The sequence below is a fragment of the Zingiber officinale genome, chromosome 5B, assembly GCF_018446385.1.
Source record: "Zingiber officinale cultivar Zhangliang chromosome 5B, Zo_v1.1, whole genome shotgun sequence".
NCBI lineage: Eukaryota > Viridiplantae > Streptophyta > Magnoliopsida > Zingiberales > Zingiberaceae > Zingiber > Zingiber officinale.
Window position 1 is genome coordinate 97768706 of NC_055995.1, and position 72089 is coordinate 97840794.

Below are 72089 nucleotides of genomic sequence, written 5' to 3' on the forward strand. Positions count from 1 at the left end.
CTCTGTCTACATTCATATCCAAGTCATCCGACCGGAGCTTACCATTCTTTAAAGTGTTGTGTCGAGCGATAAAATTCCAGTGGGATATGAAGTGCGACTAGGCGTTCGAAGAACTCAAAGATTATCTCAACTCTTTGCCTATATTAGCTAAGCCGAGCATAGGAGAGCTGCTCTGGATTTATCTGTCGTCCACCGAAAATGTGGTCGGCTCGACATTAGTTAAGAAGAATGGGCAAGAGCAACAACCCGTATACTTTTTAAGTTGTATATTGAAAGATGTTGAATCCCGCTACACTGGTCTAGAAAAATTAGCTTACGCCTTGATACTAGCCGCTCGGAGACTCCGCCCGTACTTCCTCTCCCATCCAATCATCATGATGACCAACAGTACCCTGAGAAGAGTCCTCCTCAACCCAGAAGCATCAGGTCATCTAATCAAGTGGGCCACTGAATTAAGTGAATTTGACATCTAATACCAACCCTGAACGTCGATAAAAGCTTAAGGCTTGGCTAATTTTATCACAGAGATCCAAAACGACGAGCCAGAAGTAACTTGGAGAATATATGTTGATGACTCTTCCACCCGACAAGGCAGCGGGATCGACATCCTTCTCATTTCCCCAAGGGAAGACCAAATGCAACTTTTCGTTCAGCCGGATTACCGCGCCGCCAACAATGAGGCTGAGTATGAAGTCTTGATAGTCGGCTTGCAAGCAGCACGGCATATCGGAGCCACAAAGGTCCTCATTCACTCAGACTCCCAGTTGGCCGCCCAGCAGCTGACAGGGGCGTTCGAGATAAGAAACTCCTGACTCAAGTTATATGCAGAAGCCTTCGAGAAGTTAAAGATAAATTTTTAAGAAGTCACTATACAGAAGATTCCCCAAACAGACAATTAAACAGCAGATGAACTAGCTAAGTTAGCTAGTTCATTATCACCGGTCATGATCTGCCAACCGATTGAACAAGTTTCGTTGGTGGCGCATATTAATCAGATGGAGGGAATTGTCTTTCCAAGCTACTGGAGAATACCACTAATCGAATTTATCCGATTGGGAAGTACGTCGACTGATCAGGAAGCGGCGCATTTATTAAAGAAGAAGGTCGGACGATTTATCTTGGTCAGAGATCAGCTGTACAAAAGAGTCTTCTCTAAACCTTTGTTCAAGTGTGTTGAGCCAAAGGACACAGTGTACATCTTGCAAGAAGTACACCAAGGCTCCTGTGGAAGCCATTCGGGCCCCCATTCGCTACCTCGAAAGATTCTCCTGGCTGGATACTTCTGGCCAACTCTCCAAGAGGATGTTGCTCGGACGACAGCCACATGCCTGTCCTGCCAAAAGTATCATAATATTTAGCACCGACTAACCGAAGAGATAAAGTCGTCCACGGTATCCTGCCTATTCGACCAATGGGGCATGGACATCGTAGGATCATTTTGAGCTACAAGTGTCATGATTACCCTAAGAGAGTCTTTCATCGACACAGGTGAGAAAGTCTCCTTGTAATCAATGTCTTCTTTCCGAGTGAATCCCTTGGCAACAAGACGAGTCTTATACTTTTCGACATTACCCCTTGAATCCTGCTTGGTTTTAAATATGCATTTACAACCAATGGGCTTCTTTCCTTCAGGTAATTCGACAAGTTCCCAAATGTCATTGTCCACCATAGACTTCAACTCTTCTTGCATGGCGTTAATCCACCTTTCAGGATCAGAGCATTGTTTGACTTCTTGGAAAGATGTAGGATCACTCTCCAAAGCCTATGTCAAAATCATGCTCTTGGAGATAAACATAATCACGAGAATTCGTGCTTCTCCGTTCCCTTATGGATCGCCTTAAAGACACTTGTGTTTGAGGTGGTTGAGGTGCTTGCTCATCAATATGTAGTAATACTTCAATTTCAGTGGCAGGTTCCTCCAATTGCATTGGAGATGTCATAGGAATATCTTGATTCACTACGCTCACTGGATGTGTGATACCCATAATGTGCGATATGATAATCATACCACTACTGATCGCACTAGTAGTGACCACAGGAGGATCGCCAATGCTTTCCTCAAAAAATACTTCCTTGATTTTATTACTCCCACTGTCCTCAATGAACTTGACATTTCCTGTTTCGAAGAAGGATCTATTAGAGGGATCATAAAATTTATACCCTCTTGACTTCTCAGAGTATCGTACAAAATTACAGTTAACTGTTCTTAAGTCCAGCTTCCTTTCATTAGGCTTGTAAGGCCTAACTTCAGCTAGACAACCTCAGACATGTAAATGCATAATGCTAGGCTTCTTACCTGTCCACATCTCAAATGGGGTTTTAGTTACTGTCTTACTAGGTACTCTATTGAGTAGATAAACTGCAATCTTGAGTGCTTCACCCCATAAGGATTCTGGTAGAGAAGTGAAAGTCATCATACTTCTTATCATGTCTTTTAGGGTTCGATTGCGACGCTCGGCTACACCATTCTGACTGTGTGTACCAGGCATGGTATACTGACGCATAATTCCACACTCAGCAAGGTAATTCGCAAAATGTTCTGGACGTTGTTCACCTGATCCATCATATCGACCGTAATATTCACTTCCGCGGTCGGATCGGACAACTTTAATTTTCTTACCTAGTTGAAGTTCAACTTTGGTTTTGAAAATTTTGAACATATCCAAAGATTGTGATTTCTCATGAATAAGGTATAGATAGTCAAATCTGGAATAGTCATCTATGAAGCTAATAAAATATGTGTGTCCATTCCAAGATGCCTTAGGGAATGGTCCACATATATCCGTATGTATTAGCTCCAAAACATCACTACAACGGCTAGCCCCCTTATTCCTTTTGTTAGTAGTCTTCCCCTTGATACACTCTATGCAAATATCAAAGTTTGACATGTCAAGGGAATCGAGAATTCCATGTGACATTAGCCTTTCTAGGCGTTGTTTGGATATATGTCCTAAACGCCTATGCCACAATATGGAAGAATTCTCATCGGTTAATTTACGTTTCGTACCTATACTATGCATTATTACATTGTCAACCGTAGGAGTAAAGGTGTTCAATTTATATAGCTTATCAACCAAGGAACCATTGTCAACCAATACTGAATTAAAGAAAATACTGAAAATTCAATTTCTAAATGAACAAGAATAACCTGATTTGTCCAAATAAGAAATTGAAATTAAATTCCGTCGAAAAGATGGTACAATAAATGTATTTTCCAAATCCAGAAAAACATTGGTTCCTAAACAAAGCCTAAAAACACCAACCGACTCGACTCTAACCTTCTTTTCATTTCCTATATAGATGTATCTTTTACCATCAAGCGGAAGTCGACTCCCGAGACAACCTTGCATAGTGATACTTATGTGAGTAGTAGCACCAGTATCTATCCACCAAGTGTTAGTGGACACTATAGCTAAATTAACTTCCGAACTAACAAAATTTTGAAAACTCCCAGAATCTGCAGTCTGCTTTCCTTTTCCTTTATTGATCCTCTTTCTCTTCTTACTTGAACCTTGAGATCTAGATGCTAGGTGAACACTTTCAGGTGTCTCAAGCCTCAGTCTCTCCCTTATGTTTTCTTTTCTAGTATACCGCATGGTTATCAACTTCATAAGAAGTGTGGTAGTCTCGACCTTTTCATTTGACGTGAATCGGTCTGTAGGGATTTAATCGAGCCGAGCCGAGCCGAACTCTTGGATGTTTGAGTTTGGCTCGTTTATAATTGAGCCGGGCTCGAGCTTTATTTAACGAATATATTCATGGCTCACGAGCTTATTCGAGCTTTTATCGAGCCTAAACGAGTTTAATAAATATAAATTATAAATTTAAATATTCATTAAAAACTAAATTATATATTTTTTAAAAAAATAATATTCTTGTTAAAATTTATAATTTTATTCTAATAAATAAATTTAATATATTTGTTTATGTTTTTCATAAGTAGAGTGTAAAATCTATAAATTCAATATCAAAACTATTATTTTTTTATTTAAAAGTTGATTTATGAGCTTAACGAACATGTTCACGAGCTAACGAGCCGAATATTATGAAGCTTGAGTTTGGTTTGTTTATCTTAACGAGCATCATTAAACGAGCTCAAACGAGCTTTTATCGAATCGAGCTTCGAATAGCTCACGAGCGGCTTGGCTCATTTACACCCCTATCGGTCTGCCAATTAGTCCAAGAAACTCCTAGCATCTCCTTCTTCAGTTATTAAGCCCTTTATTGGTGCCGGTATAGAAATATTCATGATACTCAGACACATGCGATTTGATTTCTCCCACAGTCGAAATTTAGTCCTCTGCTCTATAGTACTAGCACTGGTCAAAGGTGCGGGATGATCATTCCTTAATACATAGTCTAAGTTCATGCAGCCTAAGACTACGGTCACGTATTCTTTCCATTCAGCAAATTTGAACCAGTTAGTGTTAGGATATTATTAATGTTGGCAGTTACAGATTGCACTAAAATTAAATAGAGAAATTTATTTAAGCTCACGATTTAACTAAAGCCAAGAACTTATAAGTAATATAAAATTATGCAAATAAAAAAAAATGTTAAATGCATATAAATGGACTCTTTATGAGATACCAAGTACAACATATATAATGTGTCTTCCTTCAGGCCGACACATTATTTGTTAGTGATACTCTCTAATATAACTCAAACTTTAATTGACCACACAATGTGTCTTCCTTTGGACCGACCCATTATGAGCATAATATGATACGTTATATGAGTTATATTTTGGTCCATAGCTCACAACAACCTTAATCCGCCACATAATATGTCTTCCTTTGGACTGACATATTTTGTGCATGATTTGAACAAAATAATATTTTGTTCCATAGTTGTAAGCTATCTTATATATATATCTGACATAAAAGTAACCTTGCTTTAGGTCGATTACTTTTATAGATATACGTCTATCAGCACAAAATGCACTAAACCTACCTAACATGCCCTCCTTTGGGCCGACACATTAGTTTAACTTAATAGCACGTTGTGTAGATAAACTCAAGAAAATTCTAGGAACTTAATTCGAACAGAAATTACTTAATCAACCTTAATAATATAAAATTAAACTTATTAATCGATTGATACCTTATGATAATCGATTGGTATGATCTAATCGATTATCCCAATTAATTTAAAAGTCTATTATAGGTGACTATATGATTATATAACGACACTGTTTCGTTAAATAGTTTTTTTATTATTTCTGTTTCAACGAAACAGTTTATTACTTTTATTATTATTATTATTTTAAAAACCTGGGTTTTAATAAGAAACCGGGTTTATGTTTCAATTTCCGAAACACATGGGTTTTAATAAGAAACCGGGTTTTATGTTTCAATTTCCGAAACAATTTTTTTTTCGATACTATTTCGTTGAAACAGCCACTTTCATCGGGAAAAAAACTTAATTGAAAATAATAATAATAATAATAATAATCTCAATCGATTAAATATAATTCTAATTGATTAATGATTGATGTATTCATTACTTTAAGACGGTTAATCGATTGAATTTCAATCATAATCGATTGCTTAAAAAGATCAATCGATTAGTAGATCAATTCCAACCGAATCTAATTTCTATTCAAAATTTTAGACTCAACAATTGATTATTTGACCAAAGCAATTGATTGAACCATCATAATTTTACCTAAAATTAGGTTAAATAACGACGATTTTTATTGTTCTTCGTGTTCTTCGTATTGTTCGCAAAAACACGAAAAACTTGAAAAAACAAGTCTATCATAGTTTTCTTTTTATATGATTTTCGACGATTAAAAATTTATATTAACTAGAAAAAACTTAATCTATCATACAAACAATAAATCGACGAAAAAATTAAACTTTATTGTCAATAAAAATAATAAAACAAAACTTGGCTATATATCAATTGTAGGATCGTAATGAATTTAGATATCTCCATATTTACATGATATTATTCACTTTGAGTCTAAGTCTTCATGATTTTACTCTTGAGTTTTACCCAAAAAAATTTACCAATGGAGATCTTTCTCTTATAAACTCATGATATTTTTCATATATTTTTTAATATAAAATTATTTGTAACCTTACACACTCAACTCCCCTCTTCAATCACATTCTCAGATCTGAACCCCGCGGTGGCTGCCTCTAGCTCGGCCAGCGTGTACCATCGTCTCCTTTTCCACTGACACCGAGGAGGAGGAGGAGGTTTAGGAGGATGAAGAAGACAAACCATCAGACGGATTCACTATGGACGACACCTTATTGACCTCCTCACTACCCATAGCAACCTCAACTGGAGGGATCTCCACGATCTCCTCGGTGGTGGTGGGAATGAGCGAAGCGGGGCGACATTTGTCGCGTGAACAGCAAGCGGCAGCATGGGACGAGGAAGAATAGGAGAACGGCTGATATGGCGAGGAGAGCGTATAGGGGAAGGCCGAGAAACGGCACAGTGGAGGCGAGCGGTCCGCCGGAGTGAATAGCGTCTCCGCCCAACTCCTGCGGAGCGCGGCCGTCTTGTTGGATCGTTAGAACTAACCGTTAAGGAGAGAGAGAAAGGGGGAGGGAGGGGGTGCGATTAGTTGGTATTCTTTGGAGCGTAGCGTAGAGGAGACGAAGAGCGTTGGAGTATTTATAGCGGAGTAATCGTATCCGGTAATGTTCGCGAGGAGACCGACACGTGGCGTAGAAATGGGTAATAGTCGATGCCTTGGCGAGGAAGCTGGCGCCATGGCCAGTGAGCTAGCGAGTGTTCCTTTCTATTTATCATAACGTTTACCCGAGTGTGCACCAACAGCCTCGCGGTTGGCCCTAGCGACGCCTCCAACATCGATGCAGGTAGACTTCGCGCAGTGCAATAAAAAAACACGAAATAAAAACAAGCATTTACGGTATGCAAATATTGTTTAATCATGAAAAAGAAATAATAATAGCAAAAATGCAGTGAACGACGTCCTTAATTTGTTCATGATGCAGCCACCTAATTAGAATGCAGGCAGATGATCGACCATCATTAGAAATCATAGTTACCTAAACGCGAGACTGACTACTCACTATTCGACAGTCCCTACTTTGCCTTGCTTCCTCAGCTTGGCATACTCCCTGACGCCCTGGACGGTCCGTTTGAGGCAGATCCTGTGCTCATCCATGGAGGCTCTCCAAAATTGGTGGAAATGGCCCGCGACATTAGCTAGGAAGCCCGAGCCAGCCTCGCTCTTCTTCTCCTTCTTCTTCCAACAGGGCGCCTCTGGTTTCGGAGGTTCCATCTCTCCCTGACTTGAGCACACAACCACCAACTGTTTGATATAAAGCGGAGAGGAAAGGGGAAGGGGAATCGAGTGCTGTTGCTAAAATTTCTGACTTTGCGTGGGGAGTCCGCAGGATCGCAGGTTGCGCAGGGGATTGAGCAATTGTCGACAACGCGATGGGGTAGGATTAGGAAAGAGAGGCGTGAAGAATCTGTGTGCGAAGGGATTTCACTCCTTTTGGATGACTAAGGAAAAAGTGCGTGCGATGTGGGTTGCACATGTCTATGACTAGTGCGATCTTCGTTGTACTCACGCTTCCAGTGTGTGCATGGATCCTTATGTTTGCCTATTTGCCCCTGTGCAGCCCGTGCATTTGTGCACTCTCGCACGCCCACGGGCTTGCATTCATTTGGCTAGGTGTAATGGGCTTTGTTTCATGCTTAAGCCAACAATGACCATGTGTTTGCTTTTCTGCTGACTTTTAATTCTTTGTTTTATAAGCCGCGTGACTAATTTTCATGATCCAATTAATCTTAAAGATGACATAAAAGTTTTTCAATGATTCCCAAAGATAAATCATGGAAGCGTAATATTAAATCATCCAAAGCTGACCGTAATTTCACCATCCGTATAAGACCGTCCAATGTTGAATTAGTACTCTGCTTGTAAAGGTAAACTTATGGACCCTTCGGCTCACAACTGCCCATATCTTTTACTAAATTCAACGTTAAACATGTCTCAACAGGTACACTTCCAAGCACCTTAATTTGTAAGGGTCACAGATGATACCACTTATATAGAGGGTGTACCATATCAACTCCTATATATAGAGAGAGCGCTAATATGCTCCCCGACTTATGTTGTGCGATTTTTATGTAGAAGTCGTCAGACTTTTTTAGTGTAGCAATGTCCTGTTAGAATTAAAAAGTCCTAAACTATTTTTTTACCGTAGTAGCGCTACGTTATAGCAACTACGATTTCATAGCTGCTATAACATTCTCGTCTAATTATGTTGTAATAGCTACGATTTTATAGTTGTTAAAATATGGTTAAATCACAAATCAAAACCTTGTAGCAACTAAGAAATCATAACTGCTACAATATGATTAGACTAGAATATTGTAACGGTTATGTAATCATAGTTGCTATATCGTGGTAGGACCACAAACAAGAACGTTGTAATAGTTACAGTTTCGTAACTTCCATTATGTTGTATCTGCTAATTCTTACGGGGTATTGCTATAGTAGAAAAAATTTGACGAAGTACTGTTACAGTAATCGTGCATAATCATGCAGTATAAGTCGGGAAGTATATCAACTCTCTCTTTCTGTATAGGTAAATGATATGGTGCTAACTCATTTTCGAGCTTGATTTCTGCGACTAAGACCAATGGCGAAGCCACCTATAGCTCGAGGGCCTGCAAGGTGTGAGAAGGGAAAAAACTCAAATTTACTATAGAAGAATGGGAAAAAAAAAAAAGAGTAGGCTAGCTTGGGTGTCTGCATCAATGTTGACGCTCATGATCCACAGTCCAAATAGATCACTCGGACTAACTCCGTCATTGACTGAGACAACTTGAGGCGTCCTGAATGAATCAGGGCGACCCTAATATTCTAGGCACCCCGAGCCATCTCAATTGGGGAAACGAGTTGGACATATATATATATACACAGCTTCATACTGGTGCACACCTAAATTTTTTTTTTCAATTTGAAATTTTTTGTGTGCTTAATTCCATGACTCATCCTCTAAATCCTTTCTAAATCCTAAATGATATAACCGTAGGCTAAAAAATATCAAAAAGAAAAACTACCATTGAACACTCATGGACAGTTCCGCAGGATTCAACGAATCCATTGGATAAAAACAGCATCTATCTAGGTCTGAAATGGTGCCCGACTCCTGTCCATGACGGGAAGTAATCCGAATGGCCAGATGTTTGTAAGAGTCACGGATGGTAGTGTTCGTTGCCCGACTCCTGTCCATGACGGGAAGTAATCCGAATGGGCAGATGTTTGTAAGAGTCCATGACGAGAAGTAATCCGAATGGGCAGAAGAGTCACGGAAGGCTTTATTTTGCAGTTTAGTTATCACTACTTCATTCTTAATCTATAGATTTATTCTTCTTGCTAGACAATATACTAGATCTCTGTAGGTAGTTCAAACTGAAAATGATTACAATAACTTCAATTTGATGGAAATGGTAACAAGTTTAGGCTCTTCATGACCGTGGAAATAATAAAATCCCTTTATCGATTCATTTCCATTAATTCATGATTATCTTAATCATGTTAAACCAAAAAAGGAAGTGCACACAATCCTGTTCTAACCATGCACACAGCACACACAGCTCTTGCTCCACAAATCCTCAGTAGCCTCTAACACTCTTGATACTGGAAGTCAATAGCTTATCTCCAACAGTGCTTCTCAGGTACCTGATGAACGCTTCCTTGCTCAAATTTCCTCCCTGAAACGTTTGACCTAAAACTCATCAAAGCTGACGAGCCATAACAGAATTGATAGCTTGAGTCAGACTTTACCTTGTACCGGTTATAAGTGATCTCCAGAGCTTTTTTCATGGAGGGTGGAAGAGACTTCACTATTTCTGCAAACAACTTAGAGAATGACATTGTTGAGATTTCAACACTCTTTGGTGAAGAACTCCTCATCATCCTCCTCGAACCTGCTGTATCTTGAGATTGCTTGGAGAATCTGAAGCTGACGATGTATTCAGGAATTATGTGAGTGTTCATGTGCGTGCTCCACACGACGTACCAGTTTGGGCTCTCGAGATCGTCGGCGGCGCTATCGAACTCTTCGCTGCTGCTGGGATGGTACCGGAGGGATCCTGCTGCAACCTCCTCCATGTTCCCCATGACTGCGCGACACAGCACGACGTGGCCTTCCCCGTTGCCGTCGACTTCCGACAGCGCGCAGCTGAATATATATAGATGCGATTTAGTGGCCTAGTAAACGGGAGTTGAGTGAGGGAGAAGGATGAGGGGCTGACCTTCGCAGGGGAGAATGAGGCGGGGAGAGATGGAGGCCGAAGCCACAAGCGTCGCCGCCCAAGAGCTCGTGATTCGTCCGCCCAAAGCCATGGGAGACGATCACGGCCAAGTCGCTCAAAGTCGTCGGCAGCCACCCGAGCTTTACGTTCGCGCGGCCTCGAGCGGCCCTCGTCGCCTCCACCTGCATCTGAAACGCCTTCAGTCGGGAATTCCTCACCGGAGACGAATAGAAGCACTTGTGGATGGCGGTGATGCTAATTGCGTTCCCGGCCGCGAACAGGTTCGCCACGACTTTGTAATCTCTGTCTGTAGTTTCTAGTCTCTCTGTTCCCGGCCACCTCGGCTGGCCCAAACCGACGGTGGTCGACGACGAGTCCTCCTCCGACGACGACAGACTTTTGTCGAGCTTAACTTCCATGCCGGAGTCGGAGTAAGAGGAAACGGGGAAGAAGCAGCGACCGTCGACGCCGATCCACGCGATCGGATTGGCGGCGCTGGATTCTTCATCGACCTGGACCATCCGAAGGAAGTCAATGAAGTAAGAGGCTCCGCCGACACGCACTTGGCACGACGTTTCTCCGGCGAGGAAAGCGTGCCGCAATTGGTCGAACACCTGGTGGGGGAAGTCAGTCCAGCAGCCGTTACGCTGGAAAAGGAACCTCGACGGGGCAGCAGCGCGCTTCTTGAAGTCTTTGACGGAGGCTGCGTCGGACGTCGGCCCCAGCGGCGGCAACGGCAGCTCTGCCGGGAAGTTATTGCCTTCGCCGGAGGTGGACATACGAAGGGCTCCTCCGCCTTCTTCGATCGGTCTTCGGATCGAAAAATCTCGGGCTTTAAATTTGCCGCGGTGCCTTGGCACATTTATACTCACCTTAACCAGTTGGAAGATTTTGATCTCAATTTGATTAAATATTCAAATTCCTAAATCTAGCAAAGCTAGCCATATTCAAATACTTATTTGATAAGATAACTGAACTAATTTAAGTCGAGCCTAAAATGGACTAAGTAAAAAAAAAAAAATTATTCAAGTTTAACTAATTTCTTTATTACAAACTTAAATTTGATTCGTTTAAATGTTATAGTACTCAATACAAACTTGATTGTTTAAAATTGATTATTAAATTTAATAATATAACTTATTTAATCATTTTTATTTTATTTTATTTACTTATTTATCATGTTGATGAGTATTTTATTAATGAATATGATTCACAAACTTTATTCATGAATAATGTTGGAACAGTTCATGAATATTAAAGAACTGAACATGTTCAAGTTTGTTTATTTAATTTAATAAAATATTTAAGTTTATTCATTTAAAATCACATTTTATATGTATTGAACGAATATAAATAAATTTTTATCAAATCAAATATCAAATTTATTCATGAACGTTTAATTTATTTACAGTTCCCATGAGACAATACGAACCCATATATTATAGTAAATGTTGATTCAAAAGGTTGTCTAATTATAACTAGTGAACTAATTAACCAAAAAGAAAACAGAGATGAATTATATTTAAAGAATGTGATGTGAGACTTAGAGGCTAAGCTAACATATATGTGCGTTGATGGAGGAAGCAAAGCATATATATAAATGAATGGCTTTAGCTTGTTTTGTAAGCAGTGGAATTATTTGTGTTGTCCATGCATGGCTTTGGCTTTGCTTTGTGGCAAAGGAAAGAACACGGAATAAAAGAATATAATCAAAGAGAAAGAGAAAGAGAGAGAGAAGATATGAGTTTGGTTCGTGTGGGAGATGAGCAGGGACTTGACTTTGTTCCTTCGGACTTAGATCAGACTTCCACTATTGTTCATCCTTTTGGATCCACCTCCTCCTCCTCCTTATCAGCTTCTTTTGAAACTTTTCAAGTTGGAAAATATGAATTAATAAATAATATTGACGGGAAGATTTGAGCCTCTTTCCTCTTCTTTTCTAGAAAAGGGATCGATCCTTTTCAACTTTCACTAGCAAGGGATTAATTTGTGGAATATAGTTCTGGTCCAGGTCTCAGAAATGGTGAGAAAAGAGATTCGGAAAAAAAAAAATAATATTAAATCGGACACGCAGTAATTCAGTAATCATGTCGGGGTAATATATATGTAAATTACTGATAAAATTGCATTATCATATTAGCTGACCATTTAATTGTCTAGTGTTATTTGATACTCAAGACAAAGTATTATGTCTCATTAGGGGTGAGCAAAATCTTAATTAAATCAAAATAATCTCGATTTAAAATTTTTATATTTGATTAAACCGATTAAATTGAATCAGTATCGATCAACTGTCAACATAACACTCCTTTTCATTAAAATCCTAAATTTGGTATGCGTATAATATAATAGATAGGTTAATATTATACATAAGAGCCACATGTATCCATACCACTCCCATTCATTTGCATTAATGCATGCATGCATAAATAGCGTAGCCATGCACTGATCAGAAATTGAAATTAGAGTACAACAACATTAGCTAGCTAGAGCTATGCTTCAGTTCATACTTCATTGTATAGAGAGTAGAAGTTCAATCCAACAAAAACTGAACACCCATAAGAACACCACTAGTGGAACACCTAGCTAGCTCCATGTAGATGTGGATTGGAACCTAGTCCTTCTTTTCTATGTGATTGTGAACTTTGGAGCTCTCCGTTCTGGTATAGTCACTGTTGTTTCTTTTCTGAACCATGCCATATAATTAAAACCATAGAAGAATGACTAGTGTGCTTTTGCATCTGAAATTAGGGTTTGGATTTACCAGTTCTGAAATGGGAGCTAGCTTCTTGCTCTCAGAGGTAGAAGATATTGTTGAGCAGCGAGGATCGCACTTGGCCCACTTTGTTCATGTTCCAATTTTGATGCATGCATATTATTGTTCTCAGGAGATGAACAAAAGAAATTAAAGGGATGTGTTTGTCTGTAGAAAACTCACATTCTTTGCTGCCATGCTGAATGCTTCTCGGTGCGGAATATCGGGTCGAGCAGCTTTGATTCTCTGAATTTCCTCCCTTTCATGGCACATAAACAGTTTCGATTCTAGTTATGAACATTATTAACATGTATAGCACTGCTAATTTACTTAGTTCCAATTTACAAATACACAAAAAGATGTACGGAATCCTAAACTGAAACTATAGTATTGTATAAGTTCAAGATGTATAGATTGCACAGGACAATAGAGAACAAAAACATTCAAGCATTAATCATACACTTTTCCTATTTAATTCAAGCTAATTAGAATTTTTCAGGTACATACATTTAATATAATCGATCTATATGCCTGCACTGCACATCATTAACAGTGGAGATTGTGAAGTAAATTGTGATAGAAGATGCAACGCAGTAAAGAAATAAGTCAGAAGGTAATGTAGCATTTTGATTCTTACTTCATGAAGCGATTGTAAGCAGAAGGCATCCTGTGTTTCTTCTCAGGAGCTGTAACCATAAATCCAAGCCAAATTAATTATGTGTATGCTGCTCAATTAGAATTAATAAACAAAGAAAAAGAAGAAGAAGAGAAACCATGGAAGGAATTAGGATACAACCCTTACGTTTCACAAGAAAGGGTGGCTTTTGGATCATTGGTTCACCGGAGAACCACGCCAGCGCCGGTGAAACCCTCAGGCAATCAGAGCAAGGCCCCTTTCATAAATTTTACACAAAATTAGAATCAGTATTGCTTAGCTCAACTCTCTAAATCTTTTCTCTTCTTTGCAATGCAACTCATAGGCTTACAAGCTACAAAAGTCCTAGAAACAAATTAATTTCATGAATTGAGTTACTATCTTGGGTGCATAATTGTAAGACAAGAAGAAGTCATGAACCTGAAGCTGGCTCATTGAATGTTCAGTGAGACTTAAGTGTCGCGTGATGGGTCTGGGGCTAAGAAAGGAGAGATGGTTGCAGTGGCCACACTTCACAGTCATTGTGTCCATCATCCTCTTGCATGGAACCCCAACCTGCAACCATGCAGCAAGGTATAGTGGCGATCGTGCACTTGTTAATTTTATCTTCTACTATAGGGTGTTAATTACCGCAAGAACAGTGTTGCAGTAGGTGCAACGCACGTAGCACAAGTGCTCAGCGGGAGAGAGTACTATGTCCATGAGGCGGCAAGAAGACGAGAGCTAGCTAATTAGAAGGAGAGGGAATAGAAGAGATCCAAGGAATTGATGATGCCTGCTTAGGGTTTCTATTCTCGCAATAATGCCTGGTTACATTCTAGCTGCTCTCTTTGCGAGTGTATATATATATAAAAGCTCTTTAATAAAATCATACTTACTCCATGATCATCTCCTACGTTTTCTAAATACAAAATTTTGCCAAAGTAGTGTGAAAGAGAAAATATATATTCTATATCAGTTGTTACTACCGAGGGAAGCCAGAGAGTGCGGGAAGTGATGTGACTATTCCATCAGGGTAAAAGAAGAGGGAGCCCACACTTGCCCATTCACTTGGTATAAACCCCAACTCTAGTGCCCGGTCTCCATTCTCCGTTAGCCTTTTTCTTCCTCCCTTCTCGGCTCTTCACATCAAGCGTAGCCACAGGCAGCTAGCTAGCTCTAAGGCCAGTAGCTGCCATGGCACCTTTGATGAATTTGGCAATGCGAGCCAGGCCCGGCTTCCTCCCTTGTTGGGAAAGACAAGGCAAGGTAAGGCCTGGCTAATAGGTAGGGTGGGTGGATTGGACGTGATCCATTCATTGTCTCAGATATATGCAACGTAGCTAGGCGATGGACGGACTTCCAAGATCCCAACCTGCACGCTGTTGTGAGCCGTGAATGCATTCATGGTAATTTAATTTGTTGCTGCTGTTTAACGCGGCAGGGAAAGTATTCCCGTCCATCTTCTCTGCGGATCTATCCTCCTTCTGCTTGGCCTCGGTGTCAGTGCAGCAGCCACACTCTCATGAGTTGCAGCCGCAGTACTGCAGAACCAGCTTGTGCCAGACGCAAGACTTTTGGCATTTTCAGTGAAAAAAAAACCTACTTTCTATGCTAATATAATAATAATAATAATAATAATAATAATGTTAACTGGCTTATTATTATTAGTTTGTAGGTTGTCATGGAGTGGGAGCGGTTGAGCACATGCGCGGGGCAGAAGCTGAGCATTGCCGTGCGTACGCTGTGTGCGAGGAATGCTTCGTGTGCCTTAATTAACTGAGCAGGTGATGATGATTTGTACGGAGATTTCTCTGTCAAGAGTTCAATTTACGTGAAGGAAAATTGACTCTAACAGCTAAGAAATTAATTATCAAACTATACAGAAATAATTAAAGAGTCGTATGCAATTGTACTTTTAGTAGATATAGAAAAAGGAAACATTTATGTTCTCAAGGATATCGACAAGTCAACCTATATGTTAAAACATATAGATAATGACGTAACTAGAATTTTTATTCAGGAGGGGTAAAGCGACAGAGTTGACGAACGAAGATAGTGATACTGGCAGCAAACAATGTTGTCGGCTAAGCGAAAGAAATCAATTAAGTAAATTTCACCTCAATTAAAAAGTATTTTTTTTTATAGAGCATTAACGAAGTGACAACGTTGGCCAAATGAAGACAACAACCATGCAACAAATGACAATGACGGTGGTAGCAATCGGTGTCCGACGATAGCGACTTGGGCTATAACGGCAGCGACATGTCGCGAAAGATTTTGCGGGTAAAATTAGAGTTAGAAAAAAGAATATGAAAGAAATTATAAGAAGAAAAAAAATTAAATGAGGAAAATAAAAGTTCAGGACTAGAGGAGGAAGAAGAAAAATAAATAAAAGAAAAATTGACTTGGGAAAAGAGGAAAATGGGTTAGGTTGAAAGGGTTTTAATTGGAATTTTTTGCTAAAAAGACGAGAAAATTTCAAAATTTATAACTATACATTTTTTTATTTCTTTTCCCACCGTATTAATATTTTCCTTGAATTTCAAGGGATGCACCCCCTAAGCCTTATATAACTACACCCCTGCCTATAGGTTAAAACACAAAGCTTCTCTATGATCGTAAAAGTACGACATATCATGGAGCTAACTTATCTTAACTCTTAACTCTGATTCATAGCTTTGCTTATCCAAATAACTAACTCTTCTACCTGTTACGAGCATTATTTTATATGTCAATTGTCCCACGACTCTTTAATTTGGTCGAGCTTTTTTTTATATGCCAATCGTCTTTTATGTACGAAAATTTGATTATTACTTGTGACTCCGGGTAGGATAGTAATTATTCTGTACGTTGACGAGAAGAGAAAAGATTGAGAAGAAGACAAGAAGAGAAGCATCCAAGAAAAAACTTTTTATTAAAATTTGAGGGTTAATCCCTCACCATCTAAACATGTCTCTTATATAGACCACAACCTAAGATTTAAATAAGGAAAGTAATTACAATTTTGTAAAGAAAGGAAATAGATTTTTACCCAAAAAGAAAAGTAATTAACTTAATGATCTTAACTCAAATCAAGATATGGATTAAGACAAATCCACTCTAAAAAATACCAGAAATATGAAAATTACCCTAAAAACAAAAAAAAGGAACAAAAATAGCAATTTTTTTTTAAAAAAAATGGCAGAATTTGGGGCTGAAAATTTGACCGTTATAGTTTTACTGGTAACAAACGTAAGTTTTCGAATTCTACACGGGTGACGATAGACAGAGCCTGATTTCAAGTTCCGAGTCAAAAGTTATATCTATTTGAAGTTTAAAGGCTCATATTGAGCTTCAACACGGGTTGGGCCTATAATCAACCTCCCCGACTTGAAAAGAACTTGCCCTCAAGTTCAAATTAACTTCATTAACAACCATTGAATAAGGAGTTAGGTGCTTCACATGAGGACATCAGAAGTCTTCAGATGACTAGGAAGGTACAATCTGTAAGCATTGTCATTAATCTTCTGCAGTATCTCGGATGGTCCAATTTTTTGATCCTTTAGCTTATTATATTCTCCAATAGAGAAACAATCACGAGTCAATACAACCCAGACAAAATCTCTAATCTCAAAAAGTATCTATTGACGATGACAATCGACTCGAGCCTTATACTTAGTATTGCTTTCCATAATTGCTAGTTTTACCTGCTCATGAATACCTCGAAGATGCTCTGTCATCTCATTTGTTTTAGGACTAATTCGCCCTACACATGGAACAGGGGCTAAGTCTAGAACTCCTAATAGATTCTGGCCGTAGATAATTTCAAAAGGACTCAATCTCATGGTCCTATTTTTTGATCTATTGTAGGCAAACTCTGCTTGAGGAAATGCCAAGTCCCACTGCTAGTTCCTGTAAGGCATCTCAGAAGATTGCCCAAACTCCGATTCGCCATCTCGATTTGTCCATTTGTCTTAGGGTGGTAAGCACTGCTAAAGTGTAGCTGTGTTCTCAATTTCCCCCATAAGCTCTTCCCTAGAAATAACTAATGAATTTAGTATCTCGATCTGAAGTCATGAATAGAGGAATGTCATGTAAACGCATGATCTCTTTGAAGTAAAGATAGGTAATCTGCGCAGCATCCATAGTTTTCTGTAAGCTAACGAAATGTGACATCTTTGAGAATCTGTCAATGACAATAAGAACTGAGTCTAAGACTCGTTGGGTGCAGGGTAATCCCAATACGAAATCTATGCTGACATCAAGCCAAGGGGCTTTAAGAACGGATAGGGGAGTGTACAAGTCTACATTAGTTAGAACTCCTTTAGACTGCTGGCATACAAACATCGATCAACAAAGTGAGCCACATCATTGGTCAACTTGGGCCAATAAAAATTGACAGAGATGAGGGCCAACGTCTTACCACGTCTAAAGTGTCCCTCATTATAAAGCTCGCTCATAATCTACTGCCTTAGAGAGCAGTCTGGAATGCACAATTGCAACTCACAAAGTAGATAACCATTATGCAAAATAAAATCATGTCGGTAACCATCATGTACTCTTGGAATATCCTTCCGAATGATGGGTCAGTTGCATACATATCTGGAAAGACCTCAAAACCAGCAACGCTAATACTCATGGTGGTGAGTAATAAGAATGCCGACTCCGGGCATTTGCGGCACAGTTCAAACTTCTAGCTTGGTGCCTTAGTGTAAAGGTGAATTCTGCAAGTAAGCCACTCACTTGGCATACTGCCTGCTCAGCTTGTGTTGACCATTGATATACTTTAATGCTTCATGATCAGTGAACAGGATGAATTTCTTCTGTACTAGGTAGTATCGTCAATGCTTTAAGAACTGTACAATGACATAGAACTTTGAGTCGTAGGTAGAATAATTTTTTTTGGACCCAGAGAGCTTCTCATTGAAGAAAACAACTGGTTGCCCATATGGACTCAAAACACCTCCGATACTATCCCGGATGCATCACAGTTGACCTCGAATAATCTGTCAAAATCAGGAAGGACTAGAACTGGTGCTTCAGTCATCCTTTGTGTGAACAGTTGAAAGCTAGCCTCTACTTTTTTAGACCACTTAAACTTCCTTCCCTTGAGACACTCGATGATAAGAGCAATCAAAGTGCTAAAATTTCCGATAAATCGGCGGTAGAAAGAAGCTAAGCCATGGAAGCTTTTGACATCATGCAAGGTCCTCAGTTAAGGCCACTCTAGGATTGCATCTATCTTTTTTTGATCTGTATGTACACCATCAATAGACACAATAAAGTCGAGGAAAGTTACCAGTGTAGTAAAGAAAGAGCACATCTTCTTGTTTACAAATAAGCACTCCGTTTTCAACTTTTCAAAGATAGCACGGAGATGATCGAAGTGTAATACCCATGTCGGACTGTAAACGAGGACGTTGTCAAAGTATACCACCACAAAGTTTCCTATAAAGGGCCACAAGATTTGATGCATAAACTTCATAAAGGTTCTGGGCATATTAGACAGTCCAAAAGGCATGACCGTCCATTCATATAGCCTATGCTACATCTTGAATGTTGTCTTCCATTCATCACCAGACTTTATTCTGATCTGGTAGTATCCGCTTTTAAGGTCAATTTTTTAGAAGGCCTTAGAACCGGATAACGGATCCAACATGTCATCTAAAAGGGGAATTGGAAACATGTACTTCAGTATAATCTTGTTGATAGTTATGCTATCGGCACACATACATCACGAGCCATCCTTCTTCGATACTAGTAGGACAAGAATTGCATAGGGGCTCATGCTCTGTCGGATGTGTCCCTTTTCAAGCAACTCCACCACTCGATGTTGTAATTATTTTGCTTCCTTAGGGCTAAGGTGATAAGCTGGCTGATTAGGAAAAATCAACCCCGAAACAAGGTCATTCTAATGTTGGATATCTCACATATGCAGTATCCCCGAAGGAAGATCCTCCGGCATCATCTCATCAAAATCCACTAGCCGCTGCTGTACTTTGGCCGGTAACTTAGCGTCCATGGTTGGAGTAATGCTTTGGCATGGTAGCAAAGCATATACAACTCCATGCTCCATTTCATCTAAAAACCTAGATATAGAAAGCATATTAGTATTTTTAGATACTAAAATTGGAGTAGCTCCTTCCTGCTACGGCGCTAACACAATTTGTTTCCCTAACGTTAAGGGTATAGATATTCTTCCGCCCATCATGAACAACACTGCGATCATACTGTCAATGTCACCCCAACAATACATGACATGCATTCATGACCACCACATCACACCAAACATTATCAAAATATTTGTCAATTCAAAAGGAAACACGACATCACCGGTCTATTGTTACCTCACTTTCTTTATTCAGACAAGATAACTTGTAGGGTTTAGGATGATGGCCTGTCTTCAGTTATAATCTTTAGACAACCTCTGCGGATATTACATTCTCATAATTGCCACCGTTGGTAACCATCTTGCAAACTTTATCCGTAATGTTGCAGGTAGAATAAAAAATATTGGTTCTCAACCAATCATCCCCCGAATCACCCTTGGAAGTCAGCAGACTCTTACAAATGACCAAAGTCTCATGCCCATCACTATAAATTACTTCGTTAGATGCTTTATACATCAGATCGACAATTGTTGTTGTATCTTCTATCACTTCGGATCAACAAGTTTTTGCCCTTCGTATCAGTAGAAGAGGGCTTCCTGCAGTGGTGCGCCATATGCCCTTGTTCACCACATTGATAACATTTGACAGAGGCCTTAGAGTAGTGACCTCTATAGTGGTCATTGCGATGGCTGTTGTGGTGGCTGTTGTTGTGAAGGACGAGAATTTTGAGGGTGAGCTAGTCGATTATTCTAGTCACCTCTCCCAGCTGGTTTCCTATTTTGTTGCTTTCAACCGTCAGTGCACGTTGAAAAGCCTTTGACACCGTCAAAAGTGAATGAAGACTGAGGGCATCTTGTAAGGCCAAGCGTAGACCCCCTAAGTAATGTGCCACCTGCTGTTCTTCCGTCTCAGATATGTCATTTCAGGCCACTAGCTGGAAAAATTATTCTGTATATTCATCGACCGTTCTTGCACCCTGTCTTAATGAGTGAAATCGTCAGAATAGAGTTTGAGTGTATGTGAAAGGAAGGAAGTGTTCCTTCATGTTTTCCTTCATATCTTTCCAGATAGTTATTTGGGATTTACCTTATTTGTCTTGAGAGAGCCACATCTGTTCCTACCATGCTAATGCTCGCCCTTTGAGTTAGATGGCAATTAACTTCACATTCATCCGATTTGGAACTCTCTTAAAGTCGAAGATCCGCTCTACTTCGTTGATCCAGTCGATGAAGTCCTCTGCTCTCAATGAAATAGAAAATTTAGGCAGATCTCAAAATCCGAAGTCTCCAGTAGGCTCCTCTTGTCCACGACATTCCTGAGGTGAGTCCCACCGGTGATGTGGGTTCTCGAAGGAAGACTCAAATCCATGATCTGAAATCTCATGATCTTCGAGATCTTGCGCTGCCATACGCTGGGTTAAATCTGTAGCCCGCCTTTATAAATCCTCAATCGTCATTATGTCTTGGACGCTACGACCATGGTGCTCAGCTTCCTCCGTCGAAGCCTGCCTATTGTTGCGATCGCAACTACGACCACGACGACCTACCATTGGATCTATTGATGACCTTCTCGTGCTCTGATACCAACTGGTGTCGGATAGAATAGTGATTATCCTGCGCGTTGTCGAGAAAAGGAAAGATTGAGGAGAAGACAATAAGAGGAACTTCCAAGAAGGAAATTTTTATTAAAATTTAAGGGTTAATATCTCAACACCTAAATATGTCTCTTATATAGACCATAACTTAAGACTCACGTAAGAAAAGAAATTACAATTAACAAATCTTAATTTTAATATTATAAATAAAGGAAATAGATTTTTACCCAAAGTAGAAAATAATTAACTTAACGATCTTAACTCAAATCATAACATGGATCAAGACAAATCTTCTCTAAAAAATACCCTAAATATCCAAAAAAAAAATTACCAAAAATAGCAAAAAGGCCTTAAAAAGGATTTAAATGGCACAATTTGGGGTTGAAAATTTAATGGTTATTGCTTCACTGATAACAAACGTAGATTTTTTAATTTTGCATGCATGATGACAGACATAGGCTGATTTTGAGTCCCGAGTAAAAAGTTATGTCTGTTTAAAGTTTGAAGGATCATATTGGGCTTCAACACAAGTTGGACCTACATCACCTTTGATGTGGGGCAAGGAAACTCTTAAATTGGAGGAGATCACAGATGTGTTGCTAGGTTTTCATCAAAGGAAGAAAATAAGCGATAAAGTTTCTCAGGGAGAAGGACTTGTGGTAAATATCAACCAAGAGCATGGTAGGAGTAAATCTCAACATGGATCGGGTAACGACAACAAGACTCATTCTAAGTCAAGAAGGAAGAAGGTGATCACGTGCTATAAGTATAGAGGCAAAGGTCATATGAAGAGAGATTGTCCAGAGATAAAAAGAACATGTTGTAGAGAACAAAGGTAGTTCGGCAAAGTCTATAAACATAGTTGAAGAGAAAAATTCAGAGAGTGGTGATGGATATATGCTATCAGTTATATCAAGTTCAGAGAAACTGACAGATTCATGGATTTTAGACTGTATGTTTATATCATATAACTCCATACAAGGATTAGTTTGGCACCTATAGGACAGTAGATTCTGGTTCAGTTTTGATGGGAAACGATGTGTCATGTAGAGTTATTAACATAGGAAACATCAGAATCAAAATGTTTGATGGTGTGATCAGAATCCTATGTGATGTCAGATATATACCAAAGATAAGGAAGAACTTGATCTCTCTAAGCACACTAGATGGTATTGATTGTAGTTACAAATCAATGAGCGGAGTGATAAAAGTCAACAAGGGAGCTCTGACGATAATGAAAGGATAAAAGTTAGCAGAGAACATCTATAAGTTGATAGGGACAACAGTTGTAGGTGGAGTCGCATCGGTGGAGTCTAAATCAGACAATACTATCTTGTGACATATGCGGCTAGGGCATATAGGTGAATGTGGGATGCTAAAACTTCACAAGAGAGATTTATTGAAGGGTGTCAAGGCGTGCAAGTTTGAATTCTGTGAATTCTGTGTTCTTGGGAAATAGACCAAAGTGCAATTCAAAATAATAATAAACAAGACGAAGAGAATTCTAGACTATGTATATACGGATCTATAGGGACCAATCAGTGTAGCATCACGTGGAGGACACTTGTATTTTATGAGTTTTATGGATGATTACTCATGCAAAGTCTGGGTATACTTTATGCGTCATAAGTCAGAAAGTTTTACAAAGTTTAAACTATAGAAAAATGAAGTGGAGAACCAGACTAGAAGGAAGATCAAATGATTTAGGTCAAATAATGGGACTGAGTACATAGATTCAAAGTTTAGGAATTTTGTGAGCAATATGGAATAATGAGGTATTTCTCGATTCGCATGATATGTCAGCAGAATGGGGTGGCAGAAAGGTTGAACGGGACAATCATTGAGAAGGCTAGATATCTTAAACTAAATGTAGGGCTAGCAAAGAATTTCTAGGCGGAAGCGGTTAACATAATATGTTATCTCATTAATAGATCACTAAGGGCAGCATTAGAAGGTAAAGTATTAGAGGAAGTATGGATAGGGAATCAAGTAGATTATTCTCATCTTCGAGTTTTTAGATGTCCAACCTCTATGCACATATCTAATGAGGAAAGATCAAAGCTGGATGCGAAGTCAAAACTGTACATTTTTCAGGGGTATTAGAAAGGAGTTAAAGGATTCAAGCTTTGAAATCCTAAGGCAAATAAGGTGATGTGGTGTTTGACGAGAAGGCTATGCTACAACATACTCAGGAAGATGGAAAGGAAACACCATAGAGCAATATAGAGAAAGATGTTGTGCAGGTGGAGCTAGAGACTCATGACTCTGATGATTCTAGATCAAAGCACACGGAGCATCGCACTATAGCTGGTGGAAGAATGAGACGAGTCATAAAACCACCCACCAGATATGAATTCGAAGACTTGGTATCTTATGTACTTATCACTAGTAGCGGAGACCTTACGTCTTTTCAGGAGGCGATACACGGCTCTGAGAAGGACAAGTGGAAGGGTGCTATGGTAGAGGAGATGGAGTTGTTGCATAAGAACCAAATGTGGGATCTAGTGGAACGTCCTGAAGGAAAAAAAGTTATAGGGTGAAAGTGGATATTCAAAGAAAAAAACAATGTCAGAGGGAGAAGAATTGAAGTTCAAGGTTTGGTTAGTAGCAAAGGGGTATTCACAGAGAAAGGGGATTGACTATGAAGAAATTTTTTCTCCAATAGTAAGACATACGTCAATTAGAGCGGTGTTGGCTTTGGTGGCACATCACGATTTATAGCTGGAGCAAATGAATGTAAAGACGGTAATTCTTTATGGAAATTTGGAAGAGCAGATTTTTATGTTATAACCTGAGGGATTTAGTCAGCGTAGACAAGAGTGGTTGGTTTGCAAGTTGAAGAAATCACTCTATAAATTGAAACAATCTCCTAGACAATGATACAAATATTTTGATTCATACATGATTTAAAACGGATTAGGAGATGTGAATATGATTATTTCATATATGTGAAGAGCTTTAAAGATGAATAACTAGTTTTCTTACTATTATACGTTGATGATGTTAGGATCCTTCGTACGGCTAGAGAGGGGGGTGTGAATAGCCGACCCCAAATTACTCGTTTCTTCCTACGATTAGGTTAGTGCAGCGGAAATACAAATAGAAACGAAAACAGGAGAAGAAATCAAACCTCAACGCAAGGATGTAACGAGGTTCGGAGATTAGGGCTCCTACTCCTCGGCGTGTCCGTAAGGTGGACGAGTCCAGTCAATCCGTCGGTGGATGAGTCCCCGGAGAACCGGCTAATACAATATACTCCTTGTGGGTGGAGAAACCTCGCCACAAACGTTTGCAACAGCAAACAAAGAGTACAAGTACAAAGAATAAGCAAGAAATACAATAAGAATACTCAAGCACTCTACCAATCTTGCTTTCTCGTCGACTGGAGTCCGGATGAAGCAGCAGCTTCAAAAACTCTAACAGCAGCAGCTGTTCCAGTCGGGGAAGCTCACGCGAAGCTTTGGACGAGCTCAACAAAACTCAAGCACAGCAGCACTTAGCAACAGGAAGGAGGAAGAAGAGTTTTTGCACAGAAGATGCCCTCGATCCTTTTATACCTGCGAAGAAGACAGCGAGAAAACTAGCCGTTGCAATGCAACGGCTAGAACCCTGATCGGTCTGCAGACCGATCAGGTGTCGCGATCGGAGCTCTGATCGGTCTGTGGACCGATCAGGCCCTGCGCTGATCGGTCCCCAGACCGATCAGCCAGTGCACAGAACCTTCTGGCGCTACGATCGATGCGTGGACCGATCAGCTCTCTGATCGATGCGTGGACCGATCAGCTCTGATCGGTCCCGGACCGATCCGAGTCCCAGCTCTCTCTCACAGAGAATCGCTTTCGTCTCTTGATCGGTCGTGGAGACCGATCAGCATACCTGATCGGTCCAGGACCGATCAGAGCTCTTTCTCCGCTCGATCGTTGCCGTCTCGATCCGATTACGATCGATCACTGGACCGATCGGGGCAAACGCAGATATCCGGATCGGTCACGGACCGATCCAAACTTCGACCCTAAACCTAAGGCTTCCACACCAACATCCGGTCAACCTTGACCTGTTGGTATATCATACCTAGCATCCGGTCACTCCCTTGACCTGCTAGCACTCCCCGCTAAGTGTCCGGTCAATCCCTTTGACCCACTTAGACTTTTCCACACCAGACGTCCGATCATCCCTGATCCATCTGGATTTTCCTCTTCGTGCCAAGTATCCGATCACTCTCTTGACCTACTTGGACTTTCCAACACCAGAAGTCCGATCATCCCTGATCTATCTGGATTTTCCCTTGCCTGGTTTCACTCACCAGGACTTTCCAACTGCCTAACATCCCAGTTAGGACTTTCCCACTGCCTGGCTTCACTCACCAGGACTTTCCATACTGCCTAACATCCCAGTTAGGACTTTCCCACTGCCTGGCTTCACTCACCAGGACTTTCCACACTGCCTAACATCCCAGTTAGGACTTTCCCACTGCCTGGCTCCACTCACCAGGACTTTCCACACTGCCTAACATCCCAGTTAGGACTTTCCCACGTGCCAAGCTCCCTGCTTGGACTTTTCCAGTGCCAAGTCTCCATACTTGGACTTTTCCATTGCCAAGTCTCCATACTTGGACTTTTTCCGAATCAGGTCAACCAGATCAACCTTGACCTACGGTTGCACCTACAATCCCCCAAACATCTATTCTTGTCTCACATCAAGAATAGAACTCTCTCACGAGTGTCAAACATCAACATGCAACTCAACTAGGTCAACCTTGACCTAAAGTTGCATCAACAATCTTCCCAAGTCAAACATCAAAATACAACTCGAGTCAAGTCAACTCGAGTCGGGTCAACCAGGTCAACCTTGACCTAAGGTTGCACCAACAATCTCCCCCTTTTTGATGTTTGACAAAACCATAATCAAGTTTGGTTAACCCGATAACCTAACTTAGGTTTTCCAACCATCTTCCAATGTCCAATGTTCTTTCCTTGAACATTCTCTGGACATTCTCCCCTTAGGTTAACCTGATAACCTAACTTGGGTTCTCCAATAATTCTCCCCCTTTTTGACACACATCAAAAAGTATTCCAATGTTCTTCCTCGAACATTCCTTGACATTCTTCCCCTAGCTTAGGTTAACCCGATAACCTAGCTTGGGTTCTTCAATAATTCTCCAATGAACACTCTCCCCTTTTTGACACACATCAAAAAGAAAAGGAGGATATCAAGGTCAAGAGTTTCTTCCTAATGAAAGTCCCATACCTTTCATTGAAACTCTTAATTTCCCCCTTGATACTAAACTCAACAACCAACTTAGTGATAATTCCATATCACTCAAGTCTTTAAGAGTAAAAACTCCCCCTAAAAGTCAACTCCCCTTGACAATTAGGTAAAAACTCCCCCTAAAGGTCAACTCCCCCTTGACCATTGCACCAACAATGTCTTGGAGAGTTTCAAACCTTTAGAAATCCACAAAACACAACTTCCAGTTGAAATTTCAGACCAACAGCTGAAAATGCACGCACTGATCGGTCCCCAGACCGATCAGGAACCCCATGGATCGGTCCCCAGACCGATCCACGCTTTCTGGATCGTCACTGATCGGTCACCAGACTGATCAGGCCTTCGCCAGATCGCACCAAGCTCCTGGATCTCACTGGATCGGTCCGCAGACCGATCAGATCTTCCCTGGATCGGTCCCCGGACCGATCCAGCCACTGAAATCAGAATTTCTGATTTCCCCTTCCGGAAATTCAGAAACTCCTAATAAATTCCAGAAAATTCCAAAAATCGTGAAATTTTGAGGATACATTCCTCATAACATACACTATCATGGAAAAATAGTTTTCTATGAAAATAGTTTCTATTTTCAAATCTTGATACAAAATTCGAAAACTTTGAAATAGTTCAAAGTTAAGTCAATTTTGTATCACAAAGTCCAATGATGAATGCTATCACTAGGAAAGCTTCATCAAGGTTTTTCAAATCAATTTTAAAATGCTTTTAAAACCATTTGAATTTAGGACCATAATCTTAGGGCTAGATGTACATGACTTGTACACAAGCGTTCCCTATGATCCCCATTTCTTGAATTAGGCTCATCTAGGTACAAGGACTATGCACCTTGATCCTAACTCATGATCCTAATATCTCACACACATCTAAGGTGTATCAAACCACATTCAAGTCAATTTGATGTGAGATATGGGTTAAGGTCAACTTAGGCTAAGTTCTCATGCATTTTCTAAACATCAATTTGATCTCAATATCAAATTATATGTTTGTCCTTAAATCAATTTTATTGATTATAATGCAAGAGATGATGACATGACATATAATGATATCATAAGTAAAAACATGTGCCAATGTCATGATGTCATGGCATAAAGTTTGAATTTTAACTAAAGCATGACATATAAATAACCTAAGCATTATCATGACATTTCAAATGATCATAAATTAAATATGATGTCATGACATGGCATATGGCAAACAATCATGGTAAGTTAGCACAAATGAAATACCTAGATTACCTATCTAAGTATCCTTAATCACTTAGCTAATTTAACATCTAATCCTAGATTGCCCTTATATCCCTAAGGGAAACCAAAATCCCAATTATGGTATTTCCCTAGGTTTTCCTCAAATTGTGCCACTTAAGATTAAAAATGATATTTCCACCATTAGGCACATTTAGCTCTTCAAGGAGTAACTAGTAATTCTATTTCATTTTCAAAGGTTAACAAAACCTTGAAAATGCTCCTTGAGTGTCAATTTCCTCAAAGTTGGGTTAACTACCCTTCTTATTGAAGTTGACACTCTCTAACCCATCTATGGGGTAGAGAAAATGCTCCTAGGAACCCAATACCTACTTGAGCTCATTGGGTTCACTAAATATTCACTAGGGATAACTTCCCTAGCAACCCTCCTAATGACCCTCTTAGGCTTTGAAGCCTTGGTCATTTGGGTCTCATCAAGGTCAACTATAGGGGTGACTCCCCTTGTAACCTTGGTAATGGTCTTCCTAGCCCTAGGTTTTGTTCCATAATCGAATGGAACATTGTGATAAGTGGGCTTGACCATTTGGGACTTAGGTTTGTGACCCAAACCCTTTTTGTCCTTGGACATTGGTTTTTGACCCTTAAACCCTAGAGATGACTTCTCCATGTTTTTAAGAGCCTTTTCTAAATTATCAAGTCTTGACCTCAAGACTTGATTTTCCCTCTCTAATACCTCAAGTTTTAATTTGTCATTTTCTCTTGAGATATTCCTAGGCATGTGTCTAGTCTTCTTGGGATTTCTACCTAGGTTTTCCTTAATTTTAGAAGCGTTAAACCTAGGGTTGGTATTTCTAGTGTTATCCTTACCTAGGCTAACATGTTTAGCACCTAAGCACATGTGTTGATTTCTAGTGTTAACATGCTCATCATTATTTGCAATAGCAATAAAACTACTAGCATGTTTCTTATTTGAATTGCAATAGTGTGCCTTAAAAGGTACCTTAGGGTTTGCCTTAGCTCCCCCTATCGATGTGCCCGGTCTCTTGCCCTTGTGAGGTTGCCTCCTCCTTGGACATTGACTCCGATAATGTCCCCTTCGCTTGCATTGAAAGCACACCACGTGCTTCTTGCCTTTGCGTGTTGGGACTCCGGCTCCCTTGACTTTTGGTGCCGGTGGAGTCTTCCTAACCCTCCTTGGACACTTACTCTTGTAGTGCCCATGTTTCCTACACTCAAAACACATTATGTGTAATTTGCTTGAAATCACAGTGTTTGAGTTACCTAGGGTTGTGGATGGAGATGAGCTTTCTTCTTCAACCCTTCCGGAGGTGGAAACTTCCTCTTCTTGCTCCGAACTTGAGCAAGAGGAACTCTCCTCCTCTTCTTCCTTGGATGTTGAGTAGCCCTCAACTCCCAATTCGCTCCCTCCATGATGTGAGCTACTTGGCTCACTAGGCTCCTCTTCATGGCTTGAAGTGGAGCTCTCCTCATGGTACTTGGCCAAGTTATCCCACAATTCCTTGGCATTGTTGTATTTACCTATCTTACACAAAATATTAGTAGGTAATGAAAATTCAATTGTTTTAGTTACCTCATTGTTGATCGTGGATTGGTGGACTTGTTCCTTCGTCCACTTGTTCTTCTCTAGAGGCTTTCCTTCTTTATCCATTGGAGGAGAAAACCCTTCTTGTACACAAAACCAGTTCAACATATTAGTCCTAAGAAAATACATCATCCTTACCTTCCAATATGTGAAGTTGTCGTTGTAGAAGGGTGGAATCGTGATGTCTTCTCCGAATTGATCCATCTCTAGCTTTGCTCCCACGGGTGTTGATTCGACGAAGAGCGTCCTCGCTCTGATACCACTTGTTAGGATCCTTCGTACGGCTAGAGAGGGGGTGTGAATAGCCGACCCCAAATTACTCGTTTCTTCCTACGATTAGGTTAGTGCAGCGGAAATACAAATAGAAACGAAAACAGGAGAAGAAATCAAACCTCAACGCAAGGATGTAACGAGGTTCGGAGATTAGGGCTCCTACTCCTCGGCGTGTCCGTAAGGTGGACGAGTCCAGTCAATCCGTCGGTGGATGAGTCCCCGGAGAACCGGCTAATACAATATACTCCTTGTGGGTGGAGAAACCTCGCCACAAACGTTTGCAACAGCAAACAAAGAGTACAAGTATAAAGAATAAGCAAGAAATACAATAAGAATACTCAAGCACTCTACCAATCTTGCTTTCTCGTCGACTGGAGTCCGGATGAAGCAGCAGCTTCAAAAACTCTAACAGCAGCAGCTGTTCCAGTCGGGGAAGCTCACGCGAAGCTTTGGACGAGCTCAACAAAACTCAAGCACAGCAGCACTTAGCAACAGGAAGGAGGAAGAAGAGTTTTCGCACAGAAGATGCCCTCGATCCTTTTATACCTGCGAAGAAGACAGCGAGAAAACTAGCCGTTGCAATGCAACGGCTAGAACCCTGATCGGTCTGCAGACCGATCGAGTCGCGATGATGCTGATCGGTCTGGACCGATCAGGCCCGATCGGTCCCGCATCGATCGCCGGTACGTAACCTTCATGCAGATCGTGGACCGATCAGTCTGATCGGTCCCGATCCGATCCCAGCTCTCTCACGCATGAGAATCGCACTCGTCTCTTGATCGGTCGTGAGACCGATCAGCATACACCTGATCGGTCCAGGGACCGATCAGAGCTTTTCTCCGCTCGATCGCGCGTCTGCGATCGATTCCGATCGGTCACCACCGATCGGGCAACGCAGATCACCGGATCGGTCACGGACCGATCCAAACTTCGACCCTAAACCTAAGGCTTCCACACCAACATCCGGTCAACCTTGACTGTTGGTATATCATACCTAGCATCCGGTCACTCCCTTGACCTGCTAGCACTCCCCGCTAAGTGTCCGGTCAATCCTTTGACCCACTTAGACTTTTCCACACCAGACGTCCGATCATCCCTGATCCATCTGGATTTTCCTCTTCGTGCCAAGTATCCGATCACTCTCTTGACCTACTTGGACTTTCCAACACCAGAAGTCCGATCATCCCCGATCCATCTGGATTTTCCCTTGCTCGGTTTCACTCACCAGGACTTTCCAACCGCCTAACATCCAGTTAGGACTTTCCCACCGCCTCGCTTCACTCACGGGACTTTCCATACTGCCTAACATCCCGATTAGGACTTTCCCACCGACTTCACTCACGGGACTTTCCACACCGCCTAACATCCAGTTAGGACTTTCCCTTGCTGGCTCCACTCACCAGGACTTTCCACACTGCCTAACATCCCAGTTAGGACTTTCCCACGTGCCAAGCTCCCTGCTTGGACTTTTCCAGTGCCAAGTCTCCATACTTGGACTTTTCCATTGCCAAGTCTCCATACTTGGACTTTTTCCGAATCAGGTCAACCAGATCAACCTTGACCTACGGTTGCACCTACAATCCCCCAAACATCTATTCTTGTCTCACATCAAGAATAGAACTCTCTCACGAGTGTCAAACATCAACATGCAACTCAACTAGGTCAACCTTGACCTAAAGTTGCATCAACAATCTTCCCAAGTCAAACATCAAAATACAACTCGAGTCAAGTCAACTCGAGTCGGGTCAACCAGGTCAACCTTGACCTAAGGTTGCACCAACAGATGACATACTCATTATTGTAAAGAAGATGAAAGATGTTGACAAATTGAGGAGGTTACTAAGCAAGAAATTTGACATGAAAGATTTGGGATAGACCAAGAAGATTCTTGGAATGAAGATCCATAGGGATAGAGCTATAGGAAGATTATGGTTGTCTCAACATAGCTATGTGAAAAAAGTGCTGGATAGATTCAACATGAAGAATGCAAAGTCGGTGAACACACTTGGAGCATCACTTCAAGTTATCCAGTACACAGTGTCTAAAGACGGATGACGAGATCTAAAAGATGTCAAAGGCTCCTTATGCCAGTGCAGTTGGTTATCTAATGCATGTCATGGTTTACATAAAACCAGATTTGGCACAAGTAGTGATGTTGGTGAGCAAGTTTCTTTCAAATCATAGTCGACCACATTGGGATGCAATGAAGTGGATTTTCATATACTTAAGAAGTACTACTGATTATGACATAATGTTCAGTGGACAACCGGAAGATCCTTCAGTTGCTGGGTACGTAGATGCAAACTATATAAGAGATTTAAATGATAGAAGGTCTACTATAGGATACAAGTTCACTATGGCAGGAGGACCTATCTGTTGGAGGTCTATAATATAATCTATTATTGCATTATCTACTACGGAGTTGGAGTATATGACAGCAACTGAAGTAACGAAGGAAGCTTTATGGCTTACAAGGTTGGTCAGAGAACTGGACGTTCAACAAGGTGGGTCAAGTTATTATGCAATACTTAGAGTGTTATCTATTTGTCAAAGAATCAGGTGTATCAAACGATAATTAAGCAAATTAGTGTAAGATTTCATAAGATTAGAGAGTTGATTGCTTCCGGAGAAATTCAACTTGAGAAGGTTCACACTACAGACAATGTTGTAAACATATTGACAAAGCCAGTGACCACAGATAAGTTCAAGCATTTCTTGAACTTGATCTATATCTCTAGATACTATAGGAAGGTGTTGGGACACTCTGGAGCTAGAGGGGGGGTCTGAATTTCTCGTCTCGCTTCATCGATGATGATTTGTAGCGAAAAACACAAAGTGAACTCCTCCAATGTTAACATAAAGGATTTACTTGGTATCCACCTCAAGATGAGGTGATTAATCTAAGGATCCGACCCTCTTTCACACATCCACTATGAATACACTCCTTCTCGGAAACACTCCAGAGGCAGAAAAGATTTGTACAAACTCTCAATACAACAAGAATATAAGAGAAGCAAATACAAATGAAATCTTACAAGATTTACAACAATAAACTCTAGCTGGCTTTCTTCTTATTTGGAAATACCTCTTGATATTTGGAAATGTAGTAGCACTTTGCTCCAAGAAACTTCAAGAACTGGTAGTGGGAATCGGAGAAGAAGTGGAGAGAAGTAAGTCGAAGAGCTGTCTCGTTTGAACTCGCCGTCGCCTTTATATTTACGCTTTTAGGGCTCACAATCGATTGGGCATGCTCCCAATCGATTAGAATGTCATATTCTAGCGATCACAACTGTCCAAAACTCGCAACCTACGCAATGGTCATATTATAATCGATTGATCAATCGATTAGGGAGGCTTCAATCGATCAACTGATCGATTCAGAGAGCCTCTGTGCTCTCGCAGAAGACCTGGAATCGATTGACAAATCGATAATGGCTACCTCATGATCACACAAGAAAACTCAATCCAATCGATCAACTGATCGATTGGGGAGTAGCCCAATTAATCGGTTGATCGATGGGGAGTAGCCCAATTAATCGGCTGATCGATTAGGAACCATTCTGTGCTCACAAGAATGACTGCCAATTAATCAGCTAGCCCTAATCTATTAACTGATCAATTCAGCTGCCTTTGTTTGTAGCACTCTCCCAATCGATCAGCTGATCAATTGGGCTCTGGCTCAATTGATCATCTGATCGATTGACCAACCCTAACTTACTTTACTCAAGTCTAGGGTCCCCATGCCCAACATCTGGTTAATCATTTCCTATTGGAACTCATCATTGCCTAGGATCTAGTCAACTTTGAACCGTTGGGACTTTGTCACCAAATGTCTTATCAACGCTTTGACCCACTTAGACTTTTATCCTAGTGTCAAGTGTCCAGTCAACCTTTACCTACTTGGACTTCCACTCACCAGATGTCCGGTCAACATTGACTCATCTAGATTTCTACTACCTGGCTTCACTCACCAGGACTTCCTCACTGCCTAGCTTCACTCACTAGGACTTTCCCACCTGGTTTCGCTCACTAAGATTTTCATCTGCCTAACTACACTCACTAGAGCTTCCCAACCACTTGGTTTCACTCACAAGAACTTTCTCACTGCCTAGCGTCACTCACTAGGGCTTTTCACTTAGTTTCACTCACCAATATTTCAATCCACCTGGCTTCACTCACTAGGACTTCCCATCTGTCTAGCTTCACTCACTAGGGCTTTCCAATTTGCCTGCCTTTACTTAATAGGACTTTCCGCGTCAGTGTCCGGTCAACACTGACCTAATTAGATTTTCCTCTTTTGCCAACATTCCCGTTGGACTTGGCCTTGTCTAACCTTCAGTTAGGATTTTCCAATCGAGTATCTGATTAACGTTGACCTACTTGACTCTTCTGGTCAACCTTTAACCATCAATCTCTCATTTGGACAATTGCACCTGTAATCTCCATATATTGTCAAACATCAAAACTCAAATATCAAGACTCAAGTTTGAATCAACTCAAGCTTAGTCAACGTGGTCAACCTTAACCCAATAGAAATTGCACTAACAATCTCCCCTTTTTTTATATTTAACAATACGTTTAAGTTACGCTAATCTCATAACCTCAACTTTTCTTCATAAGAAAGTATGAATGAGGGTTTCCTTCATTCTCCCCCTTTTCAAGAGGGTAATATTTCCCTTTGGGTAATGAAGGTTTCTTAACTTAAATCTTACATTCTCCCCTTTTGGCACACATAAAAAACTCTTCTCTTTAAGAGTTATCCATATATTGTTCACAACCTTACTTGTTGTCATAACATCACAATGAAGGCCTCATACCATTCTTTGTGCCCAAATGCTCACCCTTGATCATTAACCCATCATATAATGCTCATCCTAGAGCATTCACAAACCACAATGAAGATTTTCAATCTTCTATTGTTTTCCAATGCTCAACCTTGAGCATTCTTAACAATGAAGGTTTTCAACCTTCCATTGTATCGTATTTTGAAATAAAATCTAAACCATGTCTTTAAGGAGTGACTCCCCCTCAAAACATGCTCTAAACTTCTATCATTGTACCAACAATGACTTGGAGTCCCTAAACCTTTAGGAAACCTAAAATTTAAAGTTTTAAGGTTCAAGAATCAATATTGAATGCAAATCTCTACCTAAACTTCAACTTAGTCTTTCTTAATTATTCCATTCTTACTTTCATCAAGAAACTATTCTTAAATGCTCATAAATGATTTTTTTAGGATTAGGGATGGTTAACATAACTAAACACAGCTTAGTGGACTGAAATCAGACTAATACAACCAAAATCAGTATTTCAATCGATCGACTGATCGATTCCACAAGCCTCTGTTCACGAAAATACACTCAAATCGATCAATAGATTGATCAAGACAGGGTCCAATCAATCAAATGATTGATTTCGTGAGCTTCTGCTAACGGTAAAACCTAGTTCCATCGATCAACTAATCGATTGAATACCCTCAATCGATTGATTGATTAGGTTTTAGATTTCTCTGAATTCAAATTCAGCCAAAATTAAGAAATCCTTAAATACTTCTACGTTTTTCAAAAAATCACAAAATTTTGCGTAAACATTATTTAAGTCATATACTATTAGGGAAAAATAATTTTCTAAGAAAATAACCGATATTTTCAAAGATTGACACAAAACTCGAAATCATTGAAAACTTCAATATTTCTTCTTAGTTTGTGTCTAACTATACAATGATGATCACTATCGAAATATAGTATTCACTAAGGTTTCTACTAAGTGAAACTAAGTGCATGACCATGCCCAAATGAGTCAATATGAGATGTTGAGCTCATTTGATTGAGTGAGTCTACTTGGGATTCAAGATTTAGATTGATTAGAGGATGACACGGTCTATGCCTCACATTGATCAATCTAGATGTCAAGGATAGAAGGACACTTGTCATATATTGTGAAGAGTCACAATTAGTAGTCACAAGGTGATGTTGGATCTCAACATTCTTATAACTTGGGTAATAATGATGTGTTGCTAGATACCACTCATTACTTATGCTTCTAAAGGGGTTTAGGAGCATTGTCAATGTTATAAGAACCTATAGGGTCACACACAAAGGGCAATTAGATGGAAATTAGGTTCATTTGATGAACCTAAAAGATTAGGTCCATATGATGAACCAAATTGAATTAAGAGTAATCCAAATTAGGCTAATTGAGTTGGACTCAATTTTGTTCATGTGTTAGATGAGTCTAATTTGGACTTAGACTCATTGAGTTAATTTAATTCAATGAATATAGATTCATTAAATTAAAATTGACTTGAACCAATGGTTAGATTTGATCAACTATGGGAGAGAAGTGGTCAAGTTTGACTTGACTTGAGAGGAAGATGAAGAGTCAAATTTGACTTGACCATTTGCCACCTCATAGGTGAGTTGGCAAAGAGTGGACCAATGATGATGCTCCACATCATCATGGTTGCTTAAGTGGGATGCCACCTCATGGGAGTTACCAAGAGTTGTGACTCTTGGTATTCCATGGAGGTTATTAACCTTATTCATATGGCCGACCACTCATTGATTGGGTGAGTTTCATTTTTTTGTGTAACTCTCTTCTTCTTCCTCAAGCTCTCTCTTCTCTCCCTCTCCTCCACCTTGGCTGAACCTTTCAAAGGTGCTAGCACACCTTTTGTTTGGTTTCTCCATCTCTTGCTTGTGTGGATACAAATAGAGGAGTATCTACTTTGATACTCTCGAGATCCGGCAAACCTTGGACGAGCGAGATTAGCGAAGGGCATCGCATCAAGGGTAAAGCTCTTCTCCTTTGTAGATCTAGTTTAGATCTAGGCTAAAAACTCGTACTCGAAGTTTTATATAAATTTTATTTCTTCGCACGGATCCGGTGGCGGGGTTTCGGGGTTTTCGCAACGCAAAAGTGGTTTTTGTGGCCCAAAAACCCCAACAGTGGTATCAGAGCCACGTGCGAAGCGCATACAAGTTTTGTTTGTATTTTTATGAAAAATATCAGTTCTGTAATATTCTGTAAATTTACTGTTTTTATAGATTTTATGGGTATTTTTCTCGTAGAAGCAAAGCACAAGAGTTTAGACACTTGTAGACTTCGACTACCGAGAAAATTTTTTCGAAACGGCAAGGTTTCGCCCCAAATCATTTTGGGACAACGGGCTAAGGCACTGTAGGATCGCTTAGGAACACTCGCGATGGTTATATCGCGGGTAGGGGTGCTGCCCCTAACCCCGCAAGGGGCTTCATTCTGCGATTGCGCCCGAAAGTCGCTAAACGGGACCGCCGGGAATTTTTACTCATAAAATCGTAAAAATATTAAAAAAAATTACAGAAATTTATGGAAATTACATAATTTAGAATCATGTATCATTTTGTGATGGTCATGACCCAAAAGACCCCAATTTGATTAGAAATTGTGTTGTAATTCATAATACGGCTTGCGTGCCGCCATGTGATTGTGCGTGTTGTATATTTGATACGTGACCTGCACGTCGTGCCTTTCTATTTATTTATTCCTGTTGTAAATAGTTTAGACTCGAATTTAACTCGAGTTTCACCTTTTGTAATGTACAAAATGAGGCGGTGGAAGGTTCACTCGAGACGGAGTTACGAGGAGGGTGCGAGCAACACAAGGTGATCAAAGGAAGGAGCTTGAGAAGCTGTTGACCTTAGGTTGACCATCCGATCTTCTCATTGGCTTGAGAAGATTGTAGTAGGGCCATGACTAATCACAAAATTAATTAATTGCTTGTGTGTGTATATGTGATGCATTCTAGATTAGTAATTAATTAGTGCATTAACGATTAGATTAGATCTAAGTCGCGCACATGATGCACCTCCATGATTAGATTAGATCTAAATCGAGTATATGATACACATCGTCGATTAGATTAGATCTCAATCGCGTCAACTCAAAAATACCTACCATGCCGTGATACCTATCACTACCTCGATCACATGTTGTTGTTGAATCTGCCAAAGCAGAGCAACACATATTATCTTGGTAGGGTACGGAGGGACAATCTTGGTCCCGCCTATCAACGCATGGGTGAGTAAAAACTCAATTAGATTGAGTACAACTAGTTAAATCAAGTTTAACTGTAGGCATTTATCCAATAGTTGGAAGATGGGACAAAATCACGTTTATATTAACTCTTGGGTGTATTAGCCAAAGCTAACTCGAGTTTTAATATAAATGCGGATCTTGATCCTATATACAAGAGTTGCATAGAGATGTAATTGGTAATTAGTTACCTACCGATTATACTAAGTCTTGGGCGATTTAGCCAAAGCTAACTCAGGGCATAGTATGATGTGGATCTTGTCCCACATGAATTATAGAATTCAGTGGGAGCATCATTTAATTAAAGGCCTAATTAGATGATTAATTGTAATTTTTATAACAGAAATCTATTATGATTTTATCGGGTTTGGAGTTTAGGCACTATTTATAGGGATCATTATAAATATATTATATAATGAGAATCATTGAATATGATTTAATTGTGTATAGAAAATTCTAATAAAATTTCATCTTTATAGAGTAACTATTATCCCACCTGTTTTTGCAACAAATATAGGGAAGGCTTGTTGCGAATGTGCAAATAAGAGTAAGCCTGCATAAACACCATTAATTTGATCACCATACCATTAGCATTAATATGCAACGGGAGAACAGGAAATACCCAAAAGAAAAACAGATCAAGCACCAAAGGACCTAATTGAATTATGAAAAGGGAGCGGGAATAGGGGAACATTACGGGCATCATCATGGGCGGAAGCAAAGAAGCTCCTTTTGGCTGGGGCCTCGGCCTTTCCCTTCACTCCTTGTCTAAGAAGCAACGATGTAGATTGATGTCTGGATCTTGGCATTGACGTCGCATTGTCCTTCCCTTTCTCTCTCTCTCCCCCCCCCCGAAGGTTGGTTTCAATGGGTTCGCTTCTCGCTCGGTTAAGCCACCGGTTTTTACTCATAACCCAAACCTCTTAATCGGACTAATGTATACTGATACGGTGCATAATGGTAGGGCCTGATCGTCAGAAGTCAAGGAGACATGACAGTCAAAAGTCAAGGAGATGTGGCAGTTAATATACGAAATAGGACCACCCGGGCCATCCGACGTATAAAGCTAGGACGGGGTCTACCAGTTAGGAATCCAGGTCTGCGGCAGGACGTGTGATCAGGACCAAGCCCGACCTGGATTTACCGATCGAGTGTTCTCAATCTAGCCCGTGTAAGCAGACTTGTCATTCTCGGTCGGGTTTGAATCATAAAAGCCGGCAGAAAGGGACTTCGATCTCACCCCACCATTCACTCAGTCTTTTCATCAGCAATTAGCGGACCGACCCGAGTTGCCTCTGTTGGTTAGTCCTAGGAAAATTGTACCGGTTTCACTGTACAAAATTTTATACAAGTGTCGAACCTTTCCTTAAATAACCTATTGTGTTCTTTAGAAGTTAAATTAGGAATCGCAGACGGAACTTAACATTATTGATTCCAAATTTAACTTATCTGTTCTTAATGGTTTAGATTTGAATCGCAAGCGGAACTTAACACCATTGATTCAAATCCACCTATGTTATAAATTTCATTAAATATTAATTTCCAAAATTGGCTTACAGGACTGCATGGCGAGGCACATGACCTTCTTGGATATGGGAGCAACCACCACCGCCTAGACAAAGCCTTTTAAGGAAAGCTAATATTTAATTTCCTTAAATAACTCTAGGTTATCCAAAAAGAACAATCGAATCACAAATTCGAAAAATAAAGAAAACACAAACTCAAAAAATAAATTCGAAAAACTAGATCTAATGCCTCTTATGTTTGGAATTTATACAAAGAAAAATAACTAGTATGATGCGGAAGAATATTACTAGTTATACCTTCTCTTTGTATGTTAATGACTTCAAGATCTTCTGCCGTATTCCTCGCCACGCCTTGGACGTCGTGTGGGCGACGATCCTCTAAGATGAACACCACCCAAAGAGCTTTCTTCTTCCTCCTCTAAAATCTGGCCACCACCACCAATTTAGGAACCAAAGAGAGCAAGGGAAAGGGAAGGGGAGAGACCCGACCATCATGAGAGAGCACAAGCAAGAGACTAGAATTAGATGCCTCCTCCTCCTTCTTCTTCTTCTCCTTCTCCTCCTTCTTGTATCCTGCCACTTAAAGGAACCACAAGCAATATGTGGCCAGCCCTAGCATGATAAAGAGCTAGGGGCCGACCCTAAGGAGGAAACTAGAGAGAAGAGAGAAAAAGAATTCATTAACCCATGAAGTCTCTCCTCCCCTTCTTTAATAATATTTGCCCAAGGCAAATAAGAAAAGACTTTTACAAAAAATTAAAATTTTCCTCTTGTTTTTCCTTTTCCCTTTTATTTTTCCTTTTCTTTCCTCTTGATTGAATCAATCACCAATCATAGATTAGTTTTAATTTGATTGGATGATGATTTAATCCTATTGACTTACCCCTTGCTTGGGCACCAAGCAAGGGTGGCCGGCCCCTATAAGGAAGGAAAAGATATCTTTTGTAAAAATTTTATAAACTCTTATAAAATTTTGCAAGCTCTCTTTTAATTTCCTAAAGTGAATGTTAAAAAGGAAAGTTTTAAAAATTAAAGCCATGTTTTAAAATTTAAAACTTCTCTCCTAAAAATTTCCTTTTTTAACATGTTTACAAAATTTTAAATTTTAAAGCTTTCTTCTTTTACCTAAAACCATGAGGATGGTTAAAAAAGGAAAGTTTTAAAATTTTTAAATTTTCTTTTAAAACACGTGGCTTAATTCAAATAAGGAAAGTTTTTAAATTTTAAATCTCTCTTTTAAAACTTGTAGTTTTCTACAAAGAGAAGATTTTAAAAATTCAAAACACCCCTCCTTGTTTGAATTAATGTGGTCGGCCCCCTCTTGCTTGGGCACCAAGCAAGGGGTCGGCCCCTTAAGAGGACAATGTGGCCGACCCTTGCTTGGTCACCAAGCATTGAGCCGGCCCCCTTTTTGGACACCAAGATGAGCTTATATTTGGATGGACTTGAGGCTTTAATGAGGCTACGACAGGGACCTAGAGGAGAAATTAGTTTTGGCCTTCCGATGAGCTTGAGTATCCCATGTTTGCCCCGAACACACAACTCAAGTTCATCGATAATAACTCATTCCACTAGAGAGTTATTATCACACTATCGCACCAATCCCAAATTACATTATAGGCTCCTTCTTATCATGAGTGTATTAGTCTCCCTGTGTTTAAAATAATGAATGTCCACTAATTAAGTAAGTTACTGACAACTCACTTAATTAATATCTAGCTCCAAGAGTAGTACCACTCAACTTCATTGTCATGTCGGACTAAGTCCACCTGCAGGGTTTAACATGACAATCCTTATGAGCTCCTCCTGGGGATATTCTCAACCTAGATAACTAGGACACAAATTCCTTCTATAATCAACAACACACGCTATAAGTAATATCATTTCCCAACTTATCGAGTTTATTGACTTATCAAGTTAAATCTCACCCATTGATAAGTCAAAGAAATAAATACTAAATATATGTATTTGTTATTATATTAGGATTAAGAGCACACACTTCCATAATAACTAAGGTCTAGTTCTTTTATAAAGTTAGTACAAAAAGAACTTACCTAAAATGGTCTTACTCAATACACTTGGAGTGTATCAGTGTAATTTATTAGTTAAGATAAACTAACACTTAATTACACTACGACTACTTCAACGGTTTGTTCCTTTCCATCTTAGTCGCGAGCAACTGTTTATAATTTATAAAGAACCAACAACATGATCTTCTGTGTGTGACACCACACACCATATTATCTACTATATAAATTAATTGAACAAATTACATTTAACAAATAAATGTAGATATTGACCACTGTGATTCTTTATTTCTAAATAAATGTTTATACAAAAGCTAGGATTTTAGTATACACTCTAACAGCCTCAACCGCACCTGGGCAAGATAGTAGGCGTTACGTGACAATAGATCAGGGAATCGTAGCCACCTGTCAGAGAATATCTGCTACATGTCAGGGAATATTTCAGCGGTTGAGGTCATCTGCAAGTAGAACCTTCCTACAGTCTATAGGAGAAGACCACGTGCCCTCCACCACTCGACAAGTCCTGACACCCGACACCCTCTAACAGGGGTCAGTCTCCAGAAGGTACGCACTGCCATATAAAAAGGGGCATCCTCTCCCTTGCATAGGTACGCTCACTCGCTCATTTGTCTACTTTTCTTCTTCCTTCGTACACTGTTCTTCTGGGGAAAAAGTACCTGACTTGAACGTCGGAGGGCCTGCTCTGGGGACTTTTTCCCTGGTTCTTGGTCTCTAACGTTCTGTGTGCTTGTCTGAGTGTACGCAGAGTTCTAGTACCGTCGATTCAGACCTGGTAGTCCTTCAAGGCCACGTGGGGGTCTGTTCACCAAAGCCCGAATGACCGCAGCATCATAGTCTCTCCTCCATCAACACCAGCGACACCTCATCCGGTCTTCATCCAACTCATATTCCGAACAGGATAAATTTGGCGCCGTCTGTGGGAATCTTCTTCGTCTGTTCTAGAGCGTAAAGATAGAGGACACTGGGAGAATCAACGTAACCATGACGACAGAGGAATACAAGCTGTACAAGGAAGCCAAGAGGCGGGCGACCTCCGAAAAACATACCACCGCTTCTCGACCATACAAGATGCAGGCAGTTTCTAAAGATCCGACCCATGCTTCTGATAGAGGGCCCAAAAGAAAACAACCCGAGTTTCCCCTGGCCTTCTATAGGGAATCGGGCTTGGATTATTATCATAAGGGCCCAGACGGCTATAACAAGAAAGAGTAACCGTAGGCTTTTGTGGCGTAAAGCTCCCCTCCCAGGGATTCTAAAAAGGGTAAAGCTATAGTCCTCAAGGAGGAGCTCAGAATGGACCATGAGGAGCAAGTGCCCTTCTCTACAAGGGTGCTCAGGGAGAAGTTACCCAAGGGATACAGGCCTCCTGCTATCGGAGAATATGATGGTAGTCAAGACCCGGAGGATCATCTCTGTAAGTTTAGGAACGCTGCCCTGTCGCATCAGTATAGCGATGCTATTAAGTGTCGAGTGTTCCTGAACACTTTATCCTGGTCAGCACAAAAATGGTTTGATGGGTTACCGAACGGGTCCATCACTTGTTTCCACTATTTCAAAACTGTCTTCTTGCGTCATTTCGCCAGCAGCAGGAAGTACCAGAAAACTAACCATTGTCTCTTCGCTCTTAAGTAAGGGCCAGCTGAGCCCTTGCGAAGTTATATCAAGCACTTCAATTAGGTGGCTCAAGACGTTCCATCAGCCACCTCTGAAATACTGATGAGCATCTTCTCTCATGGACTAGTAGAGGGGGAGTTCTTCCTGGACCTCATTCGGGATCCCGTGAAGAACTTCGACGAGATGGTAGGGAAGGTCGCTAGCTATATCAACGTGGAAGAAGCTCAGGCTGCTCGGCGAAAAGCAGACAAGGTGCCTACTTCCACCAACAAACTAGAAAAGAGGCCACCTCAACGGCCAGCCCAACCTCTTCCGCGTACTCGGGACGCCCGACCACCCTGCGGTCCCGGTCTGGATACCAGACCGGTTCCACGTGTGGCAGCTGTTCAAGCCCCAAGGCTTGGCCCATGGGGACCGTGCTACTGCATTTACCATCTCTCCCACACCCATGCCACCAGTGACTACTTTCAGTTCGCCCAAGACTCTAGGCGTGCCATTGAGCTGGGCCTACCTCCGCCAGAAATCGCGCCCAAGACTCAACAAAGGATACTAGCCAACCAACAGGTCGCGGCCGGTGTAGGTTAACCCGACAGACCTCAGCCCGACATTGCAAGACAAGGGAATCAGCAGCCCAGCCGCGACCAGGAACCTGGGGAAGCTAGGGAGGAAGAAAACTGGGGCAACGTGGTCATCCAAGAGATTGACATGATCTCCGGGGGGCCCACAGACAGAGATTCTGCCAGGGCGCGAAAATCTCATGAGCGTTGTCTGGAGATACATGTTGTGGGATGCAGTCGGGAGCAAGCTGTCGGGCCCATAATCAATTTTGGGCCACAAGAATGGAGGGGCTGGAGCTTCGTCATGATGATGCTCTCATAATTAAGATCGTCATAGCCAACAGTCATGTGGCCAAAGTTTTCGTAGATACTAGGAGCTCTGTCAACGTGTTGTTCAAAAGTGCGTTTAAGAACATGCAGATCGACGTCAGCGAGATTCAACCTATGGCCACTTCATTGTACGACTTCACCGGCAATGAAGTACGCCCCATGGGACAGATCAAGCTGGCCATATCTTTGGGTAGTGAGCCTCTAGTGCAGACAAGGAGTAGCACCTTCATCATCGTGGATTCACCGTCTTCCTACAACGTCATCCTGGGAAGATCAGCATTATATGAGTTCCGGGCAGCAGTCTCCACTTTTCACAAAAAGTTCAAGTTTCTCACAAGAGATCAGGTCGGGGAAGTAAAAGGGGAGCAGTTGGCCTCTCGCAGATGCTATATAGAAATGGTAAAGGTAGAGGCTCGCAAGGCCCAGAGAATCTAGGATGGCAGGATCCACGTCATCCAAGAGGAGTCGTTGCCTATAACAAAGGAACCCATCCCTTAGGAGGAGGTTCAGCTATATCCTGAGTGCCCTTGAAAGCCTTACTCGCATATCCAGTGATTTGCCCATTGAGGTCAAGACGGACTTAGTTCAGTGCTTGACTCGCAATAAGGATGTTTTCGCTTGGTCCCCTGAAGAGCTACCCGGAGTCAAGCCCGAGATGGCTGAATATAAGTTACATCTTCTGCCGATTCTCGGCCGGTTAAGCAGAAGAAGAGGAATTTCTCGACCGAGCAGAATAAGATCATCCGAGCTGAGGTGGATCAGCTCAGGAAAGAAGGTCACGTTAGAGAGGTACAGTTCCCATCCTGGCTCTTTAATGTGGTCCTGGTTTCTAAGCCCAATAATAAGTGGAGGGTCTGCATTGACTTTCACGACCTCAGCCGCGCCAGCCCTAAGGACTGTTACCCGCTGCCCAAGATCGATCAAATGGCGGACTCGACTTCAGGGTGCGAAAGGATTTGCATGCTGGACGTCTACCAAGGTTATCATCAGATCCCTCTGGCACGTGAAGATCAAGAGAAGGTCAGTTTCATCACGGCTGATGACACCTTCTGTTATACTGTCATGCCCTTTGGACTAAGAAATGTAGGGGTGACTTATCAAAGAATGATGGATAAGATATTCAGAGAGCAGATAGGTCGTAATGTGGATGACATACTCATCAAGTCCACTCTAGCAGTTAATCTGATTACCGATGTTGAAGAGACTTGCAGCACCTTGCGGCAATATGGATTGAAGTTGAATCCATTTAAGTGCCTGTTTGGGGCTCGGGGAGGAAGGTTTTTAGGATATCTCGTTATTGAGCGAGGAATTGAGGTCAACCCTGAGAAAGTGCGTGCACTTCGAGACATGAAGGCCCCTTAAAACCTGAAGGAAGCCCAGAAGTTAGTGGGTCGGATAACAACGCTGTCCAGGTTCATATCCCGGTCAGCAGATCAAGCGCTACCCTTCTTTAAAGTGCTCAAAAGGGCGGCCAAGTTTCAGTGGGATGAAGAATGCAATCGGGCCTTTGAAGAACTAAAGAAGCACCTGAAGACCTTACCCTCTCTATTTAAACCTACGGTGGAAGAGCTACTTGTCAGCCACCCCTAAGGTCGTGGGGGTGGTGCTAGTCAAGGAGCAAAATGATGTACATCGACTAGTGTACTTCTTCAGTCATTTATTGAAAGGGGTCGAGTCTCGATACACGACCCTGAAAAAGTTAGTCTATGGATTGGTACTCATGACTCGTCGCTTAAGACTCTATTTCTTGGCACATCCCGTTACAGTCCTGACCAATAGCGCCATGGGTAAAACTCTCACTAATGTGAAGGTGGCAGGTCGGCTCATCAAATGGGCAACTGAGCTAGGGGAGTATGACATATAGTACCAACCTCGTACGACAATTAAAACTCAAGCATTGGCCAATTTTTTGACGGAGGTTCACTAGGCATATTCTAAGGAAACTTGGAAGGTTTATGTAGATGGGTCATCCATCCAACAAGGAAGTGGAGTGGGGATCCTTCTGATATCCTCTCAAGAAGATATCTTACAATTGGTCGTCTAATTAAATTTCAGAGTCACCAATAATGAAGCAGAATATAATGCTCTATTTGTAGGACTGCAAGCAGTTCGACATGTCAGGGTTGCTCGAGTTATTATATATTCAGATTCTCATCTTGTAACTGAGCAAGTGGCAGGCAACTTCGAGGTCAACAGTGACAAGTTACAAGTATACCGAGAAGCGTATAAGAAAATGAAAGAGGACTTTAAGGAGGTCACGGTAACTAAGATTCCTTGGGCAGATAACCAACGGGCCGATGAATTAGCCAAAATGGCTAGCTCCTTGACCACTTGGGTACTAGACAGGTCGGTAGCTCAGACCTTTTTAATAGCTCAAATAGACTTGCAGAACAATATTGAGGAAGCAATCGACTGGAGGGCTCCAATGATCAATTATTTACAGTAGGGTGTCCTACCGGATAATTTGGAAGAAGCCAGGCTGGTCAGGAAACGGGTTCATATGTACACCCTGATCAGGGATCAACTGTATAAGCGAGCGTTCTCTAGACCACTACTTAAATGCGTAGGAGAGGAGGAGGCAGAATATGCCCTGCGGGAAATACATCAGGGATGTTGTGGGAGTCATGTTGGAGGAAGAATGCTGGCCCAGAAAGTGTTGATGGTCGGGTATTTCTGGCCCACTTTGCAGAGGGATGCACAGTGACTGGTGAACACTTTCTTGTCTTGCCAAAAACATCAGAATCTGACCTACCGCTCGATGGACATATTAAAAATCGTAAGTCTCCTGACCGTTCGATCAATGGGGCATGGATATTGTAGGACATTTCCCCATGGCGTCGGGACAGAAACGATTCTTACTTGTAGCTGTGGATTATTTCTCCAAATGGGCGGAGGCAGAAACCCTGGCCAGGATCACCGAGGGAGTCGTTATCCAATTTCTGTGGAAGAACATCTTTTGTCGATTTGGGATTCCTCACAAGTTGGTTTCTGACAACAAAAGACAATTTCAAGGTCACAAAGTCCAGGCCTGGTGTCAAGGGTTAGATATAACTCAAGCCTTCACGCCCGTAGCTTATCCTCAGAACAATGGGAAAACAGAGGTCACCAATAAAGAAATTGTTAGAGGACTGAAGGTCAAATTGGATCACGTTGGGGGTGATTGGGTGGAAGAGCTGCCAATATCCTCTCGGCGTACCGAACAACTCCCCGAGAGAGCACAAGGCTCACCCTATTTCATCTGGTCTATGGTAGTGAGGCGGTGGTACCTATCGAGGTCGGGGTGCCCTCGGTCAAAAGAATGCTATATGACCAGGAAAATACCGAGCGACAATTATCAGAGCTGGATTTTATTAGTGAAGTTCGCGAGTGGGCGCCCATCCGATTAATTGCGTATCGGCAAAGGATGCATCAAAACTACGATAGAAGGGTGGTGCCCTGACCAGGAAAATACCGAGCGACAATTATCAGAGCTGGATTTTATTAGTGAAGTTCGCGAGTGGGCGTCCATCCGATTAATTGCGTATCGACAAAGGATGCATCAAAACTACGATAGAAGGGTGGTGCCCTGATTCTTTGGAAAAGGGGATCTAGTTTAGAAGCAGACAAAACCCATAGGAGAGGTAACTAAATTATCACCTCAATAGGATGACCCATACAAAGTGGTAAAAAAGTTGGCCTCGGCTGCCTATTACTTACAGGATGCTCAGGGTAGACCGTTGAGCCGTCCCTGGAGCGCTAACTATCTCCAGCCTTATCGGGTCTGGGATAGGCTTTGTAAAACATAAGGGTGAGTGTAGGTGTAGCGGAGGCCGACAAGAGGGGGGGGGGGGGGGGGAATTGCTTCTAAAAAATTAAAACTATACCCTCCTCGTACTTTCAACTCAAATAGTGTAATAGTAAATAAAATAATAAAGCAATAAAGAAACAAGAGACGGGAATTTAACCTGGTTACAACCAAGAGGGTTGTTAATCCAGGGCAGTAAGAAAAGTGCAGTAGAAGATCTCCTTTGTTGAAGGCGGAGAAGCCTTTTATACACTAACGGCTCAGAACTATTGCTAGGAATTGCTTACAGAGTTGAACACTGAATCGAATGATTATTTCCTAGCTCCAGGAGCCTTTATATAGCTCCTGGAAACTCTATCCCGAGTGTTGAAAGCGCCTCCAAGAGGGTTCAAGGCGCCTCCATAAGATTTGACCGGATAAAACTCTATTCGGTTGCAAACATCACTTTTGGCTGAGTCCGAGGCACCTTAAACAAACTTGGAGGTGCCTCGGACTGGGTCTAAGGCGCCTCCAAGCTGTCTGAGCCGCCTCAGACAGTGGAGGCAGCTGAGGCGCCTTCAGCATTGGTCTGAGGTGCCTCTGGCTAGCTTCTTCAGCTCCTTTTGGCTTCCTTTCTCATTCCGAAGCTCCGATTGATTGGGTGATTGCGGCCAACCGAAATAGCGCTCACCCGAACCCAATTTTTGACATTTTCCTTGAGTAGTCTTCCTCCCTGGCTTAACGTCCCTCGAACGCCGTGCATGTTCTTTTCGCCCACCGGTGTACTCTTCCGCAGCTCTCTCGTCCTTTTGACGCACCGAGCCCGTCGGCTCCCTTCCCGTGCCGTCCTTCTCACTAGCTGCGTCTTCCGCTCGACTTCCTGTGCTCCTAAGCTCTTGCACACTGAGACACATGGATCAAAACACAAAGCAGGACCTAACCAACTTGGTTGATCACATCAAAACACCCACGGGGTCCAACAATCTCCCCCTTTTTGATGTGCATCAACCCAAGTTCAACTTAGGGTTTAAACAAATAGTAATTTTAAAGGAATTACTAACTAACAGTTTAAGCATAAAAATTGCAAAAAAAAAAATTGCAATAGTAAAAGAATTTTGAAATTCTTAAATATTCCTAACTCCCCCTAAACTTGTACCTATTTCTTCCCCTTTGATCACAACAAAAACGGGGTAAACTGAATTTTTTAAAAATTTCAAGTAAACTGATTTTTTTTAAAAAAAATTTATAAGTTTAAAATAGAAAGAATTTCTAAGTAAAAAATGAATTTTTTAGAGTTTTCAAGAAAAAAGTTTGAAAAACTTTCAAAGCATTATTTAATTTTTAACTTTTAATGCTTTTACCAGAAAGTGGATTACACATTTTATTTCGAAATTTCGGCTTCCAGGTCGTGGCGAGGCATTAGGCCTTCTTGGTTATTGGAGCAACAACCACTTCCTTAGACAAAGCTTCATAAAGAAATTCATTGTTTAATTTACTCGCTGTAAGCTCTAACTTCAATAATTCTAATTTATCAAAGACTTTGGAATCCAGTATAGATTCCTTCCTACTGGGTTAATTAAAAATCTAGGGGGTACATAAGTTTTAGGAATTTTCCTAAGTTGACCTTAATGCTTTCTAATATACCAGTTTAATTTATCAAAAAATTTTAATTTAGATTTTTGAAAAACATTTGAACATGCAGCAGATTTCAATTTTTCAATTTCATTTTTCAATTTTTCAATTTCATTTTTCAATTTTGCATTTTCTAATTTCAAATGTTCATTTTCTTTTTCTTATTGATCTAACTCTTTAGAAAGAGACTTGATAAATAGAAATGATTGAGTAGGGGTTAGATTACGCATCTTACTTACCTGACTTGGTGATGCTTCCCCTTCACTGCAACTTTCTTCTTCTGATGTTCCTCCCCCTTCATCTATGCTCATCTCGGAGCTTGAGTCATCTTCAGGAAGATGGTTAGCCATCATCGCTAGCCCGGAGAAGGCTTCGACGTCTGATTCGGAAGAAGACGAATCTGACCAAGCACTACAAAAATAGTCGTGAATAACGACTGAATATTCCGTCGGCATTCCGTCGGTAAATGAGATTTCCGACGGAATACCGACGGAATTTTTAACATCGGAAAGAATTGGGTCGGCGCTCAATTTACCGACGGAAAATATATTCAGTCGGTGATTACCGACGGAATTCATAAATTCCGTCGGTATATATTAACGACAGAAACCTTGCCCGTCGGCAAAGGGCAAACGTCGTGTAACGGACTTTACCGACTGAATTATAATCCGTCGGTAAATCACCGACGGAATGTTCATTTCCGTCGGTAATCACCGACGGAATTAACATTTCCGTCGGTAATCACCGACGGAATTTACTATTCCGTCGGTGATTTACCGATGGAATTTACTATTCCGTCGGTGATTACCGACGGAATGAACATTTCCGTCGGTGATTACCGACGGAATGAACATTTCCGTCGGCAATGTATCGTAAACATCCTGTTCCAGTTCGATAGATTACCGACGGAATAAGAATTTCCGTCGGTAATTACCAGTAAAAAATTTGAAATGCTTGCTCTGCATTTCTCACTTATCATATATACAATTTTTATATAATAAAAACCATCACAAACGATGGTAACACAAACACAAATCATATATAATCACAATCCACACAATCAACAACCAACACAACATACAATATGCTCATAAACAAATGATAAAACTGTCTAAAAAACAATACAAAACATATAATTATACTAACAAGTTCCCATATCTCCAAAATTTAATACAAAATAAAACATAACCAAATATCAAGTACTTACAATCATACATCCAAAAGTACTGACAAGTCAACGTCAAATACAAAATATCCAAACTTATCATGATACATCACCTACACATATCCAAATATAATCCTGTAAAAGTCCAATATAAGAGATTATAATTAGACTGAATCGATATAAATGTAATATATAATTCAAGAATTGTAATATATAACTAATTTTGTATGTAATAAAATACCTGAATTATATTGTAGATATTCAATGATAGTACGGTGGTGAATGTATCAATATGAACTCCTATAAAATGCAATACAATTTAAGATAAATATCTAAATTTGTTAAGAATCTGAAACCTAATAAGAATCTAAATTTGTAATGGCTACTCTATCTTATAAGAGATAAGGAATCAATGAATCACATTCAAGCATAGTAGAAAGCAAGATGGATGCAACATGCTCATGGTAGTGTCGTATGAGAGCTCATCAAGGAAATAAAAAAGGTAGACGCTAAAAAAAAAAAAAAATTAAAGGATGAAAAGCTCCCTACTAAAAATCCTAAAGCACAGAGATGTGGTATGAGAGCTCATCAAGGAAGAATTCATGAACACCCTGAAAGTAACATGTTTAGTCTCAACAAAGAAACATTGTTTAAGAGGGCATCATCAGACCAGTGCACTTCACCCTTTCCTCTTGGCTGGTCATATAAACTATTATAAGTTCAACTGCCCATAATAAAGTACATCTAATTTACTAATCTATTGTGAACAAACTAAGTACCTGTGTATTAAAGTAATCAAGTAGCCAAATGCTTTTAGTTGATCAGGTAGATAAAAGTAATGGAAGCAAGTTAAGATTAAAGTAAAATAAACAACAAAAAACTATAATTAATATCATTGCAATTGATAAACTATTTTTTTTTAGAGAACCCTACAAGTGATGTCTACTTCAGTGGCCAAGGGTTTCATTTTCAAAGTTTGCCTCCTTAACCATAACTATTAGCAATCCAAATTATTTATTGTTACCACCAAATCACCTGATCAGCAACCAATAATGGGCGTTTGTCTTCTAATCAGCAACCAATAAAGGATGAAAAAGACTGGTGAATTAAAAAGAAAAAAATCAAACATATTAGAGAAGAACAAGATAAAGAGATTAAGTAAAAGTTGTGAGAAGTGCTTTTATAGAAATGCTCATTCTTAATAGTTAATACTATAATTTAAAAATATAAATAATTAATCCAAATGGTTATGCAATGGTTATTAGAAATTTTATGATGGAGAAAATAAATCAGATGTTCGGTTCACAATCAAACAACATTAATATTGAATTAATAACAACTAGAATGATTGCACTAAGAAAAAAATTTAGTTGTAATTGAACATACCTCAGAAAAATCTAATCATCAGCAGGGTGTAATGGATCTTGAGTCTCCTGTGACTCAATATCATGCTCTGACTGGGGATCCTGTGACTGGGGCGGCTGTGATCGGTCACATCTAGCAATGACTGTTCGCATCTGGGGCAATGCCTGCTCCTGAGCAGTCCATCTCTCCTCCCACCTCTGATCCATGACTGCTCACAAGGGAAGGGCTCCAACAATGACTACTGAGATAGAGCAGGACTACCAAAGGGCAGGAGTCTCTAAGCCGCTCATCACTTGTCTCCCATCTCCAAATTGGTATCAAGACAGGTACATGGATTCAAATAAAGCAAAAAAAAGGAAAAAGAAGCAACTGAAATATCAAATGGTGCAGCTCAGTGCAAGAAACGGATCGAAAAATTGGAATAGTACAGGCAGAAAATGTACAGAACCAGGTGGTTACAAGGAAGGAAGAAGGGAAAAATAAAAAGCCTGCGGCTGCCGCGAGCAGCGGCATGCGGCGGTCGGCTGTCGCAAGCAGGGGCATGCGCCGCCGGCCTGCAGTGAACAGGGCCCAGCGGCGCTAGCCTACGGCGCCGGCCTGCAGCAAGCAGGTGCCTGGAGAGCAGCCGCCGGCGGAGCACACGCCTGGGGAGCAGGCACCGTCGCGTCAAACAGAAAAGAAGAGGGAGGAGAGGAGCATACCAGAGTCGCCTGTTGCTGATCGCCGAGAACGGGAGAGGACACGAGGCTGGACGCCGAGATCGCCGGTTGCCGATCGCTGAGGATGCGGAGAGGAGAGGAGAGTTCGCGCGGAGAGGAAAGTCATACGGGGCCCGTGCCCTAATTTTTACTATGCTTTACCGACGGAATGTAATTCCGTCTGTAAATACCGACGGAATTGTGATTCCGTCGGAAAATGCCGACGGAAGCATAATTCCGTCGGTAATTTCCGACGGAATCATACAATCCGTCGGTACCCAATAACTTATCGAAGCGCCAGAATACTGGTATTTACCGACGGAATTTTAATTCCGTCGGTAAACATCAATACCCGAATCCGTTAAAAAATTTGCCGACTGAAGATTATATTCAGTCGGTAAATACCGACTGAAATATAAATTCAGTCGGAATATTACCGACTGAATTTAATTCAGTCGGTATTTACCGACTGAATATAATTCAGTCGGTAATTCCGTCGGTATTTGCAGGTTTTTTTGTAGTGAAGTGGCCTTCAGGTTCTTGTGTTTGGATGATTCTGGTTTCATGTACTTTGTCTTTTCCTTCTCTTTCCCCTTTTTCTTCAAGTCCGGGCAGTCATCTTTGATGTGCCCTTCTTCGTTGCAGTTGTAACAACGAACCGTCCTTTTTCTTTACTGATGCCTCTGTGTTTGCGATCTAAATTTATTAAAATTAAAAAATTTATTGAAGCGTCTTACCAATAGTGCAGCTTCCGATTGGTCGATCGAGGCTTCTGAGTCAGAATCATTTGATCTTGCCTTTAGGGTAATGTTCTGACTAGTCTTCACTACTCCACTGGGCTCTGCAACTCGAGATTCATGAAGTTCAAAGGTTGAAAATAAATTTTCTAAAGTACTTACCTCGAAGTCCTTAGAGATGTAGTACGCATCTACTAAGGAGGCCCACTCTGGAGTTCTGGGGAAGGCGTTGAGCGCGTACCAGATAGAGTCCCAGTTCGTTACTTCTTCTCCAAGATTGGTTAATTGCGCGATCAGCTCTTTGATCCTTGCTTGGAGTTGCGCTACCTTCTCGCCTTGGTTCATCCGAAGGTTCATTAACTAGGTCCGGAGGATGTCGCGCCTCGCTAGCTTAGCTTCCGAGGTACCTTCGTAAAGCTCTAGGAATTTTTCCCAGAGGTCTTTCGCGGAGGAGTAGCTTCCGATTTGACTTACCTCTTGTGGTGGCAGCACTCTCAGCAGGTGGAATTCTGCCTTTCCGTTGGTAACAAACTTGGCCTGCTCCTTCTTGCTCCACTGATGCTCTTCTTTGTCTTTCGGAACTTCAAAACCATATTTCATAGTTAGTAAAATATCGAAGTCGGTTTTAAAGAATACCTCCATCCGGCGTTTCCATGTCGCGAAGTCTCCGTCAAACTTCGGGGGATGAATATTCGCTCCGGCCATCATCTTGATCGTTGTGCTTCAGTCGGCGGTTAGTCCTTCTAAGGCGGTCTGGCTCTGATACCAATTGTAGGTGCAACGGAGGCCGGTAAGAGGAGGGGTGAATTGCTTCTGAAAAATTAAAATTATACCCTCCTCGTACTTTCAAATCAAATAGTGCAATAGTAAATAAAGTAATAAAGCAATAAAGAAACAAGAGACAAGAATTTAACCTGGTTACAACCAAGAGGGTTGTTAATCCAGGGCAGTAAGAAAAGCGCAGTAGAAGATCTCCTTTACTGAAGGCGGAGAAGCCTTTTACACATTAACAGCTCAGAACTATTGCTAGGAATTGCTTACAGAGTTGAACACTGAATCGAATGATTATTTCCTAGCTCCAGGAGCCTTTATATAACTCCTGGAAACTCTATCCCGAGTGTTGAAGGCGCCTCCAAGAGGGTTCAAGGCGCCTCCATAAGGTTTGACCGGATAAAACTCTATCCGGTTGCAAACGACACTTTTGGCTAGGTCCAAGGTGCCTTAAACAACCTTGGAGGCACCTCGGATTGGGTCTGAGGCACCTCCAAGCTGTTTGAGGCGCCTCAGACAGTGGAGGCAGCTGAGGCGCCTTCAGCATTGGCCTGAGGCGGCTCTGGCTAGCTTCTTCAGCTCCTTTTGGCTTCCTTTCTCCTTCCGAAGCTCCGATTGATTGGGTGATTGCGACCAACCGAAATAGGGCTCACCCGAACTCAATTTCCGGCCTTTTCCTCGAGTAGCCTTCCTCCTCGGCTTAACATCCCTCGAACACCGCGCACGTTCTTCTCGCCCACCAGTGTACTCTTCCACAGCTCTCTCGTCCTTCGGACGCACCAAGCCCGTCGGTTCCCTTCCCGTGCCGTCCTTCTCGCTAGCTGCGTCTTCCGCTCGACTTCCTGTGCTCCTAAGCTCCTGCACACTCAGACACAGGGATCAAAACATAAAGCAGGACCTAACCAACTTGGTTGATCACATCAAAACACCCACGGGGTCCAACAGTGAGAATAAAATGTGACAGGTCGAGCATGGAATACTTGGTCAGGATGTCTAGATGCGCATCCCCGATCTCGAGTTTAACAGCTCAGGATCCCTTGCGTCATGCCCAAGTAAAAGATATAACATTTAAATAGCATAGCACAATAAAGTAGTCATACAGTTCTCATATAAAATCATTTAAATTCATCAAATACATCGTCAGGCATCTCTCTAAGGATGTGACGGTGATCTAGGAAATCTTTAGGAGGGAACAAAGGATATGTACCCTCCCTCGTGGAGTTTCCTAAGCGCTCCTACTGCCCCATAAGCCATGGACATAGCGAAGCGATCCCCCATTTGCATATCAAACTCTGGAGAGCGTAAGTATTCTTCTCGGTGTGCTCTCAGCCGCTCAGCCTCCCCTGCCTTATAAGTCTCTAGAGTGGCAACAACTTCAGAAAGATCAGACTGAACTTGTTGACATTTCACCTCAGACATTTGTAGAAGAACTCCCAACTGGTTCTTCTCATCTCGGAGGTGGTCAACCTCTCGCTGGATCTCCTCGAGAGTCTGTTGCTGAGCAGCATTTGTTCTCTTCAGGGTTACCACTTCCCCCCTTAGCAAGTACCCAGCTGATGCTGGATCAGATAGTTGAAATTTTAGGTCGGCTACTGTATCCTTCAGGAATTTGTTCTGTTGATGAAGGAGGGAAAGTGTATGACTCAGCACCATAGAATCGGCAAAAGCCTGGGTAAGAAAATGAATAGTCAGAATAAAGAGAAAAGGAGAGCAATAAAGGGTAGTAAGAATCTACCGCAGCAGACCCTTCGGATAGTCGATCCAGCTGGGTGGGTATAGGAAGAGCTTGCATTTGGCGAAGATGCACCTCCCATTGAGTTGGCAGTTGGCCCCATAACATAAGGCGACTAGTGGGAGCATCCGATTGATCGCGCATGCTCCATTCTGATGGCTTGGTGATTTTTATAAAACGATGGTGGGATTGCCTCGAGTGAGATGGTCCAGCCTTGGTCTCGCCAGAAGGATAGTGAGTTGATGGACAGGCAGCAGTCTCGCCGGAAGGCGGATGCGCAGAGGTAGAAGGTCGGGATGGAGAAGGTCCAACTTGAATCATAGTGGTGTCACTTGACCCTGGCATGTGAGGCATCTCGGGGAAGGAGGAGGACTGGGAGGGGGCATTCGAGGCAGGGGCTACTGGAATAGGAGAAGGCTCTGTAGTGATTTCTTCTTTAATGACTGGAGCCTTCCCTCGCCCGGTTCCAACTTGAGTCGTAGATGGCATTGTCGGGTTTCTTGGAAAGGGTCGGATTGGAGTAGGAGTAGAGGTAGGTCGGGATGTCATCGCGACCGTCTGGATAGTAGGAGTAGGGGTAGGTCAGGATGTCAGCTCAGCCATCTCATTTTAGAAGCCAGGATGGGCCCCCTAGGTCGATGTTGGGGATAGCACGAGAATGGTTGTTCATCCGAATCTGATTCCTCCGGTGGGGTCCTAGGCCGGCGAGCAAGGGGCGCCATAGGAATAGACCGGGAAGGCCCGGCAATGAAGTGGACACGGGGAGTTGCTCAAGAGGTTGACCAGGGAGTGGTAGAAGTAGTTGCCCCCGAGGGGAGGGGAGCTAGATGCGATAAAGCCCTATTGTCTATTATTACTCGCCCCAACGCTGTATCTCCATATCACTTAGGGGGAGAGGCCTGATTAGGGATGCGTAAGCTAGACTGTTGGTTGTGACAGGAGCACAAGATCAGAATAAGAAACTTAGAGTCAGCATAGGCAAGGTGAGCCATACCTAAAGAGCGCGGTAGCTCTAAGGGAGTGCGGCTCATCCTAAACAGAAACAATATGTCCTCTGTCAGGAGACTAAGCAAGTCCAGGCGCTAGCACCCCAGTTGCGCTGAGGCGTCTATGAAATCAGGGTCCGTCTAAAAGTCCCCAAGATTTGGCGTCGAAGGTAGAACTGTGCATCGCTGAGTAGGCCACTCCACAGCTAGAGGAAAGCTCAAGAAGAAGTATCTCTCCTTCCATTCAGATTTGAAGAAGGAAGGGGAGCAAAAAAATTAGTTCGAAGGTGGGCCTGAAGGTGAAAAAGTCCTTCACTGTGGTGGCGAGGAGTAAAGAAGTAGTGGAATAAGCGAGGTGTCCAAGGTATATCACATACTTCGCAGAGGAGGACGAATCTAGCTAAAATCCTCATGGAATTCGAGGTGAGATGACAAAGAGGGATGCGGAAATACCGACTCACTTGAGAAAAGAAAGGATGTACAGGAAAGCGGAGGTCAGCCACAACCTTCTCCTTGAAGAAAGTTACGTACCCTCTAGGCGGGGAAGAGGCCCGGTGGATTTCAGAAGGTATAATGATGTGCAGGGACCTAGGAACCTCGTAAGTAAAGCGAAGATCGTCTAGATCCACGCCCGTGAAGGTGGATACTCCGGGAGCATAAGTAGATGTAGGGGATTCCATGAGGGAAGGCAGGAAAGAATCACAAGGATCAGAGCACAATGAGCAATGGAAGCAAGATGAAGACTTACTCTCGGAAGCAAAAAGTTCATCAAAGAAAGGGAAGAGGGATATTTATAGGCGTCAAGAAGGGCCTAAGGGTCCTCGTTCTTAGTGCTCATCGAGTGGTTCACATTTAAAAGTTGAAGATGTCACTGGTGAGTTCAATAATGACAAAGGCCGTCGGATCATCCTAGAAAATGGAGCTCAAAGAACGTGTCAGAGAGAAGTGCTGCGAAGAGTACGAGGAGACTAATTATTTATTATAACCTTGGGAATAAGCAGAGGTATAGTAGCCCTCTCTCAGACCTGCTACAAACTCGTAAGTGTCAAGATCTAGAACAAGGAGGTTATACTGGTCGGGAAAAAGATGGAGCGGGAAAAATATCGGTCGGGAAAAGTGGCCGATCAGGGAATGGGTCGATCATCTTGGTTGGAATATTCGTCGATAGGGATAGAAGCCCGGTCGGGTAAGGAAGCCTGTCTAGCTGGAAGCTTTAGTGCCTACATGTATATGTTGAGGTCTAAACACCTACAGGGGGAATAAACCCCTGACACACCACTCGAGCATCTCAGAAGTAAAATAACATGTGCAAGGAAAGAAAGCAGTCAATCGTCTGTCCAAATATAAGATTTTCATAATCATGCAAGGAGGAATACATCTTAATCAGTGAAGGAGGGAAAGGCCTCATCGGGAAGCTCCTGGATAAGGCGGGTGCGGTCTAGAAAGTCGTCTGGAAGGGTTGATCAGAGAAGGTTTTTCTCATGAAGCCGGCGCACGGTACCTATGCCACCATAGCAGATCATCCGGTCAATGAGAGCGCCTATCTTCTTCCCAAATTCAGGGGAGGCAAGGTAGGAGGCCTTATAAGCTTCCAGGCGCGCAATTTCACCTACCTGGTATTCTGTCAGCTCCCCCTTAGCCTTATCTGCATCAACGCGGACTAGGACCAGGTCTTGTCGGGCGACAGCAGCCTCATTCGTGACTTTGGATAGATCAGCTTGCAGGGACTTAATGGTAGTTTTGCTGACCTTCCATTGTTTCTGAAGGGTAGCTTCCCGATTGGTACTTACAGTGAGGTTAGCCTTGGTAGTCGTCAGGTTCTTCTCTAGAGTATCATAGGACTCCTAAAGATCTTTCAGCTACTGTGAGAGGGTGGCCGCTTCCGCTTCCTTCGCATCCAGATTGTTTAAAATATGAATACGCCACATCCCTTTAGAGTTAAGTTTGGACTCACTCGTCTTCAAAGCGGCCTCCAAGGCCTTTATCCTCCCTGCCTCCACCTGAGTCAGGCCTCGGGCAACTTGGGTCCTTTCTTCGACAGTTTGAAGGAGGGGCGACACTAAACAATCAGAGGGGGTCGGATAAAAAATGTGGCTAGGGGTTTTGGGCAATTCCAATTCCCGAATACGAGCCTTGAGGGACTCGTTCTCACGCTAGAGGTCCACCACAGATTGAGTTATGCTCAGACCTCTAACACAGACCTAATGAGAGTAGGAGAAGGTTAGTAATATCTCAAGGGTATGAAGAGGAAACGAAGAAGACTCACCGATAGCAGCCATTGCGAAAATAAGTCAGCTAACTCTAATGGGGGGCTTTCCAAGATTTGGTCTGCGGTAGATTGCCAAGATTCGGCCAGGGCCCCATGGAGTTGCATCTGACCGCAAAGGGGAAAGGTGCTGACCGATGGAGGAGGGCCCTACACTTGCGGTGAGGGCAGTTGGTGGATGGAAGTAAAGGCATATCTACTCCGGAGATGCTCCTTGGCGCGCGAGGAAGAGGTCGAAGTAGTCTGCGGAGCCTTGGCGTGTGAGGAAGAGGCCGAAGTAGCTTGCTGAGCGGAAGTAGTGTAGACGGAGGAGAGGAATCCCCGGGCTGGTCTCTCGCTTGGGCACTAGTTCGCTCTCCCGCCCGGGCACTGGTCCACAGAGAGGTTGTATCCTCTATTATGGTAGAGGGAGACACCTGAGTAGGTGTCTTGGCTCGAACCTTGGAGGAGGCTCGGGCAAGTTGTGGCTTAGATGGAGAGGCTTGGACTGATGGGGTGATGCACTTCCTTGGGGGTGAAGAAGATGCCCTCTCATCTTCGGTCGCCTCAGTTTCCAGGGTCTCAGTTTCCTTGGACGGTTGGGAAGAAGTCCCAACCGCGACCCCAACCTGAGTGGTTGAAGGTGCCTCAGAATTTCTCAGGAGTTCTTCCCCCAGTTCCCTCAAAGCAGCATTGGGCAACTTGGAGGAATCAACAGAGTATGCGTGAAACATGGCGGCTTCTGCAAAACAACAAGGAGATACCTCAGTTAGCGAAGACCTGGAACAGAAGATAGGAGATCTTAGCGAAAGAAGCGCCTATCGATGCCTGGATAGGGCTAAGCCCGAAAACATATAGTAGGCCCTCTCCCATCACCGAAAGCTGAAACCGAACTCCTTCTAGTTTCTCTGAGGATGGGAGGCAGTCAGGCTGATGCTGGTGCTCCCGTAGTTTGGAGGGGGAAATAAGATTATAGCGCTATTGCGCAAGCCAAGTGACAGGCTCAGGTAGTTGTATATAGAAAAAACGGGACTTTCAGCCCTTATTGGAAGAGGGCATGTCCGCGAAAAACTTATAACCTATCCTAGATTGTACCATAAAAATGCCCAGTTCAGAGTGCTTAAGGGCATAAAAGTGATGGAAGAGCTGCGGGGTTAGGTGAATTTTATATAAGCGGCACAAGATCACCATTCCGCACATAGCACGGAAAGCATTGGGAGCAAATTGAGATAGGAAAATACCAAAGTACTGACTCAAGGATGAGAAGAACTGATGAATGGGAAAGCGGAGGCCACCCAGAAACTGGTCCTTAAAGAAGGTTACAAACCGAATGGGAGGGGAAGATGGATGATCATGGGGACCCGGAGGAAGGAGCTAGTAGGCATCAGGAAGCTTCAGGCTAGCACGGATCGACTCAAGGTCACTCCTACCTAAATCGGAAAGAAAGTACGAGTACCAGGGCATTTCCCTCTTACTAGCCATTAGAGAGACGGGGAAGGGGAAGGCAGACGAGGAAAGAAAGGTGCTTACAACGAAGAGACACGAAGAAGAAGATGAGCAATCGAAAGCAAAGGAACAAAGAAGAGTTGAAGGAAGAGGAGCTGTAAGAGGTAATGACGGACTACCTTTAGGGTTTATAAATCAAAATCCTTAGGAAACATTGAAGATCGAGCCGGACAAACGAAACGGCACAACGAACGTCAACCGTTAAATCAAGGAACACATGCGATTTAGGGAAGCGTGCGAAAAAAGCATGCGTCATACATTATGAAGAGTTAAGGTTACAAGGCACACGTCACCTCCCTATGAAAGGGAATTTATGATGGAAATGATAGGAAAATCATGAGGGAGGATATGCAAGAAGGCGCGCCTTGCTTCATGAAGACAGTGCCTCAAGAATTGGAAAGTTCAGGCGGGAGCCTCGGGAAACGAAGAAGATAGCGACGGGAAAGTTGATCAGAATTTGACGCCTTTGCACTTCCTTTAAATTAGAGTAAGTTTTAAATTTAATTCAAACCCTTATGAAATGCATTTTGCGATTGCAGGAGGGTTAAGCTAAGTCCACTAGCCCGTCTCCTGTTAAGTCACAAGTGTTGTCTCCAGACCAAAATTCTTGGGTAGATCTTCGGACCAAATTCCTAGGCAGATCTCCATACCAAAATTCATAGAAAGATCTCCAGATCAAATTTCTGGGCAAATCTCCATATCAAATTCCTAGGCAGATCGTCAGACCAAAATTCCTGGGCAGATCTCCAGATCAAATTCCTAGGCAGATCTCCAGATCAAAATTCCTGGGCAGATCTTCAGATCAAATTCCCGATCAGGGTGTCGGATTGCCTCTTGATCGGGATTCTAAACTCTCGCCCCATTGCGAGTTATAAGTGAGCATGCTCTCACGACCAATGACCTCTCAGTCGAGATTCCAGACTCTCGCCTCAGTGTGAGTTATAAGTGAGATTGCTCTCACGTCTCCAGACTCTCGCCCTAGTGCGAGTTATAAGTGAGCATGCTCTCACGATCAACGACCTCTCGGTCGAGACTCCAGACTCTCATCCTAGTGCGAGTTATAAGTGAGCTTGCTCTCACGCCTCCAGACTCTCACCCCAGTGCGAGTTATAAGTGAGCATACTCTCATGACTAACGGCCTCTCAGTCGGGACTCCAAACTCTCACCTCAGTGCGAGTTATAAGTGAGCATGCTCTCGCGATCAATGACCTTTCAATCGGGACTCCAGACTCTCGTCCCAGTGCGAGTTATAAGTAAGCTTCCTCTCATGCCTCTAGACTCTCGCCCCAGTGCGAGTTATAAGTGAGCATACTCTCACGACCAACGACCTCTCGATCGGGATTCCAGAAATGACCTCTCAGTTGGGATTCCTGACTCTCGCCCCAGTGCGAGTTATAAGTGAGCTTGCTCTCACACCTCCAGACTCTCGCCCCAGTGCGAGTTATAAGTGAGCTTGCTCTCACACCTCCAGACTCTCGCCCCAGTGCGAGTTATAAGTGAGCTTGCTCTCACGCCTCCAAACTCTCACCCCCAGTGCGAGTTATAAGTGAGGTTGCTCTCAAGCCTCTAGACTCTCGCTCCAGTGCGAGTTATAAGTGAGCATGCTCTCACGACCAACCATCTCTCGGTCGGGATTCCAGACTCTCGCTCCAGTGCGAGTTATAAGTGAGCTTGCTCTCACGCCTCCAGACTCTCACCCTAGTGTGAGTTATAAGTGAGCTTGCTCTCACGTCTCCAAACTCTCGCCCTAGTACGAGTTATAAGTGAACATGCTCTCACGACCAACGATCTCTCGATCGGGCTTTCTGACTCTTGCCTCAACGCAAACTACAAGTAAGCATATTCTTATATTCAACAATTCATTGGTTCGCACAAAAGGAGAAGTGCCAAGGAATGGAAGGAAACACAAGAAAAAGACATGAGCATAGACCCACAACCCAACCCGATTGGTGTTTATTTGATAAAGTTTAAAAGGCATTCCTCAAAGTACATATTATCACACTGGGAGTATAAGTAGTCCTAACTCCCTTTTCAATTAGCAGTGTCAGGTCAACACCTTGGGTAAGATCGATCTGCCTGACTGCCCGCTCCAACTGGGCTCGTACTTGGGTCAACTCCGTCTTGATACACTGAATGATGCGATGTTGCTGGGCAATAGTTTCATCTTTTAGCGGACTTTCTTCTTAGATAAGGGTTAGAGAATCATCATGTTTTACCTTCAAATAGGCAATAAAATGAGTCTGACTCTCTCGATCTGAATGAGTCTTATACTTCAAGGCTACCTCAGCTCGAGTTCGGGACTTAGCGGCTAGCCAAAGTTCTTCTATTTCTTGACAAAGGGAAGACTGAAGGTCCCTGCTCTGTGTCATCTCAAATAAGACCTAATTCTTCTGGACAAGTAACTGAGTCAGATGAGTAAGTTGTTGGCGCAAAGATGGCACCTCATCGGCTCCACTATGGATTCCATGGTGCGAAGGAGTACAAGGAAAGCATAAGGGTGTAAGAGGGGTCAGCGCTTTTTAAAGAGAGAGATGCGAAGGGTCATCCTCGAGGCGTGCAACGACATATGGGAAATAGTACCGCATTCAAGGACATGTTGCGTATCCAAAGATTTGGGAATTGACGCAGCGACACAGACATCCGGGAAATGGCGTAGCATTTGAGAACATGGTAAATTTCCAAAGACATAGGGAAAGGGAGCAGTAGTTCAAGTCGCAGTGGCAAGGCCAAGTGAAACCGAAGTCTGGTCTAGTCAGTCGGACCTGGACTTCCTTCGACTAGACTTGGGGGGAGGCTTATGATACGGTGCATAATGGTAGAGCTGGTCATCAAAAGTCAAGGGGACGTGACAGTCATAAGTCAAGGAGATGTGTCATTCAATATACGGAGTAGGACCACCCGGGGTCATCCTACGTATAAAGCCAGGGCGGGGTCTACCGGTCGGGAAACCAAGTCTGCGGCAGGACGCGTGATCAGGACCCAGCCTGTCCTGGCTTTACCGATCGGGTGTTCTCAAGCTAGCCCGTGTAAGCAGACTTGTCATTCTCGGCCGGGTTTGAATCATAAAAGTCGGCAGAAAGAGACTCCGAATGCACCCCTCCATTCACTCAATCTATTCATCAGCACTTAGCGGGCCGACCCGAGCTGCCTCGACCATACCCGAGCAGGACAGTAGGCGTTACGCGACAACAGGTCAGGGAATCGTAACCACCTGTCAGAAAATATTTGCTGCATGTCAAGAAATATTCCAGCGGTTGGGGTTATCTATAAGTAGAACCTTCCTCCAGTCTATAGGAGAAGGCCACGTGTCCTCCACCACTCGACAAGTCCTGACACCCGACACCCTCTAACAGGGGTCAGTCTCCAGAAGGTACGCACTGTCATATAAAAAGGGACGTCCTCTCCCTTGCGCAGGTACGCTCACTCGCCCACTTATCTACTTTTCTTCTTCCTTCGTACACTATTCTTCTGGGGAAAAAGTACCTGACTTGAGCATTAGAGGGTCTGCTCTGGAGACTTTTTCCTTAGTTCTTGGTCTCTAACGTTCTGTGTGCTTGTCTGAGTGTGCGCAGAGTTCTAGTACCGCCGGTTCAGACCTAGTAGTCCTTCAGGGCTACGTGAGGGTCTATTCGTCGAAGCCCGCACGACCGCAGCATCATAGTCTCTCCTCCGTCAATACCAACGATACCTCATCTGATCTTCATCCGACTCAGATTCTGGATAAGATCATATACCATTCAACTTTTACAAAATCGTATATCATTTTACCACGTCTAATATCGTTGAGTCGATATGATAATTTGATGAAGGGCAACCATGCAAAAAATTTAATTTTGCCCCCTTAAATTACATCATTACCGCCAAATTGTCGGCAATTGATCAAGGATACACTTGAAGTTATGAAATTTTTAAAAAAGCACACCTAACTTTTAGATTTCCTAAAAAATACATTTATTTTCTATTTTACCCGGAGCCAACTATTATGGTGTCGTATTCCTAAAGAACATCACCACTGGTACTGTATTTTAAAGATTAAATAATTATAGTGTTGGTTTTTAAAAGTTAGTATTATAGTGATCTTGATTTAAGATTTATGTAGAATTAAAGTTGTGCTAATTTTTAAAATATAATATTATTATGATATTAATTTTTAAAAATTAATACTATAATGATATTGTTCTTTGAAATTCAACATCCACTAATAACAATTATGCACAGTAGTGATCTTCTTCAGATTCACCCATAAAACTATATGATTGTTTTGCCCGGACAATGTTGCAGTGATTATACCATTCAAATAATGTTACATTCTAAAAAAATTTCTTCAATGATATAACAACTTTATGAATGTCGATCATTTCAATAAATTTTCATAAACACTTTCTGATTTATCTTAACGACTGATAGAAATTTTCATGGGACCGAATCGGTTATTTCCAAAATTAATTAGTTTGAAGAATTGAATACCTATATTACCAAAAAAAAAACAAAAGAAACTACCACAGATAAAGTTGATTAACATCTGACAAGAATCCTATAAGTTTTTAAAGGAAATGATCTCATGAAGCTTTAGAAACTTTATGAACATAAAATATAATGGGCAACCTGATCTCGATCAGTAGAAACTGAATAAATAGCTAGGTTGATATTATTATACATAGTCTCACTCCCTTTTGTTTGCATTAATGCATGCATAGCCATGCACGGATCAGAACTAGAAATTAGAATACAACAACATTAGATAGCTAGAGCTATGCTTCAATTCATTGTATAGAGAGTAGAAGATCGATCCAACAAAAACTGAACACCCATAAGAACACCACCAGTGGAACACCTAGCTAGCTCCATGTAGATGTCGATTGGAACCTAGTCCTTCTTTTCTACATGATTGTGAACTTTGGAGCTCTCCATTCTGTAGTTATTGTTGTTTCTTTCCTGAACCATGCCATATAATGTAACCCTTGGAAGAATGACTAGTGTGTTTTTGTATCTGAAATTAGGGTTTGGATTTAATTACCAGTTCTGAAATGGGAGCTAGCTTCTTGCCCTCAGAGGTAGAAGCCATTGTTGAGCAGCGAGGATCGCACTTGGCCCACTTTGTTCATGTACCAATTTGAGGCATGCATATTAGGAGATGAACAAAGGAAAAGGGATGTGTTTGTCTGTGGGAAACTCACATTCTTTGCGGCCATGCTGAATGCTTCTCGGTGAGGAATGTCGGGCTGAACGGCTTTGATTCTCTGAATCTCCTCCCTTTCATAGCACACAAACAATTGTGATTCTAGTAATTTTGAAGATTAACAATCTATTTTTACTTATATGCAAAAGCCTAATTGGGAGATTTAGGTGTGCGTTGGGCATTGCAATTAGGCAATATCTTGTAGAACAATTACTTATAGATCAAGCTATATAATTGTTAATTCTCTCCAACAGTATGGACAATATATGCATCAGTCCTACCTAGTATAGAAACCATATGTACTCTACTTTAGGAATCCTAAATGATTCTATATTGTTAAGTAATGTGAAAACAGTGTTGGAAGCCATGATAATGTCCTTATAGTTCATTGGAACTTCTATATGTCGCACCGCCTAACCACATGGCGGTCAGCTATAAGCTGATCCCGTGATTTATCTCTCTTTACATAATTTGGGGACGGATTGTGAGAGATATCTGGGTAAGCTTATATATATATATATATATATACCTTTGGCAGCAACTCAAAAAGCTCAAATATAAATGAAGATGATGGGTAACCTTTTCTAATAATTAATTAATTTTTCATCCAATTTTAAACAGAAGAATTATAATGCACAGATAAACAATAAGCCATGTTTATCTCTCACTCACTATCCATCCTTCAACTTAACCCTTCAATGAAGCAAGCCTAAGGGCCTCCAAAAACAAGTCAAAGTATTCTACTGAATGAATAAATTTATGGATTTTCTCATCTTGGCAAATCTTTTTTCACTATATTGAATTTTGATGCTTGCTTGTTGGCCTGCAAGCAAAAGATCCATTGATCTCGTCATTGAACTAGAATAATCCTCTTTGGCCAAAGTTCTTACTGGTGAAGGCCTTGATTAAAGAAGATAATAGCCAATGTGTTTCCTCATTAAATTTGTCAACTGTGCTACTCCTCTTTCTTTCAATTTCTTTCATTTCTTAGCAAGGAAATGTAATTTGTCTCTTAAGGCATGCTAACTTTCACTAAATTTGCTGCCCCATTGTTTATCTTCCTACTTGATAGCTTTTCTTATCTCCATGCAAACTTTATTGCACTGGAATGCATGGCCTACTGATGTAGCACTTAAAGGCCTCACGCATGCATGCAAGCAAGCTGCTATGCTACTTAGTTCCAGTTTACAAGTACACAAAAAGATATACAGAATCCTAAAGTATTACTAACTATGCTGACTAGTAGACCACCTAATCGAGATGTATAGATTGCACAGGACAATAGAAATCAAAATATTCAAGCATTAATTATATATTTAATATAATTTAGTTTCTGCAAAAAACAAAAATAAAAAAGAGCTAATTTTGATAAGTCTATTGATGTAAACACATTTTGATTCTTACTTCATGAAACGATTGTAAGCAGAAGGCATCCTGTGTTTCTTCTCAGGAGCTGTAACCATAAATTCAAGCTAAATTAATTATGTGTATGCTGCTCAATTAGAATTAATAAACAAAAAAGAAGAAGAAGAAGAGAAACCATGGAAGGAATTAGGATGATACAACCCTTACGTTTCACAACAAAGGGTGGCTTTTGGATCATTGGTTCACCGGAGAACCACGATGGCGCCGGGGAAACCCTCAGGCAATCAGAACAAGGCCCCTTTCATAAATTTTAAAGAAAATTAGAATCAGTATTGCTTAGCTCAACTCTCTAAATCTTTTCTCTACTTTGCAATGCAACTCATAGGCTTATTGAGTTATTATTTGGGGCGTATAATTGTAAGACAAGAAGAAGTCATGAACCTGAAGCTGGTTCATTGGATGTTCAGTGAGAGTTAAGGGTTGCTGGATGGGTCTAGGGCTAAGAAAGGAGAGATGGTTGCAGTGGCCACACTTCACAGTGACTGTGTCCATCATCCTCTTGCATGGAACCCCAACCTGCAAGCAGGGGAAAGAGGTTAATTCTCTAAATCTTCAGGAAAATTATATTCTGTAAAAATAGATAGAAGCTACGTACGTGAGATCTTGACAAAAATAAACCAAAGGTGTGTAAAATGATAAGTTCTGATCTGTGGGAAGCAAATGAATTATGAAGAAATTAAACTATGAGAGGCTTCATTATTTCATGTCCTTTAGATATGTTGATCAAGATCAAGATCGTGATGCTCCAAAATTTAATTTTTCCCCTTTCAGATTAATCTCAAGATCAGCGAGACTCAAGTATATGCCCACTTCCCGAGGCAGGCTATAGCAACAAATCTGGAAGGCATGCATCAGGATACCTTGAACAGCATCAAACCTAAATTAACCACACAAACAGAAAAAGAAAAAAAGAAAAAGAAAAATGAAGAAAGCAATTTAAAGTAGTACTTCGGGGTCGATCTTCCGAAGGATCATTCATAGTTAAAGCCATGTTTAAAGATCCAAAATCAGGACGAAAGAAAAATGATCAGGGATTGCTTCAGACAGAAAGAAGAAGAAGAAGAAAAACATACACAATCGAAATGAAACATGCATAGAAATTAAATGGACAATGAGGCTGCAATCGTTCACTCGTTAATCTCATCTTCTACTATTGGAGCATTAATTACCGCAAGAACAGTGTTGCAGTAGGTGCAACGCACGTAGCACAAGTGCTCAGCGGGAGAGACAGAGTCCATGACGCAGCAACAAGAAGACAAGAGCTAGCTAATTAGATGGAGAGGGAATAGAAGAGAGATCCAAGGAATTGATAGATAGATAGGCTTAGGAGTTTTCACATGAGCATGCACTCATGATGATGCCTGCTTAGGGTTTCCATTCTCGCAATAATGTCTGGGAGAGGGAACCCCACTCAGTACTCGTAGTGACATCTAGCTGCTCTCTTCCTCTACATACAGATACAGAGCGAGCGTATGTATATATATATATGCGCTTTGTAATTTAAGTATACTTGCTCCATGATCATCTTCTACATTATCTAAATACATAATTCGGTCAAAGTGTGAATGAGAAAAGCTGTTATTATCTTGCAAGTGACAAGCTACGACATCTGGTAGGGTGTCTAGAGGTAGCTTCTGAGCTTCCCATATATATATCTATATATATATATGTATATACCCTATACATGCTTTCACATCAATCCAGTTTAATACAAAAGCAAATTAACTATAGGAAGATGAGAAATTCAGAAGAAGAGGAAGAATGTTATGGTATAACATGTAAGGCAGGGAAGGGGGAAGAGAGAGGTGAGGGTTTCAGTTGTCACAATCGAGGGAGGCCAGAGAGTGCGGAAAGTGATGTGACTATTCCTCTGTTTCCCATCGGGGTAAAAGGAGGGAGGCTGCCCACAGCTGCCCATTTGGTATAAACCCCACCACCACTAGTGCCTTGTCTCCACTCTCCATCAAGGCATCGACCTTTTTCTTCCCCCCTTCTCAACTCATCACATCAGGCGTAGCCACAGGCTAGCTCTAAAGGCCAGTAGCTGCCATGGCATGGCGTGGCATGGCTTCTTTGATGGATTTGGCGATGCAAGCCAGGCCTGGCTTCTTCCCTTGTTGGGAAAGGCAAGGCCAACAGGACAAGGGACGAGTGGGTGGGTGGATTATTCCCATACATGTAATTTGTTGCGGGCCTTTTAACACAGGGAAAATTGTTCCAATTAATCCATCCATCCATCCAAACCTTCCATCTTCTCTACAGATCTACCATCTTGTGCTTGGCCTCGGTGTCAGTGCACCAGCCACACTCTTATGAGCTGCGTCTGTCGCTGTGCAGCACCAGCGCAGCTCGTGCCAGGCGCAAGGATTTTCTTTGCCATTTTGAGTGAAAATGCTATGCGGTTGAGCACATGCACAGTGGCAGAAGCTAAGCACTGCCGGGCGTACGTTCAGTGAGAAATGCTGTGTGTGTCTTAATTAAAAAAAAATTAACTTCATGATGATTTAAGTAAAGACTCCTTTCACTTAAAAAAAAAACCAATAATAATAATGATAGAATTATCAACGGAATTTATTTCAGTTAGTAATCTTTGATGAAATATGATTTTCATCGGGGAAAACTATAATCCGACAAATTGTTCCATAAGGCTGTTGTAAGAATGGGGTTATCGATGGAATTAGGATTTTATCGATAACCCCCGACGGAAATTGTATTCCATCTAGATAGTAAGAATCCGGATTTACCAAAGGAATGGAATGTGACCTGGATTACCGACAGAATCACATTCCGTCAGTAAATCTAGGTGAAAAATTAGGTTGAAGCCTTGATTTTTCTTACGTGTGCGGCTCGATTTCTTCTTGAATCCTCTTTTGGCGGAACCAGCAACATCGCAGGTAAGCTGTCTCTCCTTCTTCCTGAATCTGCTAGCCGCACTCGATTGGCACCTTTATCGACCGCCAACACATGACTAGCAGCTTTGCCGGCTATCAACATGCAGCCGACGGCTTGGTTGGCCGCCATAACGCGGCTGACGGCTTGGCCGACCTAAAGGTGGCTAGCTTCTAGAACATGGATGGTCACTAGCTCGTGGCTTAGCCGACCCCCAGCTTGTGGTCGGTAGCTTGGCCGACCGCAGCTTAGGCGACCGCCAGTTGTTGGCCACAAGCTTGGCCACGGCTGGTACATTGGTCGATTGCCAGCACGTGGCCGACAGCTTATTCGACCTCCAGCTTGGTTGGCCACCAACTCGCGATTACGAGCTTGGCCTGCCACTAGCTCGCGGCCACAATCTCGGTCTGTCGCAAGCTCAGCTTCTCCTTTGTTGTGATTATTTGTGATTAATTTTAACTATTTTTTATTTTGTAGTATATTGTATTTGCTGCTCTTCTCTGGTTGAACTACTTATCTTCAGGTATAATTTATTAAACAACGCTTATATGCTATTTTACATGGTTGAATTTAGATGTATGTTAAGTTAGTATTTTGATCTATAACGTGATATAGTGTGTTATTTTAGTGTTGATATATTTATATCTATGTTAATTTTAGAGCTCATTATCTTTGGTTGGAATATAAAAGATAGTATAGTTTATTATTTTTTTTAATATGAAATCTATGTTTCTTGTGATTTAGGTTGATATATATTACAAGCTCAATATGTAGGAAAACAAATTATTTTTTTAATTTTCAATTTAATAGTTTTAGCAACTCATATACTTTGTAACAAATTGTATTAAATTATATTCTCATTAGGTAATAATGTATATGAACAAACCTTGGATGTACAATCGATTAGAAAATGAATTTATTATAAATGATTTTATTGTTGAAGTTGAACAGTTTATGAATTTTGTTAAGAGTCATCCGGAATGTATAAATGATGTCTAGTTACGATGTCAATGTAATCATTGTAAATATAGAAATAGAACATTCTGTGATGAGGATACCATATATATATATATATATATGGTTTTGTACCAAATTATTATAATTAGTATTATCACGAAAAGTCTTATTTGTATGAACTAATTAGACCTTCTGATGGTTCATCATCTAGCACAATTGTTGTTAGAGAATCATCAACTAATGATATTACAATGCAATCAATGGTTCCGTCGATAAACCCTTTTGGTAATTTATGACGGGATACAAATTTTGTTGATGATTATACTGACGGAAGTTTAATTTCTATTGGAAATTTTTACTACAGAAATTTATTCGATCCTTATACACTGATAGAATTTAGATTCCGTCGATAAAACAATTTTCGACGAATTATCTCTTGACAAACATTTTTCCATCGTAATTCTGTTACTAAACGAATATACCGATAGAATTACGTTGGAAGTTTTCATCGGTAATCATGGTTTTTTTTTTTGTAGTGGTTAATTTAATAATGGTATGATTTAAGTAAGTTTGATGATTTTAATTATTATGAAAAAAAAGGTTTATGAGTAAATATGACATCTCTTTTTACTAGAGCCATCATAAAAGCATCTCATCCCACTATTATACATTTTATTTTCTAAAACTTCTCTTATTCTATATTCAATTGTAACAACCATGAGACCTGCTATAACACAATTATAATAACTATGATCCTGTAAATACTATACAATTATAGCAGCTACATTTTTTTTTTCTTATTTACAATTGCATAGTTATAACAGTTATGAGACCGTAATTTTTACAATACAATGTTGACGGGTGTTGATAAAAAATAAAGTATCGATTATGATTAATTGTAGCTAATATAATATAATACTGATCAATATTAGTGACCAATATTGATCAGAAATAAAATGCTTACATTACATAATTGTTATATCACAGTGTTATCAATATTGATAAGAACCACAGGGTTACTATAATATAATATTAATTAATATTGATGAAAAATAAAGTCTTCATATTATAACATCTATGCACTATAACTGCTAAAATACAATGTTATTAGTATTGATCGGAATGAAAGTATCTATATTATAATAATTATGGAATCATAGTTATTATAATATTAGCTATTATAATTATATTATAA

General features: G+C 41.5%; 3 protein-coding genes across 4 annotated transcripts; all 3 read right to left on the reverse strand.

Annotated features, from left to right (window-relative positions):
- Positions 1-7900: 7900 nt before the first annotated feature.
- LOC121986857 (protein DROOPING LEAF-like) lies at positions 7901-14441 on the reverse strand. The gene is made up of 8 exons (XM_042540790.1): positions 14301-14441; positions 14091-14225; positions 13818-13908; positions 13653-13701; positions 13199-13274; positions 13054-13102; positions 11042-11056; positions 7901-7935 (listed from the first exon to the last, which is right to left on the reverse strand). The coding sequence occupies exons 1-8, from the start codon at positions 14370-14372 to the stop codon at positions 7901-7903; spliced, it is 522 nt and encodes a 173-aa protein (XP_042396724.1). The 5' UTR covers positions 14373-14441.
- Positions 9403-11113, reverse strand: LOC121985138 (inactive poly [ADP-ribose] polymerase RCD1-like). Of its 2 annotated transcripts, none has more exons than XM_042538424.1 (3): positions 10261-11113; positions 9791-10187; positions 9403-9717 (listed from the first exon to the last, which is right to left on the reverse strand). In XM_042538424.1, the coding sequence occupies exons 1-3, from the start codon at positions 11037-11039 to the stop codon at positions 9619-9621; spliced, it is 1275 nt and encodes a 424-aa protein (XP_042394358.1). In that variant the 5' UTR covers positions 11040-11113; the 3' UTR covers positions 9403-9618. The 2 variants fall into 2 exon arrangements, with proteins under 2 accessions (XP_042394358.1, XP_042394359.1); XM_042538425.1 differs by having other exon boundaries at positions 9403-9731.
- A 50621-nt stretch (positions 14442-65062) lies between the features above and the next one.
- LOC121987666 (protein DROOPING LEAF-like) lies at positions 65063-68466 on the reverse strand. Its single transcript, XM_042541399.1, has 7 exons — positions 68218-68466; positions 67430-67564; positions 67196-67286; positions 67028-67076; positions 65622-65697; positions 65462-65539; positions 65063-65379 (listed from the first exon to the last, which is right to left on the reverse strand). Exons 1-7 carry the CDS (start codon positions 68284-68286, stop codon positions 65311-65313), a joined length of 567 nt encoding a protein of 188 aa, XP_042397333.1. The 5' UTR covers positions 68287-68466; the 3' UTR covers positions 65063-65310.
- Positions 68467-72089: the final 3623 nt, after the last annotated feature.

Bases quoted from the DNA above. Each gene is read 5' to 3' on its own strand.
- LOC121987666 (XM_042541399.1), bottom strand. From the start codon at position 68,286: ATGGACTCTGTCTCTCCCGCTGAGCACTTGTGCTACGTGCGTTGCACC. The intron at 67,077-67,195 runs GTAAGGGTTGTA...TTATGGTTACAG, and splicing joins GCCACCCTTTGTTGTGAAAC to CTCCTGAGAAGAAACACAGG. The intron at 65,540-65,621 runs GTGAGTTTCCCA...ACATGAACAAAG, and splicing joins TCAGCATGGCCGCAAAGAAT to TGGGCCAAGTGCGATCCTCG.
- LOC121986857 (XM_042540790.1), bottom strand. From the start codon at position 14,372: ATGGACATAGTACTCTCTCCCGCTGAGCACTTGTGCTACGTGCGTTGC. The intron at 13,702-13,817 runs GTAAGGGTTGTA...TTATGGTTACAG, and splicing joins GCCACCCTTTCTTGTGAAAC to CTCCTGAGAAGAAACACAGG. The intron at 13,275-13,652 runs GTAAGAATCAAA...GTGCCATGAAAG, and splicing joins GCTTACAATCGCTTCATGAA to GGAGGAAATTCAGAGAATCA.
- LOC121985138 (XM_042538424.1), bottom strand. From the start codon at position 11,039: ATGTCCACCTCCGGCGAAGGCAATAACTTCCCGGCAGAGCTGCCGTTG. The intron at 10,188-10,260 runs GTCAGCCCCTCA...ATATATATTCAG, and splicing joins CCTCATTCTCCCCTGCGAAG to CTGCGCGCTGTCGGAAGTCG. The intron at 9,718-9,790 runs GTAAAGTCTGAC...CAAACGTTTCAG, and splicing joins TCACTTATAACCGGTACAAG to GGAGGAAATTTGAGCAAGGA.